Source organism: Cetorhinus maximus, unplaced genomic scaffold, assembly GCF_964194155.1.
Source record: "Cetorhinus maximus unplaced genomic scaffold, sCetMax3.hap1.1 HAP1_SCAFFOLD_794, whole genome shotgun sequence".
In the NCBI taxonomy this organism is placed as follows: domain Eukaryota; kingdom Metazoa; phylum Chordata; class Chondrichthyes; order Lamniformes; family Cetorhinidae; genus Cetorhinus; species Cetorhinus maximus.
Genome location: NW_027596736.1, coordinates 77,306 through 149,394, shown reverse-complemented (window position 1 = coordinate 149,394; position 72,089 = coordinate 77,306). Strand labels below are relative to the sequence as shown.

The 72,089-nt window shown below is 45.9% G+C and overlaps 1 protein-coding gene, 1 long non-coding RNA gene and 4 other non-coding genes across 6 annotated transcripts; 1 reads left to right on the top strand and 5 right to left on the bottom strand.

Moving 5' to 3' along the window:
- Positions 1-9,495: 9,495 nt before the first annotated feature.
- trnag-ucc (transfer RNA glycine (anticodon UCC)) lies at positions 9,496-9,568 on the bottom strand. Its single transcript has one exon. It is a non-coding gene; the product is annotated as a tRNA-Gly (tRNA).
- A 2,949-nt stretch (positions 9,569-12,517) lies between these two features.
- On the bottom strand, positions 12,518-12,588 carry trnag-ucc (transfer RNA glycine (anticodon UCC)). Its single transcript has one exon. It is a non-coding gene; the product is annotated as a tRNA-Gly (tRNA).
- A 5,993-nt stretch (positions 12,589-18,581) lies between these two features.
- On the bottom strand, positions 18,582-18,652 carry trnag-ucc (transfer RNA glycine (anticodon UCC)). The gene has a single exon. It is a non-coding gene; the product is annotated as a tRNA-Gly (tRNA).
- A 12,057-nt stretch (positions 18,653-30,709) lies between these two features.
- trnag-ucc (transfer RNA glycine (anticodon UCC)) lies at positions 30,710-30,780 on the bottom strand. Its single transcript has one exon. It is a non-coding gene; the product is annotated as a tRNA-Gly (tRNA).
- Positions 30,781-42,965: 12,185 nt separating this feature from the next.
- LOC144674751 (histone H3, embryonic-like) lies at positions 42,966-43,370 on the bottom strand. Its single transcript, XM_078535971.1, has one exon. The coding sequence runs from the start codon at positions 43,368-43,370 to the stop codon at positions 42,966-42,968; it is 405 nt and encodes a 134-aa protein (XP_078392097.1).
- A 3,264-nt stretch (positions 43,371-46,634) lies between these two features.
- LOC144674753 (uncharacterized) lies at positions 46,635-64,785 on the top strand. The gene is made up of 2 exons (XR_013574614.1): positions 46,635-46,680; positions 64,370-64,785. It is a non-coding gene; the product is annotated as an uncharacterized LOC144674753 (long non-coding RNA).
- The last annotated feature ends 7,304 nt before the right edge of the window (positions 64,786-72,089 follow it).

The following is a 72,089-nucleotide window of genomic DNA, read 5'->3' as shown; positions in this document are numbered from 1 at the left end:
CCACTTCTGAAAGCCCAGACATGAGCTTGTGTGATACACAGCGCGAAATGACCTGATCAGTGTAACCATTACCCTGCAGGATGCCTTTGATGAGCCCAGTTTCCGCATCACGCTTGCACGTTGAGCAAATGGCTCGGACCCGATTCACAAAGTTGCTGATAAGACCAATCTTACAGAGCGTGGAACTGTAAGAATCCCAACGCGTTTTTTAACTAATGTAGAGAATTGTGGTCTGACCACGGAGAAGGCTGAAAATAAATCACTACTGCGATGGCCGGGAATCGACCCGGGTCAACTGCTTGGAAGACAGCTATGCTCACCACTATACCACCATCGCACACTTCTTCAAATTACAGTCAGCATTTATAGTACCGCGAAACACACTATATCTTTGGCATCTTGTGTCTGATTGATAAACTGTTTTGCAATAATTCTCACCATGTTTATGTTGTTTCACACACATTTAAAATTTCCCCAAAGAAGTTACCTCTTTGCACGTCTCACGTGCAGCCAGCAGAGCGCACCAGTCCACAATAAATTCTCTCCGGCTGTTTCTGTGGACACATCGAGACAGGAAAAGGTCTGTTGCTGCCCGGGGAACGGGCCGTGAAACAGACAAAGATAGTGACCAACTACAACGGCTCCATGTAGATATCCACAAAGTTCCGAACAATAAAAAAATGCAACTTATCCTGGAAGGGATGATGAAGTTCTCTCTGAAATAACTACACCAACACCTCCCTTAAAATAATTGATTTGTTGTCACCTCTTCAATACCAACCGTTTAAATTTCAGCCGGTATTCATTTCCAGTTCTTAGACAGACACTTTCACTGACCGGTTCAATCTTTGCAAAACTTTTCGAATTCCCGCTCAATAAACTAAATTACAGGCCCGTGATCCGATTTTATCTTGATCATAGAGGCGGGATATTGCTGACAGGTCTGGATTTAAAAGATCCCGGTTTCTAACTATAGATAAACAAGATGTTCCATTGAGTAAGATTTGTTTCGAGCGCCCTGTTCACTAATGGTGCCCAGAATTCGAAAACAAATCAGTTCGAACAGGCAGGAGGCGGAGCTGGATGATCACAGACTCTGTTCTGTCTGTCACTCAGTCTCCTCCCCGCCCCGCCTCTCACTCTCTGTCCTGTTCTCAGTCAGGTCGGGGCGGGCTATTTAAAAGAGGAACGTGAAGCAGCTCGTCTCTCATATTCTGCAGCGATCTGAGTGAAGAATCATCATGCCTGGCAAAGGGAGCAAAGGACTGGGGAAAGGCGGAGCAAAGCAGCACCGCAAAGTGCTTCGTGATAATATCCAGGGCATCACCAAACCAGCAATCCGCCGCCTGGCTCGCCGTGGCAGTGTCAAGCGGCTCTCGAGTTTGATCTATGAGGAGACTCGCGGGGCGCTGAAGGTTTTCCTGGAGAATGTGATCAGAGATGCGGTCACCTACACTGAACACGCCAAGCGCAAGACGGTCACTGCCATGGATGTGATGTACGCTCTGAAACGCCAGGGCCGCACTCTCTATGGTTTCGGCGGCTGAACAACTCGACCCTTTCTACCAAACACACAACAAAGGCTCTTTTCAGAGCCACCCAAAACGTCACATTAAGAGCACTGACCTGGGAACGGGAGCGAGAAATCTCAAACTGTAACTGAATGAAAAGCAACTTTAGCATCATTTCATTCTCTTTCTGTCACTAGTTCATTTATTAAGGTTGTTGATGTTTTAAGTGAGGAGTGGAGCGGTGTATTATCTCCCCAGACCCCACTCTCCCACTCCAATATATTGGAAGGACGACTCACTCCGTTTTCTCTTCAATATCTATTAAACCGTCATTTGAATAAAACCCATACAGTTCATGATGTTTATGTGGGAGACCCGGAACTGTCGGTAGTCATGGTGATTTCGCCCATCAGTAAGAGCTTTCTACCCGCCTGTTATAAACAGATCAGGTAAAGATTCCGAATTGAAACCGGGTTGAAAGGCATGTAGAGCCAAAATGAGACTTTTCTCAGGTTTTATACTGGTGTCGTTTGCTGCGAAGCTAGTATTTTTAATGAAAATGCTGGAAAATATCACCAGGTCAGGCAGCACCTGTGTGGAGAGAGGGAATTATCTCTTCTAATGGACATGACGTTTCTTCAGAGCCAGAATGAAATGAGTTCAAACAGTGAGCAGCCCTTTCACAGACTCTGTGAGAGGCTCTGAAAAGAGCCTTTGGGTTATTTGATTAAAGAATGGCCTCTTCACTTGGTCTTCGAGCCCGCAGAGGCGCTGGTTTTCTTGGGCAGCAGCACGGCCTGGATATTAGGCAGCACCCCGCCCTGAGCGATGGTCACCCCTCCCAGCAGCTTGTTGACCTCCTCGTCGTTGTGGACGGCCAGCTGCAGGTGTCTGGGGATGATGCGGGACTTCTTGTTGTCCCGGGCCGCGTTACCGGCCAGCTCGAGGATTTCAGCCGTCAGATACTCGAGCACAGCAGCCAGATAGACCGGGGCTCCGGCACCCACACGCTCAGCATAGTTGCCCTTTCTCAGGAGCCTGTGAACACGGCCCACCGGGAACTGCAGTCCAGCCCGGGAGGAGCGAGACTTGGTCTTGGAGCGAGCTTTACCGCCGGTCTTTCCTCTTCCAGACATTTCACAATTTCACAAACGCTTTCACAGGACTGAAATCAATTGTTGGGCAGCAAGTGTCTAAGTGTCTGTATCATAGGGACAGGAAGTGTTCCAGCGCCTGTTACTATGAACAGAAAGTGTCGGAGTGACATTATTTTCAGTTTGCAGTCATCTTGTAGCTGCAGAAATAAATTGATTTCAGCATGATGGGAGGATTGCTGATTCGGTTCTTATTTGTCATCAAAGAAAACTGAGTTCGATTACAGTGAATGCATAACTCAGCGTCTTCATTAATATTTCAAGCAGCAAGTTTCCGATGTATAGAAATACCCACCTTTCTCCCTTTTGTCTAATATATTTGATGATTAGAAATCTATCAAAGTGAGATTTAAAATTGAAGTGTCGTTTCCGGAAGGGAGCTCTGAAATTCTCATCCCCGTCTGTCGATAGAGATGGTTTCGAATTTCACCTCCGGAAAGCTCTGAATGTTTTACTGCCCCCAGTGCCGCCAGCTCCTACCCCCCACCCAACCTCTCCCATCCTCTAACCCCTATCCCCCACCTCTCCCTCCCACCAAACTCCACCTCCACCCCGCCCCAGTACCTGGATTGCCAATCATCGGAAACAATTCCTCACTCTGACACGCTCGCCTCAACATCTCCGAACCGTCGGTGGAATTTCTTGTTAAACAAGGAAGAAGGAATTCCTTTCGAAGTGGTTTGGATGAAGGGGATGTTCTGTGTTTTCATTTCAGGAATTTAGCAACGATTGAGTGAAGGTCAACGGACCAAGATTTAGAGAGGACAAAAAATTGCAGCGACATTTTGAGGAGAGGTGCGGACAATAGGAACTGACTTCATGATCCAAAATCAATCTGAGATCCCGAGGCCAAGGTTCTGGGAATCAGTGGATCATTCAAAAATTCAAGAGACATAAATGCAGCACAGTTTTTATGGACAAGGCATTATCTGGCTGGAAGGAATGGTAGCCTGGTCCGAATGGATCAGGCGTCTGACTTCAATGTACATTATGGTGTAATCAGAAGATAGCAGTTTCGTGTCCTGTCCTGTTGCTTTATACAGAAATCTGGTGGAACGTCCAGTAAACCAGGTTCCCACTCGTCAGCTGCAAGTTCTGCTTTTTCTTCCAAACAATGCGGAGCACTTTCTCAGAATGTATTTCCTTGTTACTTTGTGCATTCATCCCTCACTCATCTTTGGATTGTGTTCCGTTACTAAGAAATCCACAATATCTGATTAATGTCGAGAAAATATTGATATTTCCAATGGAACAAAAGGTTTTGCATTAATCCGTTTAATAAAATGCTGCGGAGGGAATTCCAATTTCCTCATCAAGCGGCTGAATGATTCGCTGAATGTTCAGTTTATGTTTCCAGGGATGAAAGATGATGTCACTGGTCTCGTAATCCAGAGGCCCAGGCTCATCTCTAGGGGTAAGTGTTCAAATCCCACCGTGGCAGCTCGTGGAATTTAATTTCAATTATTTCATGATTCTTGAATTGAAAGCTGGTCTCTGTAATGACGGCCATGATAATATCGTCGATTGTACTAAAAAAAATCATCTGGTTCACCAATGCACTTAAGAGGAAACATTCTGCCATCCTGACCTGGTCTGGCTTACATGTCACTCCTTGCACATGGGGATATGGTTGACTCTTATCTGCCCTCGGAAATTACTGAGCAAGCCATCCAGTTCGAGGGAGATTAGGGAAGGGCAGGATGTTCTGGCCGTGCAATTGACGCACACAGCCCACAAAAGAAGAATAAATAACAAAAAGTGCAATGCGTGGTATACAAGGACGAAAGGATTGACAGTTTGGATCTTTATTCTCTTGTAATAACAAGGCTGAGGGGTGGCCTAACGCTTGTATTTCAAATAGTGAAAACAATATTTCATGGGATGTGAGCGTCGCTCGCAAGGCCAGTCTTTGTTACACATCCCAAATTGTACTTGAACTCCGTGGATTTCTCAGCGGGCAGTTAGGAATCAAACTCAAATGTCCTGGCCAGGGAAGACATCAGTGAACCATCACTGACATTAGCGTTTAATTGCAGATTTTTATTATTGAGTTTAATTTCCAGCAGCAGCCATGGTGGGAAATGAACATAAGTCCCCCGGATATTTCCACTGCTCCACTAACTCCTCTTAGAGAGATATATCAAGTCGAATGGACTCTATATCGGATCCCCAAGTTATTGTTAACAATAAAATCGCAACGGAGATCTTAGAAGAAAGCTCTGTGCAATCTGGCCTCAGAACTTGGGTTGGAGTATCACATCAGTGATTCCAGGCAGACCTTCTGCAAAATCACCGCACCGAGGAAGACACAGTTGATGAAACAACGACCAAGGTGGGATTCGAACCTTAACGTGCAAAATACAATGGATTTTTATTCCATCACCTTAACCTCTCGGCCAGCTCGGCACCAAATGGGGCCTATTAAACGCCCTTCTATACTTTTTGCATTCATGAACTGTTGAAATAAATGATCCTCTTTGGTACAGGCCCTGAATATTCGGCCAGATGTGTAAAGGTGGAAATGTAGTTTCTTCCATTAACATAAATGCCCACCACATCAGATCAGGGACTGTTGTAAACCGACTGATGTGAATCACTTCAACACTTCAACCTGATATCCAACATGTTTCTACACAGTGTGAAAATCCAGCGCTGGAAGACCGGAACTTACAAGCATTTGGTTGCAAAATGAAACCCCTTCCAGCTCACTACAAGCACCGGAACACTTTAAAATGTCGTAAAATAAAATGAAACTTTGGGGTTCCCAGCTCTGCTTGTCCTTTCAGTCAAGATTGTAGCCGAGTGCAATCAGCCTCCAACCTGAATCCACACGGAGGGAGTTGCCTTATTTGACGCATAGGGATAAATTTAGAGTCTCATGGCACGGAGAAACGTTCTTTAATCTTGACATTCATTTTCATCACGCGTGTTTTTAGTGATGCATTTTCTGCAATGAGTTCCCGGGTGTTCAAACCTGGTCCTGATTTCCGGAACTGCCACCACCTCGAGCGCGAAAAAAATTACTGCATTAAGATGCCCGATGGGCTCGTTTGGGAATTGAACCCGGGTCCTCTCGCAGATTAATAGAATGAAATTCGCAACGCGTGAATCATGCCACTAGACCAACGAGCCACCTGTACTACAAAGTGCAGTCAAAGGATCTTTTTCTTGTCACCCATAGTGTATCAAACAAAAGCGAATTACTGTTCCTGCTGGTTTTCTTTTGGAATGTATTAGAAACCCCGGGGATGACTCCAACCAGTGGAGAGATTCCCTCCTCATTTCCATGAACTTTCAGTTTTGCTGGGGTTCCTTGATGCCCGCACTAGGTCAAATGCTTCCCTGAACATAAGAGAACACTTGAACCTCACGGCTTGAGTTCAGCTGTTTCTCCATGTTTGGACCAAGGCTGCAAAGAGGTCAGAATGTGATTTAAAAGATGCCATACATGGTTTGGTTGAATGGACAGAAAATTGGCAAATGGAATTCAATCCCAGAAAGTTTGGGGTAATGCATTTGGGGAGGGCAAACAAAGAAAGGGAACACTCAATAAACGGGAGGATATTGAGAAAGGTTGCGGAAGTGAGAAACGTTGGAGTGCATGTTCACATTTCCCTGAAGGTGGCAAGACAGGGGGACAAGGTGGTAACGGAATGTTTTCCTTTATTGAACGAAGTATTGAATACAAAAACAGGGATATAATGCTGGAAATCTATAAAACGCTGGTTAGGCCACGGTTGGAATTTTGTGCACAGTTCTGGTCATCACATTACAGGAAGGACACAAATGCTCTGGAGGGAGTGCAGAGAATATTTAAAAGAATGCTACAAGGGCTTGAAAATTGCAGCTGTGAGGAAAGGTTGGATATTCTAGGGTTGTTTTCCTTAGGACAGAGGAGGTTGAGGGGTGACCTAATTGAGGTGCAAAAAGATTATGAGCGACCTAGGGCTGGGGATCAGAACCAGTTGGGTTTCTCTGGCAGAGAAACACCAGAGACACAAAGGGCCGAATGGGCTTTCTCTGTGGTGTAACTTCTCTAAGATTCCATGTGTATAAGTGCCGGATTCATTCTGTATCACTCTGTCCCTGGTAAAGGATTTGAGTGTCTGACTCCTGATGTATTTGTCAGCCTCTGGGGATCAGTCATTCATTCTGCATTGCTCTCTCTGGAAAACTATGTGAGTGCGGGATTCATTATGTATTGGTCAGTCTCTGGGGATGTGTGTGAGTGTAGGATTCACTCTGCATTGCTCTGTCTCTGGTGCACTATGTGAGTGTGGGATTCATTATGTGTTCGTCAGTCTCTGGGGATGTTTGTGCGTGTGGGATTCACTCTGCATTGCTCTGCCTCTGGTACACTATGTGAGTGTGGGATTCATTATGTATTGGTCAGTCTCTGGGGATGTGTGTGCGTGTATGATTCACTCTGCATTGCTCTGTCTCTGGTGCACTATGTGAGTGTGGGATTCATTATGTATCTGTGAGTCTCTGAGGTACTTTGAAAATCAGTATTCATTCTACCAAGAATATACTTCATTGGGCCATTTGGACACATTGGTACATTATTGCTAACCATCTTCAATCCAGTTTACTTTAAGTAATATTACCTTTTTTTCCATGAAATCTATTCCCTCTCCTATGCTTATCTTGCTTTCCCTGAAATACAGCTGTGCTAATCGTCTTGACTGCTCAATATGACAGCCAGTTCCAAATTCTACCGACTCAGTGGGAAAACAAGGTAGTATCGAATTCTCTTTGAATTGATTGTTGACACCTCTATGTCCACCCTATCACATCCCGTCACTAATTCCTCATATTGAGCTGTTTCTGCAACACACACAGTTAATGTCATTGTATCAAAATCCTGGAACTCCCTCCCTCACAGCACTGTGGGTCTACCTACACCACAGGGACTGCAGCGGTCCAGGAAGGCAGCTCACCACCACCTTCTCAAGGTCACTTAGGAATGCACAATAAATGCTGGCCGAGCCAGCGAATCTCATATCCATTGAATTAATAAAAAAAAGTTCCGCTCTGTTGCAGTTCTCAGCTCTGGCCAGTAGATGTCAGCACACTCAGAGAGCGACAGAACAGACAAGAAGCGTTCACATTTTATTGGACGGCGAAGGGTTATTTGGTTCAATGCAGATCTGTCAATGGCACTCTGTACCTGTGATATTGTAAAGTAAGTATGGGAATCATATGTTTCTTTCATCACTTGGTTCTGTTTGTGTGCATGAGATTCATTCTGTATCTGTCAGTGGGATTAATTTTACATCTGTCAATCTTTGTTATTATAAATCATTGTGAGATTCAATTGCAGTTTTCCCAATCATCGGTATTGTATGTGAAAGTAGAAGTTACAGTGTGTGTGTGTTAGTGTGTGGTCTTCCATTTGTATCCATCAGCATCTGTTACTCTATGTGATGCTTGGAATCTTTCTAAATCTCTCAGTGGTACAATTGGTGTGTCATATTTCTTTAGTATCTCTCAGATTCAGCTATTGTGAGTGAGTGCAGTGACCAGCCTGTATCTTTCAGCATCTGGCACTGAAAATGTGCTTGAGAATTATTCTCTGCTTCTGTGTGAGTGTGGGATTCATTATATAACCTTCAGTCTCTGGGACTAATTATAAGTTTGGATTCATTCCACATACATTTCCAGCAGAACAACAAGCCACTGATATGGTAGGTTTAAAGCAAACAATGTGTGTAAGCTTTGGCTGAGTATTAAATCTCTGGAGGAAACACTACGTTTATTCTGATTTCGTCAATTATTTGCCTGTTGGAAAAAAGTATATTTTAGGACTCAAGTACAGGTGGAGTGGAAGATACAGATTCCATCAATTTAACCTCTATAAATAATAATTGTGAAAAGTTTGAGAGACTTTAGACAGGCTCTAGCTCTGATTGGTCAGTCCATTCTCAATCCTAATCTTCAACCAATCGGAGAGCCAAGTAACAGGAATTGGAAGTGCCGATTGGCTTATATTTTCAAATTCGAAAAGCCCGCCAATTTGAGGGGGGAAAAAAGATAATAGCCGAACGGCTTAATTTCAAGGCAACAATTTTAATCTCACGCTTTAGGAGCTGTAATATTCCATTCTGCGTCACAGAATCCTGGCGCTATTTTAGGAACAGATTAAATGTGTCAATCTCTTATCTGTAACCGGCGGTAACAAAGCAGCGATTTAAAACAGAGCCAATCTCAGCTCACTGGAAACGCAATAACATAGGTTACCAACCGACTCCTTCATACAGGTTTCATCGGAACAGAGAGAAACGGCTGATTTCTGATCCTGTCCCCGGAAAGCGGCCGGGAATGTTACAATCGGAAGAGCGGAGCGCTCCAGCAGCCACACGCTCAGCATAGCTGCTCTTTCTCATGAGCCTGTGAACACGGCCCGCGGGGAGCTGCAGTCCAGCCCGGGAGGAGCGAGACTTGGCTTTGGCTTTGTCCTGGGCTCCACCGCCGGTCTTTCTACAATCTTACACACACTGACACCACGAATGAAGAATTCCTCTCGCACACACCCTTTCCCTATCTTCTGGGGAATGTAGACGGCCACTTCTGAAAGCCCGGTCATGAGCTTGTGTGATACACAGCGCGAAATGATCTGATCAGGGTAGCCATTACCCTGCAGGATGCCTTTGATGAGCCCGATTTCAGCATCAAGCTTGAACGGTGAACAAATGGCTCGGGCCCGAATCACAAAGTTGCTGATAAGACCAATCTTACAGAGCGTGGAACTGTAAGAATCCCAACGCGTATTTTAACTAATTTAGAGAATTTTGGTCTGACTACGGATTAGGCTGAAAATAAATCACGAATGCGATGGCCGGGAATCGAACCCGGGTAAAACTGCTTGGAAGGCAGCTATGCTCACCACTATACCACCATCGCCCGTTTTTTCAAATTACAATCAGCATTTATAGTACCGCGAAACACACTATATCTTTGGCATCTTGTGTCTGATTGATAAACTGATTTGAAATAATTCTCACCATGTTTATGTTGTTTCACACGCATTTAAAATGACCCCAAAGAAGTTACCTCTTTGCACGACTCACGTGCAGCCAGCAGAGGGCACCAGTCCACAATAAATTCTCTCCTGCTGTTACTGTGGACACATCGAGACAGGAAAATGTCTGTTGCTGCCCGGGGAACGGGCCGTGAAACAGACAAAGATAGTGACCAACTACAACGGCCCCATGTAGATATCCACAAAGTTCAGAACAATAAAAAAATGCAACTTATCCTGGAAGGGATGATGAAGTTCTCTCTGAAATAACTACACCAACACTGCCCTTAAAATAATTGATTTGCTGTCACTAATTCAATACCAACCGTTTAAATTTCAGCCGGTATTCATTTCCAGTTCTTAGACAGACACTTTCACTGACCGGTTCAATCTTTGCAAAACATTTCGAATTCCCTCTCAATAAACTAAATTACAGGCCCGTGATCCGATTTTATCTTGTTCTTAGTCCCATTAATTTGTGATACCTGCAGACTAACTGGTTTAGAGGCTGATGTGTTTGTGACCTTCGTTCTCCTTCTCTGCCTGATCCTCACACCTCCTGACTGCCTTGTAGATTACAAATCTCCCCAACTCAACCTTGGCCAAACCCCGCGTCACAACTCAAATCCAAACATATTATATTCTCCAATTCAGCTGGAAGAGGGGTTAGTAAAAGTCTCAATGCTTCTGGGAGGGGAGTTGTGTGTTAATGGAATAGAAGATGTCCTAGAAATGGAAGCAGACTGTTTGTCTGTTTGTAGAAGCGACTGGAATGAGGCGGGGATATTGCTGACAGGTCTGGATTTAAAAGATCCCGGTTTCTAACTATAGATAATCAAGATGTTCCATTGAGTAAGATTTGTTTCGAGCGCCCTGTTCACTAATGGTGCCCAGAATTCGAAAACAAATCAGTTCGAACAGGCAGGAGGCGGAGCTAGATGATCACAGACTCTGTTCTTTCTGTCACTCAGTCTCCTCCCCTCCCGTTCTCAGTCAGGTCGGGGCGGGCTATTTAAAAGAGGAACGTGAAGCAGCTCGTCTCTCATAGTCTGCAGCGATCGGAGTGAAGAATCATCATGTCTGGCAGAGGGAAAGGAGGCAAAGGACTGGGGAAAGGCGGAGCAAAGCGGCACCGCAAAGTGCTTCGTGATAATATCCAGGGCATCACCAAACCAGCAATCCGCCGCCTGGCTCGCCGTGGCGGTGTCAAGCGGCTCTCGAGTTTGATCTATGAGGAGACTCGCGGGGCGCTGAAGGTTTTCCTGGAGAATGTGATCAGGGATGCGGTCACCTACACTGAACACGCCAAGCGCAAGACGGTCACTGCCATGGATATGGTGTACGCTCTGAAACGCCAGGGCCGCACTCTCTATGGTTTCGGCGGCTGAACAACTCGACCCTTTCTACCGAACAAACAACAAAGGCTCTTTTCAGAGCCACCCAAAACGTCACATTAAGAGCACTGACCTGGGAACGGGAGCGAGAAATCTCAAACTGTAACTGAATGAAAAGCAACTTTAGCATCATTTCATTCTCTTTCTGTCACTAGTTCATTTATTAAGGATGTTGATGTTTTAAGTGGGGAGTGCAGCGGTCTATTACCTCCCCAGACCCCACTCTCCCACTCCAATATAGTGGAAGAACGACTCACTCCATTTTCTCTTCAATATCTATTAAACCGTGACATGAATAAAACCCATACAGTTCATGATGTTTATGTGGGAGACCCGGAACTGTCGGTAGTCATGGTGATTTCGCCCATCAGTAGGAGCTTTCTACCCGCCTGTTATAAACAGCTCAGGTAAAGATTCCGAATTGAAACCGGGTTGAAAGGCATGTAGAGCCAAAATGAGACTTTTCTCAGGTTTTATACTGGTGTCTTTTGCAGCGAAGCTGTTATTTTTTAATGAAAATACTGGAAAATTTCACCAGGTCTGGCAGCACCTTTGCGGAGAGAGGGAATTATCTCTTCGAGTGGGCATGACACTTCTTCAGTGCCAGAATGAAATGAGTTCAGACAGTGAGCAGCCCTTTCACAGACTCTGTGAGAAGCTCTGAAAAGAGCCTTTGGGTTATTAGATTAAAGAATGGCCGATTCACTTGGTCTTCGAGCCCGCAGCGGCGCTGGTTTTCTTGGGCAGCAGCACGGCCTGGATATTAGGCAGCACCCCGCCCTGAGCGATGGTCACCCCTCCCAACAGCCTGTTGAGCTCCTCGTCGTTGCGGACGGCCAGCTGCAGGTGTCTGGGGATGATGCGGGTCTTCTTGTTGTCCCGGGCCGCGTTAGCGACCAGCTCGAGGATTTCAGCCATCAGATACTCGAGCACAGCAGCCAGATAGACGGGGGCTCCGGCACCCACACGCACAGCATAGTTGCTGTTTCTCAGGAGCCTGTGAACACGGCCCACCGGGAGCTGCAGTCCAGCCCGGGAGGAGCGAGACTTGGCTTTTGCTTTGTCCTGGGCTATACCGCCGATCTTTCTACAGTCTTACACACACTTACACCACGAATGAAGAATTCCTCTCGCACTCACGCTTTCCCTATCTTCTGGGGAATGTAGTCGGCCACTTCTGAAAGCCCGGTCATGAGCTTGTGTGATACACAGCGCGAAATGATCTGGTCAGGGTAGCCATTACCCTGCAGGATGCCTTTGATGAGCCCGATTTCAGCATCAAGCTTGCACGGTGAACAAATGGCTCCGGCCCGATTCACAAAGTTGCTGATAAGACCAATCTTACAGAGCGTGGAACTGTAAGAATCCCAACGCGTATTTTAACTAATGTAGAGAATTGTGGTCTGACCACAGATAAGGCTGAAAATAAATCACTACTGCGATGGCCGGTAATCGACCCGGGTCAACTGCTTGGAAGGCAGCTATGCTCACCACTATACCACCATCGCACACTTCTTCAAATTACAGTCAGCATTTATAGTACCGCGAAACACACTATATACTTGGCATCTTGTGTCTGATTGATAAACTGTTTTGCAATAATTCTCACCATGTTTATGTTGTTTCACACACATTTAAAATTTCCCCAAAGAAGTTACCTCTTTGCACGTCTCACGTGCAGCCAGCAGAGGGCACCAGTCCACAATAAATTCTCTCCGGCTGTTTCTGTGGACACATCGAGACAGGAAAAGGTCTGTTGCTGCCTGGGGAACGGGCCGTGAAACAGACAAAGATAGTGACCAACTACAACGGCTCCATGTAGATATCCACAAAGTTCCGAACAATAAAAAAAATGCAACTTATCCTGGAAGGGATGATGAAGTTCTCTCTGAAATAACTACACCAACACTTCCCTTAAAATAATTGATTTGCTGTCACTAATTCAATACCAACCGTTTAAATTTCAGCCGGTATTCATTTCCAGTTCTTAGACAGACACTTTCACTGACCGGTTCAATCTTTGCAAAACATTTCGAATTCCCTCTCAATAAACTAAATTACAGGCCCGTGATCCGATTTTATCTTGTTCTTAGTCCCATTAATTTGTGATACCTGCAGACTAACTGGTTTAGAGGCTGATGTGTTTGTGACCTTCGTTCTCCTTCTCTGCCTGATCCTCATACCTCCTGACTGCCTTGTAGATTACAAATCTCTCCAACTCAACCTTGGCCAAACCCCGCGTCACAACTCAAACCCAAACACGTTATATTCTCCAATTCAGCTGGAAGAGGTGTTAGCAAAAGTCTCAATGCTTCTGGGAGGGGAGTTGTGTGTTAATGGAATAGAAGATGTCCTAGAAATGGAAGCAGACTGTTTGTCTGTTTGTAGAAGCGACTGGAATGAGGCGGGGATATTGCTGACAGGTCTGGATTTAAAAGATCCCGGTTTCTAACTATAGATAATCAAGATGTTCCATTGAGTAAGATTTGTTTCGAGCGCCCTGTTCACTAATGGTGCCCAGAATTCGAAAACAAATCAGTTCGAACAGGCAGGAGGCGGAGCTAGATGATCACAGACTCTGTTCTTTCTGTCACTCAGTCTCCTCCCCTCCCGTTCTCAGTCAGGTCCGGGCGGGCTATTTAAAAGAGGAACGTGAAGCAGCTCGTCTCTCATATTCTGCAGTGATCTGAGTGAAGAATCATCATGTCTGGCAGAGGGAAAGGAGGCAAAGGACTGGGGAAAGGCGGAGCAAAGCGGCACCGCAAAGTGCTTCGTGATAATATCCAGGGCATCACCAAACCAGCAATCCGCCGCCTGGCTCGCCGTGGCGGTGTCAAGCGGCTCTCGAGTTTGATCTATGAGGAGACTCGCGGGGCGCTGAAGGTTTTCCTGGAGAATGTGTTCAGGGATGCGGTCACCTACACTGAACACGCCAAGCGCAAGACGGTCACTACCATGGATGTGCTGTACGCTCTGAAACGCCAGGGTCGCATTCTCTATGGTTTCGGCGGCTGAACAACTCGACCCTTTCTACCAAACACACAACAAAGGCTCTTTTCAGAGCCACCCAAAACGTCACATTAAGAGCACTGACCTGGGAACGGGAGCGAGAAATCTCAAACTGTAACTGAATGAAAAGCAACTTTAGCATCATTTCATTCTCTTTCTGTCACTAGTTCATTTATTAAGGTTGTTGATGTTTTAAGTGGGGATTGGAGCGGTGTAGTACCTCCCCAGACCCCACTCTCCCACTCCAATATATTGGAAGAACGACTCACTCCATTTTCTCTTCAATATCTATTAAACCGTGACATGAATAAAACCCGTACAGTTCATGATGTTTATGTGGGAGACCCGGAACTGTCGGTAGTCATGGTGATTTCGCCCATCAGTAGGAGCTTTCTACCCGCCTGTTATAAACAGATCAGGTAAAGATTCCGAATTGAAACCGGGTTGAAAGGCATGTAGAGCCTAAATGAGACTTTTCTCAGGTTTTATACTAATGTCTTTTGCAGCGAAACTAGAATTTTTAATGAAAATGGTGGAAAATTTCATCAGGTCTGGCAGCACCTGTGTGGAGAGAGGGAATTATCTCTTCTAATGGGCATGACGCTTCTTCAGAGCCAGAATGAAATGAGTTCAAACAGTGAGCAGCCCTTTCACAGACTCTGTGCGTGGCTCTGAAAAGAGCCTTTGGGTTATTAGATTAAAGAATGGCCGCTTCACTTGGTCTTCGAGCCCGCAGCGGCGCTGGTTTTCTTGGGCAGCAGCACGGCCTGGATATTAGGCAGCACCCCGCCCTGAGCGATGGTCACCCCTTCCAGCAGCTTGTTGAGCTCCTCGTCGTTGCGGACGGCCAGCTGCAGGTGTCTGGGGATGATGCGAGTCTTCTTGTTGTCCCGGGCCGCGTTACCGGCCAGCTCGAGGATTTCAGCCGTCAGATACTCGAGTACAGCAGCCAGATAGACCGGGGTTCCGGCACCCACACGCACAACATAGTCGCCCTTTCTCAGGAGCCTGTGAACACGGCCCACCGGGAACTGCAGTCCAGCGCGAAAGGAGCGATACTTGGCTTTGGCTTTGTCCTGGGCTCTACCGCCGGTCTTTCTACAATCTTACACACACTTACACCACGAATGAAGAATTCCTCCCGCACACACCCTTCCTCAAACTTCTGGGGAATGCAGTCGGCCGACTTCTGAATGGTCAAGGTGTTCGGAATCTCATTGGGTGGCTTTTGTAACAAATCAGAGAGCAGCTTATTTCACCAACCAAAAAACATCAAAAAGAAAAAAAACAAAATACCGCGGATGCTGGAAATCTAGCCAAAAATAAAAATACCTGTATAAACTCAGCAGGTCTGACAGCATCTGCGGAGGGGAATACAGAGCGATCTGATGAAGAGTCATACGGACTCGAAGCGTCAACTGTATTCCCCTCCGCAGATGCTGTCAGACCTGCTGAGTTTTTCCAAGAACAAAAAGAAAATGGACCGTAGATTGAGCCAACCTGGCAGAGCTGAAACGGTTTTACAAATTGAACATTAGCGCCAATGTATTTGAGTGTGGCTGAAAAAAGAGACATGTCAAAGCTTTTCCTTCTGCAATCAAACAGGACACTGGCAAGAAAACCAATGTAAGGGGAAGACAACAATTTATACTGATAGAGAATATACTTCAGGGTGGAAAGTGACGGTCTCAGGCCCGGTCATGAGCTTGTGTGATACACAGCGCGAAATGATCTGATCAGGGTAGCCATTACCCTGCAGGATGCCTTTGATGAGCCCGATTTCAGCATCAAGCTTGCACGGTGAACAAATGGCTCGGACCCGATTCACAAAGTTGCCGATAAGACTAATCTTACAGAGCGTGGGACTGTAAGAACCCCAACGCGTATTTTAACCAGTGTAGAGAATTGTGGTCTGACCACGGATAAGGCTGAAAATAAATCACTCCTGCGATGGCCAGGAATCGACCCGGGTCAACTGCTTGGAAGGCAGCTATGCTCACCACTATACCACCATCGCACACTTCTTCAAATTACAGTCACCATTTATAGTACCGCAAAACACACTATATCTTTGGCATCTTGTGTCTGATTGATAAACTGTTTTGCAATAATTCTCACCATGTTTATGTTGTTTTACACACATTTAAAATTTCCCCAAAGAAGTTACCTCTTTGCACGTCTCACGTGCAGCCAGCAGATGGCACCAGTCCACAATATATTGGCTCCTGCTGTTTCTGTGGACACATCGAGACAGGAAAAGGTCTGTTGCTGCCCGGGGAACGGGCCGTGAAACAGACAAAGATAGTGACCAACTACAACGGCTCCATGTAGATATCCACAAAGTTCCGAACAATAAAAAAATGCAACTTATCCTGGAAGGGATGATGAAGTTCTCTCTGAAATAACTACACCAACACCTCCCTTAAAATAATTGATTTGCTGTCACTAATTCAATACCATTGCTGACTGGTCTGGATTTAAAAGATCCGGGTTTCAAACGATAGATAAACAAGATGTTCCATTAATGGTGCCCAGAATTCGAAAACAAATCAGTTCGAACAGGCAGGAGGCGGAGCTGGATGATCACAGACTCTGTTCTGTCTGTCACTCAGTCTCCTCCCCGCCCCGCCTCTCACTCTCTGTCCCGTTCTCAGTCAGGTCGGGGCGGGTTATTTAAAAGAGGAACTTGAAGCAGCTCGTCTCTCATATTCTGCAGTGATCTGAGTGAAGGTTCATCATGTCTGGCAGAGGGAAAGGAGGCAAAGGACTGGGGAAAGGCGGAGCAAAGCGGCACCGCAAAGTGCTTCGTGATAATATCCAGGGCATCACCAAACCAGCAATCCGCCGCCTGGCTCGCCGAGGCGGTGTCAAGCGGCTCTCGGGTTTGATCTATGAGGAGACTCGCGGGTCGCTGAAGGTTTTCCTGGAGAATGTGATCAGGGATGCGGTCACCTACACTGAACACGCCAAGCGCAAGACGGTCACTGCCATGGATATGGTGTACGCTCTGAAACGCCAGGGCCGCACTCTCTATGGTTTCGGCGGCTGAACAACTCGACCCTTTCTACCGAACAAACAACAAAGGCTCTTTTCAGAGCCACCCAAAACGTCACATTAAGAGCACTGACCTGGGAACGGGAGCGAGAAATCTCAAACTGTAACTGAATGAAAAGCAACTTTAGCATCATTTCATTCTCTTTCTGTCACTAGTTCATTTATTAAGGATGTTGATGTTTTAAGTGGGGAGTGCAGCGGTCTATTACCTCCCCAGACCCCACTCTCCCACTCCAATATAGTGGAAGAACGACTCACTCCATTTTCTCTTCAATATCTATTAAACCGTGACATGAATAAAACCCATACAGTTCATGATGTTTATGTGGGAGACCCGGAACTGTCGGTAGTCATGGTGATTTCGCCCATCAGTAGGAGCTTTCTACCCGCCTGTTATAAACAGCTCAGGTAAAGATTCCGAATTGAAACCGGGTTGAAAGGCATGTAGAGCCAAAATGAGACTTTTCTCAGGTTTTATACTGGTGTCTTTTGCAGCGAAGCTGTTATTTTTTAATGAAAATACTGGAAAATTTCACCAGGTCTGGCAGCACCTTTGCGGAGAGAGGGAATTATCTCTTCGAGTGGGCATGACACTTCTTCAGTGCCAGAATGAAATGAGTTCAGACAGTGAGCAGCCCTTTCACAGACTCTGTGAGAAGCTCTGAAAAGAGCCTTTGGGTTATTAGATTAAAGAATGGCCGATTCACTTGGTCTTCGAGCCCGCAGCGGCGCTGGTTTTCTTGGGCAGCAGCACGGCCTGGATATTAGGCAGCACCCCGCCCTGAGCGATGGTCACCCCTCCCAACAGCCTGTTGAGCTCCTCGTCGTTGCGGACGGCCAGCTGCAGGTGTCTGGGGATGATGCGGGTCTTCTTGTTGTCCCGGGCCGCGTTAGCGACCAGCTCGAGGATTTCAGCCATCAGATACTCGAGCACAGCAGCCAGATAGACGGGGGCTCCGGCACCCACACGCACAGCATAGTTGCTGTTTCTCAGGAGCCTGTGAACACGGCCCACCGGGAGCTGCAGTCCAGCCCGGGAGGAGCGAGACTTGGCTTTTGCTTTGTCCTGGGCTATACCGCCGATCTTTCTACAGTCTTACACACACTTACACCACGAATGAAGAATTCCTCTCGCACTCACGCTTTCCCTATCTTCTGGGGAATGTAGTCGGCCACTTCTGAAAGCCCGGTCATGAGCTTGTGTGATACACAGCGCGAAATGATCTGGTCAGGGTAGCCATTACCCTGCAGGATGCCTTTGATGAGCCCGATTTCAGCATCAAGCTTGCACGGTGAACAAATGGCTCCGGCCCGATTCACAAAGTTGCTGATAAGACCAATCTTACAGAGCGTGGAACTGTAAGAATCCCAACGCGTATTTTAACTAATGTAGAGAATTGTGGTCTGACCACAGATAAGGCTGAAAATAAATCACTACTGCGATGGCCGGTAATCGACCCGGGTCAACTGCTTGGAAGGCAGCTATGCTCACCACTATACCACCATCGCACACTTCTTCAAATTACAGTCAGCATTTATAGTACCGCGAAACACACTATATACTTGGCATCTTGTGTCTGATTGATAAACTGTTTTGCAATAATTCTCACCATGTTTATGTTGTTTCACACACATTTAAAATTTCCCCAAAGAAGTTACCTCTTTGCACGTCTCACGTGCAGCCAGCAGAGGGCACCAGTCCACAATAAATTCTCTCCGGCTGTTTCTGTGGACACATCGAGACAGGAAAAGGTCTGTTGCTGCCTGGGGAACGGGCCGTGAAACAGACAAAGATAGTGACCAACTACAACGGCTCCATGTAGATATCCACAAAGTTCCGAACAATAAAAAAAATGCAACTTATCCTGGAAGGGATGATGAAGTTCTCTCTGAAATAACTACACCAACACTTCCCTTAAAATAATTGATTTGCTGTCACTAATTCAATACCAACCGTTTAAATTTCAGCCGGTATTCATTTCCAGTTCTTAGACAGACACTTTCACTGACCGGTTCAATCTTTGCAAAACATTTCGAATTCCCTCTCAATAAACTAAATTACAGGCCCGTGATCCGATTTTATCTTGTTCTTAGTCCCATTAATTTGTGATACCTGCAGACTAACTGGTTTAGAGGCTGATGTGTTTGTGACCTTCGTTCTCCTTCTCTGCCTGATCCTCATACCTCCTGACTGCCTTGTAGATTACAAATCTCTCCAACTCAACCTTGGCCAAACCCCGCGTCACAACTCAAACCCAAACACGTTATATTCTCCAATTCAGCTGGAAGAGGTGTTAGCAAAAGTCTCAATGCTTCTGGGAGGGGAGTTGTGTGTTAATGGAATAGAAGATGTCCTAGAAATGGAAGCAGACTGTTTGTCTGTTTGTAGAAGCGACTGGAATGAGGCGGGGATATTGCTGACAGGTCTGGATTTAAAAGATCCCGGTTTCTAACTATAGATAATCAAGATGTTCCATTGAGTAAGATTTGTTTCGAGCGCCCTGTTCACTAATGGTGCCCAGAATTCGAAAACAAATCAGTTCGAACAGGCAGGAGGCGGAGCTAGATGATCACAGACTCTGTTCTTTCTGTCACTCAGTCTCCTCCCCTCCCGTTCTCAGTCAGGTCCGGGCGGGCTATTTAAAAGAGGAACGTGAAGCAGCTCGTCTCTCATATTCTGCAGTGATCTGAGTGAAGAATCATCATGTCTGGCAGAGGGAAAGGAGGCAAAGGACTGGGGAAAGGCGGAGCAAAGCGGCACCGCAAAGTGCTTCGTGATAATATCCAGGGCATCACCAAACCAGCAATCCGCCGCCTGGCTCGCCGTGGCGGTGTCAAGCGGCTCTCGAGTTTGATCTATGAGGAGACTCGCGGGGCGCTGAAGGTTTTCCTGGAGAATGTGTTCAGGGATGCGGTCACCTACACTGAACACGCCAAGCGCAAGACGGTCACTACCATGGATGTGCTGTACGCTCTGAAACGCCAGGGTCGCATTCTCTATGGTTTCGGCGGCTGAACAACTCGACCCTTTCTACCAAACACACAACAAAGGCTCTTTTCAGAGCCACCCAAAACGTCACATTAAGAGCACTGACCTGGGAACGGGAGCGAGAAATCTCAAACTGTAACTGAATGAAAAGCAACTTTAGCATCATTTCATTCTCTTTCTGTCACTAGTTCATTTATTAAGGTTGTTGATGTTTTAAGTGGGGATTGGAGCGGTGTAGTACCTCCCCAGACCCCACTCTCCCACTCCAATATATTGGAAGAACGACTCACTCCATTTTCTCTTCAATATCTATTAAACCGTGACATGAATAAAACCCGTACAGTTCATGATGTTTATGTGGGAGACCCGGAACTGTCGGTAGTCATGGTGATTTCGCCCATCAGTAGGAGCTTTCTACCCGCCTGTTATAAACAGATCAGGTAAAGATTCCGAATTGAAACCGGGTTGAAAGGCATGTAGAGCCTAAATGAGACTTTTCTCAGGTTTTATACTAATGTCTTTTGCAGCGAAACTAGAATTTTTAATGAAAATGGTGGAAAATTTCATCAGGTCTGGCAGCACCTGTGTGGAGAGAGGGAATTATCTCTTCTAATGGGCATGACGCTTCTTCAGAGCCAGAATGAAATGAGTTCAAACAGTGAGCAGCCCTTTCACAGACTCTGTGCGTGGCTCTGAAAAGAGCCTTTGGGTTATTAGATTAAAGAATGGCCGCTTCACTTGGTCTTCGAGCCCGCAGCGGCGCTGGTTTTCTTGGGCAGCAGCACGGCCTGGATATTAGGCAGCACCCCGCCCTGAGCGATGGTCACCCCTTCCAGCAGCTTGTTGAGCTCCTCGTCGTTGCGGACGGCCAGCTGCAGGTGTCTGGGGATGATGCGAGTCTTCTTGTTGTCCCGGGCCGCGTTACCGGCCAGCTCGAGGATTTCAGCCGTCAGATACTCGAGTACAGCAGCCAGATAGACCGGGGTTCCGGCACCCACACGCACAACATAGTCGCCCTTTCTCAGGAGCCTGTGAACACGGCCCACCGGGAACTGCAGTCCAGCGCGAAAGGAGCGATACTTGGCTTTGGCTTTGTCCTGGGCTCTACCGCCGGTCTTTCTACAATCTTACACACACTTACACCACGAATGAAGAATTCCTCCCGCACACACCCTTCCTCAAACTTCTGGGGAATGCAGTCGGCCGACTTCTGAATGGTCAAGGTGTTCGGAATCTCATTGGGTGGCTTTTGTAACAAATCAGAGAGCAGCTTATTTCACCAACCAAAAAACATCAAAAAGAAAAAAAACAAAATACCGCGGATGCTGGAAATCTAGCCAAAAATAAAAATACCTGTATAAACTCAGCAGGTCTGACAGCATCTGCGGAGGGGAATACAGAGCGATCTGATGAAGAGTCATACGGACTCGAAGCGTCAACTGTATTCCCCTCCGCAGATGCTGTCAGACCTGCTGAGTTTTTCCAAGAACAAAAAGAAAATGGACCGTAGATTGAGCCAACCTGGCAGAGCTGAAACGGTTTTACAAATTGAACATTAGCGCCAATGTATTTGAGTGTGGCTGAAAAAAGAGACATGTCAAAGCTTTTCCTTCTGCAATCAAACAGGACACTGGCAAGAAAACCAATGTAAGGGGAAGACAACAATTTATACTGATAGAGAATATACTTCAGGGTGGAAAGTGACGGTCTCAGGCCCGGTCATGAGCTTGTGTGATACACAGCGCGAAATGATCTGATCAGGGTAGCCATTACCCTGCAGGATGCCTTTGATGAGCCCGATTTCAGCATCAAGCTTGCACGGTGAACAAATGGCTCGGACCCGATTCACAAAGTTGCCGATAAGACTAATCTTACAGAGCGTGGGACTGTAAGAACCCCAACGCGTATTTTAACCAGTGTAGAGAATTGTGGTCTGACCACGGATAAGGCTGAAAATAAATCACTCCTGCGATGGCCAGGAATCGACCCGGGTCAACTGCTTGGAAGGCAGCTATGCTCACCACTATACCACCATCGCACACTTCTTCAAATTACAGTCACCATTTATAGTACCGCAAAACACACTATATCTTTGGCATCTTGTGTCTGATTGATAAACTGTTTTGCAATAATTCTCACCATGTTTATGTTGTTTTACACACATTTAAAATTTCCCCAAAGAAGTTACCTCTTTGCACGTCTCACGTGCAGCCAGCAGATGGCACCAGTCCACAATATATTGGCTCCTGCTGTTTCTGTGGACACATCGAGACAGGAAAAGGTCTGTTGCTGCCCGGGGAACGGGCCGTGAAACAGACAAAGATAGTGACCAACTACAACGGCTCCATGTAGATATCCACAAAGTTCCGAACAATAAAAAAATGCAACTTATCCTGGAAGGGATGATGAAGTTCTCTCTGAAATAACTACACCAACACCTCCCTTAAAATAATTGATTTGCTGTCACTAATTCAATACCATTGCTGACTGGTCTGGATTTAAAAGATCCGGGTTTCAAACGATAGATAAACAAGATGTTCCATTAATGGTGCCCAGAATTCGAAAACAAATCAGTTCGAACAGGCAGGAGGCGGAGCTGGATGATCACAGACTCTGTTCTGTCTGTCACTCAGTCTCCTCCCCGCCCCGCCTCTCACTCTCTGTCCCGTTCTCAGTCAGGTCGGGGCGGGTTATTTAAAAGAGGAACTTGAAGCAGCTCGTCTCTCATATTCTGCAGTGATCTGAGTGAAGGTTCATCATGTCTGGCAGAGGGAAAGGAGGCAAAGGACTGGGGAAAGGCGGAGCAAAGCGGCACCGCAAAGTGCTTCGTGATAATATCCAGGGCATCACCAAACCAGCAATCCGCCGCCTGGCTCGCCGAGGCGGTGTCAAGCGGCTCTCGGGTTTGATCTATGAGGAGACTCGCGGGTCGCTGAAGGTTTTCCTGGAGAATGTGATCAGGGATGCGGTCACCTACACTGAACACGCCAAGCGCAAGACGGTCACTGCCATGGATATGGTGTACGCTCTGAAACGCCAGGGCCGCACTCTCTATGGTTTCGGCGGCTGAACAACTCGACCCTTTCTACCGAACAAACAACAAAGGCTCTTTTCAGAGCCACCCAAAACGTCACATTAAGAGCACTGACCTGGGAACGGGAGCGAGAAATCTCAAACTGTAACTGAATGAAAAGCAACTTTAGCATCATTTCATTCTCTTTCTGTCACTAGTTCATTTATTAAGGATGTTGATGTTTTAAGTGGGGAGTGCAGCGGTCTATTACCTCCCCAGACCCCACTCTCCCACTCCAATATAGTGGAAGAACGACTCACTCCATTTTCTCTTCAATATCTATTAAACCGTGACATGAATAAAACCCATACAGTTCATGATGTTTATGTGGGAGACCCGGAACTGTCGGTAGTCATGGTGATTTCGCCCATCAGTAGGAGCTTTCTACCCGCCTGTTATAAACAGATCAGGTAAAGATTCCGAATTGAAACCGGGTTGAAAGGCATGTAGAGCCAAAATGAGACTTTTCTCAGGTTTTATACTGGTGTCTTTTGCAGCGAAGCTGTTATTTTTTAATGAAAATGCTGGAAAATTTCACCAGGTCTGGCAGCACCTTTGCGGAGAGAGGGAATTATCTCTTCGAGTGGGCATGACACTTCTTCAGTGCCAGAATGAAATGAGTTCAGACAGTGAGCAGCCCTTTCACAGACTCTGTGAGAAGCTCTGAAAAGAGCCTTTGGGTTATTAGATTAAAGAATGGCCGATTCACTTGGTCTTCGAGCCCGCAGCGGCGCTGGTTTTCTTGGGCAGCAGCACGGCCTGGATATTAGGCAGCACCCCGCCCTGAGCGATGGTCACCCCTCCCAACAGCCTGTTGAGCTCCTCGTCGTTGCGGACGGCCAGCTGCAGGTGTCTGGGGATGATGCGGGTCTTCTTGTTGTCCCGGGCCGCGTTAGCGACCAGCTCGAGGATTTCAGCCATCAGATACTCGAGCACAGCAGCCAGATAGACGGGGGCTCCGGCACCCACACGCACAGCATAGTTGCTGTTTCTCAGGAGCCTGTGAACACGGCCCACCGGGAGCTGCAGTCCAGCCCGGGAGGAGCGAGACTTGGCTTTTGCTTTGTCCTGGGCTATACCAGCCGATCTTTCTACAGTCTTACACACACTTACACCACGAATGAAGAATTCCTCTCGCACTCACGCTTTCCCTATCTTCTGGGGAATGTAGTCGGCCACTTCTGAAAGCCCGGTCATGAGCTTGTGTGATACACAGCGCGAAATGATCTGGTCAGGGTAGCCATTACCCTGCAGGATGCCTTTGATGAGCCCGATTTCAGCATCAAGCTTGCACGGTGAACAAATGGCTCCGGCCCGATTCACAAAGTTGCTGATAAGACCAATCTTACAGAGCGTGGAACTGTAAGAATCCCAACGCGTATTTTAACTAATGTAGAGAATTGTGGTCTGACCACAGATAAGGCTGAAAATAAATCACTACTGCGATGGCCGGTAATCGACCCGGGTCAACTGCTTGGAAGGCAGCTATGCTCACACTATACCACCATCGCACACTTCTTCAAATACAGTCAGCATTTATAGTACCGCGAAACACACTATATACCTGGCATCTGTGTGTCTGATTGATAAACTGTTTTTGCAATAATTCTCACCATGTTTATGTTGTTTCACACACATTAAAATTTCCCCAAAGAAGTTACCTCTTGCACGTCTCACGTGCAGCCAGCAGAGGGCACCAGTCCACAATAAATTCTCTCCGGCTGTTTCTGTGGACACATCGAGACAGGAAAAGGTCTGTTGCTGCCTGGGGGAACGGGCCGGAAACAGACAAAGATAGTGACCAACTACAACGGCTCCTGTAGATATCCACAAAGTTCCGAACAATAAAACAAATGCAACTTATCCTGGAAGGGATGATGAAGTTCTCTCTGAAATAACTACACCAACACTTCCCTTAAAATAATTGATTTGCTGTCACTAATTCAATACCAACCGTTTAAATTTCAGCCGGTATTCATTTCCAGTTCTTAGACAGACACTTTCACTGACCGGTTCAATCTTTGCAAAACAATTTCGAATTCCCTCTCAAATAAACTAAATTACAGGCCCGTGATCCGATTTTATCTTGTTCTTCAGTCCCATTATTTGTGATACCTGCAGACTAACTGGTTTAGAGGCTGATGTGTTTGTGACCTTCGTTCTCCTTCTCTGCCTGATCCTCATACCTCCTGACTGCCTTGTAGATTACAAATCTCTCCAACTCAACCTTGGCCAAACCCCGCGTCACAACTCAAACCCAAACACGTTATATTCTCCAATTCAGCTGGAAGAGGTGTTAGCAAAAAGTCTCAATGCTTCTGGGAGGGGAGTTGTGTTTAATGGATAGAAGGATGTCCTAGAAATGGAAGCAGACTGTTTGTCTGTTTGTAGAAGCGACTGGAATGAGGCGGGGATATTGCTGAAAGGTCTGGATTTAAAAGATCCCGGTTTCTAACTATAGATAATCAAGATGTTCCATTGAGTAAGATTTGTTTCGAGCGCCCTGTTCACTAATGGTGCCCAGAATTCGAAAACAAATCAGTTCGAACAGGCAGGAGGCGGAGCTAGATGATCACAGACTCTGTTCTTTCTGTCACTCAGTCTCCTCCCCTCCCGTTCTCAGTCAGGTCCGGCGGGCTATTTAAAAGAGGAACGTGAAGCAGCTCGTCTCTCATATTCTGCAGTGATCTGAGTGTAAGAATTTCATCATGTCCTGGCAGAGGGGAAAGGAGGCAAAGGGGGAAAGGCGGAGCAAAGCGGCACCGCAAAGTGCTTCGTGATAATATCCAGGGCATCACCAAACCAGCAATCCGCCGCCTGGCTCGCCGTGGCGGTGTCAAGCGGCTCTCGAGTTTGATCTATGAGGAGACTCGCGGGGCGCTGAAGGTTTTCCTGGAGAATGTGTTCAGGGATGCGGTCACCTACACTGAACACGCCAAGCGCAAGACGGTCACTACCATGGATGTGCTGTACGCTCTGAAACGCCAGGGTCGCATTCTCTATGGTTTCGGCGGCTGAACAACTCGACCCTTTCTACCAAACACACAACAAAGGCTCTTTTCAGAGCCACCCAAAACGTCACATTAAGAGCACTGACCTGGGAACGGGAGCGAGAAATCTCAAACTGTAACTGAATGAAAAGCAACTTTAGCATCATTTCATTCTCTTTCTGTCACTAGTTCATTTATTAAGGTTGTTGATGTTTTAAGTGGGGATTGGAGCGGTGTAGTACCTCCCCAGACCCCACTCTCCCACTCCAATATATTGGAAGAACGACTCACTCCATTTTCTCTTCAATATCTATTAAACCGTGACATGAATAAAACCCGTACAGTTCATGATGTTTATGTGGGAGACCCGGAACTGTCGGTAGTCATGGTGATTTCGCCCATCAGTAGGAGCTTTCTACCCGCCTGTTATAAACAGATCAGGTAAAGATTCCGAATTGAAACCGGGTTGAAAGGCATGTAGAGCCTAAATGAGACTTTTCTCAGGTTTTATACTAATGTCTTTTGCAGCGAAACTAGAATTTTTAATGAAAATGGTGGAAAATTTCATCAGGTCTGGCAGCACCTGTGTGGAGAGAGGGAATTATCTCTTCTAATGGGCATGACGCTTCTTCAGAGCCAGAATGAAATGAGTTCAAACAGTGAGCAGCCCTTTCACAGACTCTGTGCGTGGCTCTGAAAAGAGCCTTTGGGTTATTAGATTAAAGAATGGCCGCTTCACTTGGTCTTCGAGCCCGCAGCGGCGCTGGTTTTCTTGGGCAGCAGCACGGCCTGGATATTAGGCAGCACCCCGCCCTGAGCGATGGTCACCCCTTCCAGCAGCTTGTTGAGCTCCTCGTCGTTGCGGACGGCCAGCTGCAGGTGTCTGGGGATGATGCGAGTCTTCTTGTTGTCCCGGGCCGCGTTACCGGCCAGCTCGAGGATTTCAGCCGTCAGATACTCGAGTACAGCAGCCAGATAGACCGGGGTTCCGGCACCCACACGCACAACATAGTCGCCCTTTCTCAGGAGCCTGTGAACACGGCCCACCGGGAACTGCAGTCCAGCGCGAAAGGAGCGATACTTGGCTTTGGCTTTGTCCTGGGCTCTACCGCCGGTCTTTCTACAATCTTACACACACTTACACCACGAATGAAGAATTCCTCCCGCACACACCCTTCCTCAAACTTCTGGGGAATGCAGTCGGCCGACTTCTGAATGGTCAAGGTGTTCGGAATCTCATTGGGTGGCTTTTGTAACAAATCAGAGAGCAGCTTATTTCACCAACCAAAAAACATCAAAAAGAAAAAAAACAAAATACCGCGGATGCTGGAAATCTAGCCAAAAATAAAAATACCTGTATAAACTCAGCAGGTCTGACAGCATCTGCGGAGGGGAATACAGAGCGATCTGATGAAGAGTCATACGGACTCGAAGCGTCAACTGTATTCCCCTCCGCAGATGCTGTCAGACCTGCTGAGTTTTTCCAAGAACAAAAAGAAAATGGACCGTAGATTGAGCCAACCTGGCAGAGCTGAAACGGTTTTACAAATTGAACATTAGCGCCAATGTATTTGAGTGTGGCTGAAAAAAGAGACATGTCAAAGCTTTTCCTTCTGCAATCAAACAGGACACTGGCAAGAAAACCAATGTAAGGGGAAGACAACAATTTATACTGATAGAGAATATACTTCAGGGTGGAAAGTGACGGTCTCAGGCCCGGTCATGAGCTTGTGTGATACACAGCGCGAAATGATCTGATCAGGGTAGCCATTACCCTGCAGGATGCCTTTGATGAGCCCGATTTCAGCATCAAGCTTGCACGGTGAACAAATGGCTCGGACCCGATTCACAAAGTTGCCGATAAGACTAATCTTACAGAGCGTGGGACTGTAAGAACCCCAACGCGTATTTTAACCAGTGTAGAGAATTGTGGTCTGACCACGGATAAGGCTGAAAATAAATCACTCCTGCGATGGCCAGGAATCGACCCGGGTCAACTGCTTGGAAGGCAGCTATGCTCACCACTATACCACCATCGCACACTTCTTCAAATTACAGTCACCATTTATAGTACCGCAAAACACACTATATCTTTGGCATCTTGTGTCTGATTGATAAACTGTTTTGCAATAATTCTCACCATGTTTATGTTGTTTTACACACATTTAAAATTTCCCCAAAGAAGTTACCTCTTTGCACGTCTCACGTGCAGCCAGCAGATGGCACCAGTCCACAATATATTGGCTCCTGCTGTTTCTGTGGACACATCGAGACAGGAAAAGGTCTGTTGCTGCCCGGGGAACGGGCCGTGAAACAGACAAAGATAGTGACCAACTACAACGGCTCCATGTAGATATCCACAAAGTTCCGAACAATAAAAAAATGCAACTTATCCTGGAAGGGATGATGAAGTTCTCTCTGAAATAACTACACCAACACCTCCCTTAAAATAATTGATTTGCTGTCACTAATTCAATACCATTGCTGACTGGTCTGGATTTAAAAGATCCGGGTTTCAAACGATAGATAAACAAGATGTTCCATTAATGGTGCCCAGAATTCGAAAACAAATCAGTTCGAACAGGCAGGAGGCGGAGCTGGATGATCACAGACTCTGTTCTGTCTGTCACTCAGTCTCCTCCCCGCCCCGCCTCTCACTCTCTGTCCCGTTCTCAGTCAGGTCGGGGCGGGTTATTTAAAAGAGGAACTTGAAGCAGCTCGTCTCTCATATTCTGCAGTGATCTGAGTGAAGGTTCATCATGTCTGGCAGAGGGAAAGGAGGCAAAGGACTGGGGAAAGGCGGAGCAAAGCGGCACCGCAAAGTGCTTCGTGATAATATCCAGGGCATCACCAAACCAGCAATCCGCCGCCTGGCTCGCCGAGGCGGTGTCAAGCGGCTCTCGGGTTTGATCTATGAGGAGACTCGCGGGTCGCTGAAGGTTTTCCTGGAGAATGTGATCAGGGATGCGGTCACCTACACTGAACACGCCAAGCGCAAGACGGTCACTGCCATGGATATGGTGTACGCTCTGAAACGCCAGGGCCGCACTCTCTATGGTTTCGGCGGCTGAACAACTCGACCCTTTCTACCGAACAAACAACAAAGGCTCTTTTCAGAGCCACCCAAAACGTCACATTAAGAGCACTGACCTGGGAACGGGAGCGAGAAATCTCAAACTGTAACTGAATGAAAAGCAACTTTAGCATCATTTCATTCTCTTTCTGTCACTAGTTCATTTATTAAGGATGTTGATGTTTTAAGTGGGGAGTGCAGCGGTCTATTACCTCCCCAGACCCCACTCTCCCACTCCAATATAGTGGAAGAACGACTCACTCCATTTTCTCTTCAATATCTATTAAACCGTGACATGAATAAAACCCATACAGTTCATGATGTTTATGTGGGAGACCCGGAACTGTCGGTAGTCATGGTGATTTCGCCCATCAGTAGGAGCTTTCTACCCGCCTGTTATAAACAGATCAGGTAAAGATTCCGAATTGAAACCGGGTTGAAAGGCATGTAGAGCCAAAATGAGACTTTTCTCAGGTTTTATACTGGTGTCTTTTGCAGCGAAGCTGTTATTTTTTAATGAAAATGCTGGAAAATTTCACCAGGTCTGGCAGCACCTTTGCGGAGAGAGGGAATTATCTCTTCGAGTGGGCATGACACTTCTTCAGTGCCAGAATGAAATGAGTTCAGACAGTGAGCAGCCCTTTCACAGACTCTGTGAGAAGCTCTGAAAAGAGCCTTTGGGTTATTAGATTAAAGAATGGCCGATTCACTTGGTCTTCGAGCCCGCAGCGGCGCTGGTTTTCTTGGGCAGCAGCACGGCCTGGATATTAGGCAGCACCCCGCCCTGAGCGATGGTCACCCCTCCCAACAGCCTGTTGAGCTCCTCGTCGTTGCGGACGGCCAGCTGCAGGTGTCTGGGGATGATGCGGGTCTTCTTGTTGTCCCGGGCCGCGTTAGCGACCAGCTCGAGGATTTCAGCCATCAGATACTCGAGCACAGCAGCCAGATAGACGGGGGCTCCGGCACCCACACGCACAGCATAGTTGCTGTTTCTCAGGAGCCTGTGAACACGGCCCACCGGGAGCTGCAGTCCAGCCCGGGAGGAGCGAGACTTGGCTTTTGCTTTGTCCTGGGCTATACCGCCGATCTTTCTACAGTCTTACACACACTTACACCACGAATGAAGAATTCCTCTCGCACTCACGCTTTCCCTATCTTCTGGGGAATGTAGTCGGCCACTTCTGAAAGCCCGGTCATGAGCTTGTGTGATACACAGCGCGAAATGATCTGGTCAGGGTAGCCATTACCCTGCAGGATGCCTTTGATGAGCCCGATTTCAGCATCAAGCTTGCACGGTGAACAAATGGCTCCGGCCCGATTCACAAAGTTGCTGATAAGACCAATCTTACAGAGCGTGGAACTGTAAGAATCCCAACGCGTATTTTAACTAATGTAGAGAATTGTGGTCTGACCACAGATAAGGCTGAAAATAAATCACTACTGCGATGGCCGGTAATCGACCCGGGTCAACTGCTTGGAAGGCAGCTATGCTCACCACTATACCACCATCGCACACTTCTTCAAATTACAGTCAGCATTTATAGTACCGCGAAACACACTATATACTTGGCATCTTGTGTCTGATTGATAAACTGTTTTGCAATAATTCTCACCATGTTTATGTTGTTTCACACACATTTAAAATTTCCCCAAAGAAGTTACCTCTTTGCACGTCTCACGTGCAGCCAGCAGAGGGCACCAGTCCACAATAAATTCTCTCCGGCTGTTTCTGTGGACACATCGAGACAGGAAAAGGTCTGTTGCTGCCTGGGGAACGGGCCGTGAAACAGACAAAGATAGTGACCAACTACAACGGCTCCATGTAGATATCCACAAAGTTCCGAACAATAAAAAAAATGCAACTTATCCTGGAAGGGATGATGAAGTTCTCTCTGAAATAACTACACCAACACTTCCCTTAAAATAATTGATTTGCTGTCACTAATTCAATACCAACCGTTTAAATTTCAGCCGGTATTCATTTCCAGTTCTTAGACAGACACTTTCACTGACCGGTTCAATCTTTGCAAAACATTTCGAATTCCCTCTCAATAAACTAAATTACAGGCCCGTGATCCGATTTTATCTTGTTCTTAGTCCCATTAATTTGTGATACCTGCAGACTAACTGGTTTAGAGGCTGATGTGTTTGTGACCTTCGTTCTCCTTCTCTGCCTGATCCTCATACCTCCTGACTGCCTTGTAGATTACAAATCTCTCCAACTCAACCTTGGCCAAACCCCGCGTCACAACTCAAACCCAAACACGTTATATTCTCCAATTCAGCTGGAAGAGGTGTTAGCAAAAGTCTCAATGCTTCTGGGAGGGGAGTTGTGTGTTAATGGAATAGAAGATGTCCTAGAAATGGAAGCAGACTGTTTGTCTGTTTGTAGAAGCGACTGGAATGAGGCGGGGATATTGCTGACAGGTCTGGATTTAAAAGATCCCGGTTTCTAACTATAGATAATCAAGATGTTCCATTGAGTAAGATTTGTTTCGAGCGCCCTGTTCACTAATGGTGCCCAGAATTCGAAAACAAATCAGTTCGAACAGGCAGGAGGCGGAGCTAGATGATCACAGACTCTGTTCTTTCTGTCACTCAGTCTCCTCCCCTCCCGTTCTCAGTCAGGTCCGGGCGGGCTATTTAAAAGAGGAACGTGAAGCAGCTCGTCTCTCATATTCTGCAGTGATCTGAGTGAAGAATCATCATGTCTGGCAGAGGGAAAGGAGGCAAAGGACTGGGGAAAGGCGGAGCAAAGCGGCACCGCAAAGTGCTTCGTGATAATATCCAGGGCATCACCAAACCAGCAATCCGCCGCCTGGCTCGCCGTGGCGGTGTCAAGCGGCTCTCGAGTTTGATCTATGAGGAGACTCGCGGGGCGCTGAAGGTTTTCCTGGAGAATGTGTTCAGGGATGCGGTCACCTACACTGAACACGCCAAGCGCAAGACGGTCACTACCATGGATGTGCTGTACGCTCTGAAACGCCAGGGTCGCATTCTCTATGGTTTCGGCGGCTGAACAACTCGACCCTTTCTACCAAACACACAACAAAGGCTCTTTTCAGAGCCACCCAAAACGTCACATTAAGAGCACTGACCTGGGAACGGGAGCGAGAAATCTCAAACTGTAACTGAATGAAAAGCAACTTTAGCATCATTTCATTCTCTTTCTGTCACTAGTTCATTTATTAAGGTTGTTGATGTTTTAAGTGGGGATTGGAGCGGTGTAGTACCTCCCCAGACCCCACTCTCCCACTCCAATATATTGGAAGAACGACTCACTCCATTTTCTCTTCAATATCTATTAAACCGTGACATGAATAAAACCCGTACAGTTCATGATGTTTATGTGGGAGACCCGGAACTGTCGGTAGTCATGGTGATTTCGCCCATCAGTAGGAGCTTTCTACCCGCCTGTTATAAACAGATCAGGTAAAGATTCCGAATTGAAACCGGGTTGAAAGGCATGTAGAGCCTAAATGAGACTTTTCTCAGGTTTTATACTAATGTCTTTTGCAGCGAAACTAGAATTTTTAATGAAAATGGTGGAAAATTTCATCAGGTCTGGCAGCACCTGTGTGGAGAGAGGGAATTATCTCTTCTAATGGGCATGACGCTTCTTCAGAGCCAGAATGAAATGAGTTCAAACAGTGAGCAGCCCTTTCACAGACTCTGTGCGTGGCTCTGAAAAGAGCCTTTGGGTTATTAGATTAAAGAATGGCCGCTTCACTTGGTCTTCGAGCCCGCAGCGGCGCTGGTTTTCTTGGGCAGCAGCACGGCCTGGATATTAGGCAGCACCCCGCCCTGAGCGATGGTCACCCCTTCCAGCAGCTTGTTGAGCTCCTCGTCGTTGCGGACGGCCAGCTGCAGGTGTCTGGGGATGATGCGAGTCTTCTTGTTGTCCCGGGCCGCGTTACCGGCCAGCTCGAGGATTTCAGCCGTCAGATACTCGAGTACAGCAGCCAGATAGACCGGGGTTCCGGCACCCACACGCACAACATAGTCGCCCTTTCTCAGGAGCCTGTGAACACGGCCCACCGGGAACTGCAGTCCAGCGCGAAAGGAGCGATACTTGGCTTTGGCTTTGTCCTGGGCTCTACCGCCGGTCTTTCTACAATCTTACACACACTTACACCACGAATGAAGAATTCCTCCCGCACACACCCTTCCTCAAACTTCTGGGGAATGCAGTCGGCCGACTTCTGAATGGTCAAGGTGTTCGGAATCTCATTGGGTGGCTTTTGTAACAAATCAGAGAGCAGCTTATTTCACCAACCAAAAAACATCAAAAAGAAAAAAAACAAAATACCGCGGATGCTGGAAATCTAGCCAAAAATAAAAATACCTGTATAAACTCAGCAGGTCTGACAGCATCTGCGGAGGGGAATACAGAGCGATCTGATGAAGAGTCATACGGACTCGAAGCGTCAACTGTATTCCCCTCCGCAGATGCTGTCAGACCTGCTGAGTTTTTCCAAGAACAAAAAGAAAATGGACCGTAGATTGAGCCAACCTGGCAGAGCTGAAACGGTTTTACAAATTGAACATTAGCGCCAATGTATTTGAGTGTGGCTGAAAAAAGAGACATGTCAAAGCTTTTCCTTCTGCAATCAAACAGGACACTGGCAAGAAAACCAATGTAAGGGGAAGACAACAATTTATACTGATAGAGAATATACTTCAGGGTGGAAAGTGACGGTCTCAGGCCCGGTCATGAGCTTGTGTGATACACAGCGCGAAATGATCTGATCAGGGTAGCCATTACCCTGCAGGATGCCTTTGATGAGCCCGATTTCAGCATCAAGCTTGCACGGTGAACAAATGGCTCGGACCCGATTCACAAAGTTGCCGATAAGACTAATCTTACAGAGCGTGGGACTGTAAGAACCCCAACGCGTATTTTAACCAGTGTAGAGAATTGTGGTCTGACCACGGATAAGGCTGAAAATAAATCACTCCTGCGATGGCCAGGAATCGACCCGGGTCAACTGCTTGGAAGGCAGCTATGCTCACCACTATACCACCATCGCACACTTCTTCAAATTACAGTCACCATTTATAGTACCGCAAAACACACTATATCTTTGGCATCTTGTGTCTGATTGATAAACTGTTTTGCAATAATTCTCACCATGTTTATGTTGTTTTACACACATTTAAAATTTCCCCAAAGAAGTTACCTCTTTGCACGTCTCACGTGCAGCCAGCAGATGGCACCAGTCCACAATATATTGGCTCCTGCTGTTTCTGTGGACACATCGAGACAGGAAAAGGTCTGTTGCTGCCCGGGGAACGGGCCGTGAAACAGACAAAGATAGTGACCAACTACAACGGCTCCATGTAGATATCCACAAAGTTCCGAACAATAAAAAAATGCAACTTATCCTGGAAGGGATGATGAAGTTCTCTCTGAAATAACTACACCAACACCTCCCTTAAAATAATTGATTTGCTGTCACTAATTCAATACCATTGCTGACTGGTCTGGATTTAAAAGATCCGGGTTTCAAACGATAGATAAACAAGATGTTCCATTAATGGTGCCCAGAATTCGAAAACAAATCAGTTCGAACAGGCAGGAGGCGGAGCTGGATGATCACAGACTCTGTTCTGTCTGTCACTCAGTCTCCTCCCCGCCCCGCCTCTCACTCTCTGTCCCGTTCTCAGTCAGGTCGGGGCGGGTTATTTAAAAGAGGAACTTGAAGCAGCTCGTCTCTCATATTCTGCAGTGATCTGAGTGAAGGTTCATCATGTCTGGCAGAGGGAAAGGAGGCAAAGGACTGGGGAAAGGCGGAGCAAAGCGGCACCGCAAAGTGCTTCGTGATAATATCCAGGGCATCACCAAACCAGCAATCCGCCGCCTGGCTCGCCGAGGCGGTGTCAAGCGGCTCTCGGGTTTGATCTATGAGGAGACTCGCGGGTCGCTGAAGGTTTTCCTGGAGAATGTGATCAGGGATGCGGTCACCTACACTGAACACGCCAAGCGCAAAACGGTCACTACCATGGACGTGGTGTACGCTCTGAAACGCCAGGGCCGCATTCTCTATGGTTTCGGCGGCTGAACAACTCGAACCTTTCTACCAAACACACAACAAAGGCTCTTTTCAGAGCCACCCAAAACGTCACATTAAGAGCACTGACCTGGGAACAGGAGCGAGAAATCTCAAACTGTAACTGAATGAAAAGCAGCTTTAGCATCATTTCATTCTCTTTCTGTCACTAGTTCATTAATTAAGGATGTTGATGTTTTAAGTGGGGAGTGCAGCGGTGTATTATCTCCCCAGACCGCACTCTCCCACTCCAATATAGTGGAAGAACGACTCACCCCATTTTCGCTTCAATATCTATTAAACCGTGACATGAATAAAACCCATACAGTTCATGGTGTTTATGTGGGAGACCCGGAACTGTCGGTAGTCATGGTGATTTCGCCCATCAGTAGGAGCTTTCTACCCGCCTGTTATAAACAGATCAGGTAAAGATTCCGAATTGAAACCGGGTTGAAAGGCATGTAGAGCCAAAATGAGACTTTTCTCAGGTTTTATACTGGTGTCGTTTGCAGCGAAGCTAGTATTTTTAATGAAAATGCTGGAAAATTTCATCAGTTCTGGCAGCATCTGTGTGGAGAGAGGGAATTATCTCTTCTAATGGGCATGACGCTTCTTCAGAGCCAGAATGAAATGAGTTCACACAGTGAGCAGTCCTTTCACAGACTCTGTGAGAGGCTCCGAAAAGAGCCTTTGGGTTATTAGATTAAAGAATGGCCTCTTCACTTGGTCTTCGAGCCCGCAGCGGCGCTGGGTTTCTTGGGCAGCAGCACGGCCTGGTTATTAGGCAGCACCCCGCCCTGAGCGATGGTCACCCCTCCCAGCAGCTTGTTGAGCTCCTCGTCGTTGCGGACGGCCAGCTGCAGGTGTCTGGGGACGATGCGGGTCTTCTTGTTGTCCCGGGCCGCGTTACCGGCCAGCTCGAGGATTTCAGCCATCAGATACTCGAGCAAAGCAGCCAGATAGACCGGGGCTCCGGCACCCAGACACACAGCATAGTCGCCCTTTCTCAGGAGCCTGTGAACACGGCCCACCGGGAACTGCAGTCCAGCCCGGGAGGAGCGAGACTTGGCCTTGGAGCGAGCTTTACCGCCGGTCTTTCCTCTTCCAGACATTTCACAATTTCACAAACGCTTTCACAGGACTGAAATCAATTGTTGGGCAGCAAGTGTCTAAGTGTCTGTATCATTGGGACAGGAATTGTTGCAGCGCCTGTTACCATGAACAGAAAGTGTCGGAGTGACATTATTTTCAGTTTGCAGTCATCTTGTAGTTGCAGAAATAAATTGATTTCAGCATGATGGGAGGATTGCTGATTCGGTTCTTATTTGTCATCAAAGAAAACTGAGTTCGATTACAGTGAATGCATAACTCAGCGTCTTCAGTAATATTTCAAACAGCAAGTTCCCGATGTATAGAAATACCCACCTTTCTCCCTTTTGTCTAATATATTTGGTGAATAGAAATCTATCAAAGTGAGATTTAAAATTGAAGTGCTGTTTCCGGAAGGGAGCTCTGAAATTCTCATCCCCGTTTGTCGATAGAGATGGTTTCGAATTTCACCTCCGGAAAGCTCTGAATGTTTTTCTGCCCCCAGTGCCGCCAGCTCCTACCCCCCACCCAACCTCTCCCATCCTCTAACTCCTACCCCCCACCTCTCGCACACACCAATCTCCACCTCCACCCCGCCTCACCTCCCGCTCCAGTACCTGGATTGCCAATCATTGGAAACAGTTCCTCACTCTGACACGATCGCCTCAACATCTCCGAACCTTCGGTGGAATTTCTTGTTAAACAGGGAAGAAGGAATTCCTTTCGAAGTGGTTTGGATGAAGGGGATGTTCTGTGTTTTTATTTCAGGAATTTACCAGCGATTGAGCGAAGGTCAAGGAGCAAAGATGTAGAGAGGACAAAAAAAATGCAGCGACATTTTGAGGAGAGGTGCGGACAATAGGAACTGACTTCATGATCCAAAATCAATCTGAGATCCCGAGGCCAAGGTTCTGGGAATCAGTGGATCATTCAAAAATCCAAGAGACATAAATGCAGCACCGTTTTTATGGACAAGGCATTATCCGGCTGGAAGGAATGGTAGCCTGGTCCGAATGGATCAGGCGTCTGACTTCAATGTACATTATGGTGTAATCAGAAGATAGCAGTTTCGTGTCCTGTCCCGTTGCTTCATACAGAAATCTGGTGGAACGTCCAGTAAACCGGGTTCCCACTCGTCAGCTGCAAGTTCTGCTTTTTCTTCCAAACAATGCGGAGCACTTTCTCAGAATGTATTTCCTTGTTACCTGGTGCATTCATCCCTCACACATCTTTGGATTTTGTTCCGTTACTAAGAAATCCACAATATCTGACTAATGTCGAGAAAATAATGATATTTCCAATTGAACAAAAGGTTTTGCATTAATCAGTTTAATAAAATGCTGCGGAGGGAATTCCAATTTCCTCATCAAGCGGCTGAATGATTCGCTGAATGTTCAGTTGTTGTTTCCAGGGATGAAAGATGATGTCACTGGTCTCGGAATCCAGAGGCCCAGGCTCATCTCTGGGGGCAAGTGTTCAAATCCCACCGTGGCAGCTCGTGGAATTTAAATTCAATCATTTCATGATTCTTGAATTGAAAGCTGGTCTCTGTAATGACGGCCATGAAACTATCGTCGATTGTTGTAAAAAACCATCTGGTTCACCAATGCACTTAAGAGGAAACAGTCTGCCGTCCTGACCTGGTCTGGCTTACATGTGACTCCATGCACATGGGGATATGGTTGACTCTTATCTGCCCTCGGAAATTACTGAGCAAGCTATCCAGTTCGAGGGAGATTAGGGAAGGGCAGGAAGTTCTGGCCGTGCAATTGACGCCCACAGCCCACCGAAGAAGAATAAATAACAAAAAAATGCAATGCGTGGTATACAAGGACGAAAGGATTGACAGTTTGGATCTTTATTCTCTTGTAATAACAAGGCTGAGGGGTGGCCTAACGCTTGTATTTCAAAAAGTGAAAACAATATTTCATGGGATGTGAGCGTCGCTCGCAAGGCCAGTCTTTGTTACACATCCCAAATTGTACTTGAACTCCGTGGATTTCTCAGTGGGCAGTTAGGAATCAAACTCATATGTAGGTCCGGCCAGGGAAGACATCAGTGAACCATCACTGAGATTAGCGTTTAATTGCAGGTTTTAATTATTGAGTTTAATTTCCACCAGGAGCCATGATGGGAAATGAACCCAAATCCCCGGAATATTTCTGCTCCACTAACTCCCCTTAGAGAGAGATCGAAATATTAAGTCGAATGGACTCTAAATCGAATCCCCAAGTTATTGTTAACAATAAAATCGCAACGGAGATCTTAGAAGAAAACTCTATGCAATCTGCCCTCAGAACTTGGGTTGGAGGATCAGATCAGTGATTCCAGGCAGACCTTCTGCAAAATCACCCCTCCAAGGAAGAAACAGTTGATGAAACAACGACCCAGGTGGGATTCGAACCTTAACGTGCAAAAAACAATGGATTTTTATTCCATCACCTTAACCTCTCGGCCAGCTCGGCACAAATTAAACCCCCTTCTATACTTTTTGCATTCATGAACTGTTGAAATAAATGATCCTCTTTGGTACAGGCCCTGAATATTCGGCCAGATGTGTAAAGGTGGAAATGTAGTTTCTGCCATTAACATAAATGCCAATCACATCAGATCAGGGACTGTTGTAAACCGACTGATGTGAATCACTTCAACCTGATATCAAACATCTACACAGTGTGAAAATCCAGCGCTGAAAGACCGGAACTTACAAGCATTTGGTTGCAAAAGAAACCCCTCCCAGCTCACTGCAAGCATCAGAACACAGTTAAAATGTGGTAAATTGAAATGAAACTTTGGGGTTCCCAGCTCTGCTTGCCCTTTCAGTCAAGATTGTAACTGAGTGCAATCAGCCTCCTACCTGAATCCACACGGAGTGAGTTGCCTTATTTGACGCATAGGGATAAATTCAGAGTCTCATGGCACGGAGAAACGTTCTTTAAACTTGACATTCATTTTCATCACGCGTGTTGAAGTGATGCATTCCCTGCAATGACTTCCCGGGTGTTCAAACCTGGTCCTGATTTCCGGAACTGCCACCACCTCGAGCGCGAAAAAAATTACTGCATTAAGGTGCCCGATGGGCTCGTCCGGGAATTGAACCCGGGACCTCTCGCACATTAATAAAATGAAAATCCCAAGGCGTGAATCATGGCCGGAGATCAACAAGCCACCTGTGCTACAAAGTGCAGTCAAGGGATCGTTTCATTGTCACCCATAGTGTATGAAACAAAAGCGAATTACTGTTCCTGCTGGAATTCTTTTGGAATGTATTAGAAACCCCGGGGACGACTCCAAACAGTGCAGAGTTTCCCGCCTTATTTCCATGAACTTTCAGTTTTGCTGGGGTTCCTTGATGCCCGCACTAGGTCAAATGCTTCCCTGAACATAAGTCAACACTTGAACCTCACGGCTTGAGTTCAGCTGTTTCTCCATGTTTGGACCAAGGCTGCAAAGAGGGCAGAATATGATTTGAAAGATGCCATACATGGTTTGGTTGAGTGGTCAGAAAATTGGCAAATGGAATTCAATCCCAGAAAGTTTGGGGTAATGCATTTGGGGAGGGCAGACAAAGAAAGGGTACACTCAATAAACGGGAGAATATTGAGACAGGTTGCGGAAGGGAGACACTTTGGAGTGCATGTCCACATTTCCCTGAAGGTGGCAAGACAGGGGGACAAGGTGGTAACGGAACATTTTCCTTTATTGAACGAAATATTGAATACAAAAACAGGGATATAATGCTGGAAAACTATAAAACGCTGGTTAGGCCACAGCTGGAATTTTGTGCACAGTTCTGGTCATCACATTACAGGAAGGACACAAATGCTCTGGAGGGAGTGCAGAGAATATTTAAAAGAATGCTACGAGGGCTTGAAAATTGCAGCTGTGAGGAAAGATTGGATGTTCTAGGGTTGTTTTCTTAGAACAGTGGAGGTTGAGGGGGTGACCTAATTGAGGTGCAAAAAGATTATGAGGGACCTAGATATGGTAAACAATAAAGACTTGTCTTCCCTAGCTCAGGGGTCAATTACCTGGGGGGCATAGATTTGAGGTGATTGGCAGAAGGATTAGAGGGGACACGAGGAATATCTTTTTCACGCAGAGGGTGGCGGGTGTCTGGAATTCACTGCCTAAATCGGTGGTTGAGGCTGAAACGACCAACTCATTGGAAAGGCACTTGAATCTGCGCCTGAAGCGCTGTCACCTGCAAAGCTACGGACCAGGTACAGGAAAGTCCGATTAAAATCAGCGGCTCGCTCTTTTTTTTGGTGGCACAGACATGACAGGCTGAATGGCCTCTTTCTGCATCGTAATGTTTCCATAGTGTCATGGCTTCTGTGGTGTTGCCGAGAGGGTAAGGCGATGGACTGTTGGTGAACTGTGTTTTACACGCTCTCGTTCGAATCCTGTCCTTATCGATGTTTCCATTGATGCTTGGCTGTGTTCGGTGTCGCTGCCGGTAGTTGTGTTAATGATATTTATGATTTTACTATGAAGCTTTCCGAATGGTCTAATTGTTATTTTGATCACGTCTCAATCACAGCGATTCTCGGTAATGTAGATTTAACCCTCGTTCAATTGTTGGTCTCATTAATAATACCCCATAAATTAATGACTGCGCTTTGTTCTCAGACGCGTTTATATTCGGCCCCTTTCCCTGGCTTTGGAGAGAGAGATAATAGAGCGCAAATGCGTCAGTTTCCAGTTCTGGTCAAGTTTGGCCTCAATAATCGATCAGTTCATTTCCTATCAGCCCCGGTTGTGCAGGAACCTTCAGTCACAACGCTGGCAAATTTACACCAAAAATGTTCACTTTTGATTCCCACGAATATCTAAAATATACCGTCCGTTTTTAGAGATATGAAAATGAGACTTTCTGCCGGCTGGTTAGAGGGTTTCAAAAAGGACTGAAATTAACCGAAATGGATCCCGGATTCTAAAAGCGAATCTGGAACTTGGTATAAAATGTGAAATAGTCCCATCTCGGACCGATATTGGCAAAATTTTTTCGTCAGATAGAGTTAAATATTAATGGGATTTTCTATATGAAATCTATTTATTGTTTTATAAATATATCGGCGGTTTTTTCCATATCGAATAAAAAGAAAAGTTTGGATTCTGTAAATTTGGCGCCGTTATTTTCGGCTTGTTTTAGATACAGATAAAGCCAGGACGAAAATCAGAAACGGACAGATACAGACAAACTGTAGACAAGGGAAAGAGAGAGCGAGATTAAGTGCATCCAACATTCCCATACTAAATGCCTATTTCCAATTAGTACGGTATTGTGTCCTTTATTCGTTGCATAACATTTTGGCGGGCTTTCAGCATTTGAAATAAAAAAGGTTGGAATCTGATAATTTGGCACCGTTATTTTCCGCCCTCACTCCGTGGAGTCTCCGGATTGGTGAGTTCAGTAGATATCAGGTTGGTGATATGAACAACATTATGAGACGCAGCACAAAGTGACCAATCAGCAATGCCCGCAGCACCATTCATCCCGAAGATATAAGAGAAGCGAATGTTAGAGGATTTCCTCATTCTCTGTGAAAGTGTTTGTGAGATTGTGGAAATGTCTGGAAGAGGAAAGACCGGCGGTAAAGCTCAGTCCAAGGCCAAGTCTCGCTCCTCCCGGGCTGGACTGCGGTTCCCGGTGGGCCGTGTTCACAGGCACCTGAGAAAGGGCAACTATGCTGAGCGTGTGGGTGCCGGAGCCCCGGTCTATCTGGCTGCTGTGCTCGAGTATCTGACGGCTGAAATCCTCGAGCTGGCCGGTAACGCGGCCCGGGACAACAAGAAGACACTCATCATCCCCAGACACCTGCAGCTGGCCGTCCGCAACGACGAGGAGCTCAACAAGCTGCTGGGAGGGGTGACCATCGCTCAGGGCGGGGTGCTGCCTAATATCCAGGCCGTGCTGCTGCCCATGAAAACCAGCGCTGAGCGCTCCCAGAGGAAGTGAAGCGGCCACAATGTGATCTAATAACCCAAAGGCTCTTTCCAGAGCCACTCACGGGAAAGGGCTGCTCACTGTCAGGAGGGTCAGAGATGGAGTTATTGTAACGGTGGATTTATCTGTTTCTGATTTGTTATCTTGTGTTTTCAGTTCCCGCTCTGGATAGCGCTGTTTCTCTGCTCACACATCTCCCGCTTTTGTTAGTGAACTATTTATGGACAGGATATCAGAAACAATCATTCTGTAAATCCATCAATGTCAAAAATACCGAATCTATTCGATGCAATTACGAGAGCGACATGAGGAAATTCACAAGCGGGTTTCACAGCGAGTGTTGCGCCCGGACAGGATCTGATTCAATTGCATCTGCCCGCACGCAGTCTGTGAAAAGGGCTGTCTCCGATCTCAATTGCTCATATAGGCAGCATTTTCTTTACTTCCCATGGGGGTGGGACGGTTTAAATTCTATGCCGATTACTTACGAGATTCGAGTCTGAGCGGCCGAATTAATTTCTGTTCTAAACGCCGGTCACAGCTCTTTCATTATTTGATTTAGTGGCTCTTAAAAGAGCCGTTGTTGTGTTTGGTGCTTAAGCCGGGTTTTAGGCGCGTTCCCCGCGGATGCGGCGGGCCAGCTGGATGTCTTCGGGCATGATGGTATCTCGCTTGGCGTGGATGGCGCACAGTTTGGCTTCCTCAAAGAGCCCCACCAGGTAAGCCTCGCTGGCCTCCTGCAGGGCCATGACGGCCGAGCCCTGGGCGAGCAAGACGCTAAAGTCCTGAGCGATCTCTCGCACCAGGCGCTGGAAAGCCAATTTGCGAATTAGCAGCTCGGACCTCTGGTAGCGGCGGATCTCCCTCAGAGCCACAGTGCCGGGTTCGTAGCGATGAGGCTTCTTCACTCCGCCCGTGGCTCGAGCGCTCTTCCGGGCCGCTTTGGTAGCCAGCTGTTTGCGGGGAGCTTTCCCTCCAGTCGATTTGCGCGGTGTTTGCTTGGTCCTGACCATTTTCTGAACCGATTACAGTCTGGCCTACAATCCGCATTTTTAAACTGTGTGAGGAACCGCCCCGAACAGTAATTGGCTGGAGCCCAAATTGAGAGTTCCAATCAAACACACGCACATCCCACCTCGCGTTCCGAGGTCTCTGCTCTCTCTGTGAGACGGTGGGTGGCTCTTAAAAGAGCCTTTGTTGTGTGTTTGGTAGAAAGGGTAAAGTTGTTCAGCCGCCGAATCCATAGAGAGTGCGGCCCTGGCGTTTCAGAGCGTACACCACATCCATGGCAGTGACCGTTTGGCGCTTGGCGTGTTCAGTGTAGGTGACCGCATCCCTGCAATTTCGATGTAAACTCGTTTCTTTGCTGCTTTGATCGCGCCCTCTCAGTCGAGCGCTGACTTCTTCTCTGTGTTTCCAGTAAAATCATGAAATAAGCGAAAAAATTGCCTTAAATTCTCTCTTCAGGGCTAAGCAGGGGAGCAGCGCGATCCTATGACAGGGAAATCTTGTGATTTTACACAAGAATGACTCGGAAATCTGGCGCTGAGGCCGGACACACAAACACAGTGACATTAGTCTAACCCGCCCGCCCCTTTAACACACTCTCGCTGATACAATGTTCACATCTACACACTGACAAGACAAACTGTGTCTCAGAATTACAGCTCCCAGGACAGGATTTCCTCTTCTCTCGGCCTGAGCTGTGGATTCTCGGGAATTCATTGTAGGTTCCCAGCTCAGTAACTGTTAAACCCTCTGAGACCGGAGCTGCTCACAGTGTCTGTTCCCCAGGTTCAGGGGACTGCAGCCAATCACAGCTATGCCTGGGTTAAACTGTAACTGGTTTAAATTATTATCTTGTTCACAAGCAGAATTATTTTTGATCATTTAAAGATACAGATTGTGTGCACTCAGCCACGAAACAACAGTATCCCGCCTTCATGTGGAGTTCAAGAGAGAGGGGGTGGAGGGATTGACAGAGACAGAGTGAGTGAGGGCGGTGAGACTCAGGTAATGCAACAGTTGCAAAAATCCGAGTAAACTCTGGTTTTACCCAGAAAGATTCTCATGAAGAGGCAGAAGCTGCATTCTCAGATCTTAATGATATTGTAACAGAGACATATTATTAATCCCACACGCAGGAACAGTTCTGCATTTTGACAGAAAAGAGGCAGTATAAACATGATAGTCCAGTTCTAAAAATTGTGCAAGGTCAGAGGGACTGAGAGTCTTTAGATCATTGAAGGAGACAGGAGATTTTGAGGGTGTAGTTTGGAAAGCAGATGGGATCTTTGCTTTAATCAACAGAGGTACTGAGCATAAAAACAGGAACATTATGTTTAACCTTTCTAATGCTCTGGTTGGACTGCAACTACAATATTGCATCCATTTCTGGTCACCACACTTTTGGAAGGATGTGAGAGTCTTTGAGAGGGTGCAAAGAAGATTTACTAGAATAGTTCCAGGCATGAGGGATTACAGTTGCAAGGTTTGTTTGCGGAATCTGGAGCAGCTCTCCTTGAAGCAACCGAGATTGAGGGTTGGTCTGAGTGAGGTGTACAAGATTATTACAGGTTTAGATCAGGTAGACAAAGGAAACCTGTTCCCATTCTTCCCTGGCCACGGGGGAGGTGCCAGATGACTGGAGAACAGCTAATGTGGTTCCTCTATTTAAGAAGGGTTGTAGAAATAAGCCAGGGAACTGCAGGCCAGTATGTCTCACGTCATGGTTAGGGAAACTATTGGAGAAAATTCTGAAGGAGAAAATCTATCTCCACTTGGAGAGGAAAGTTTTGATCAGGGATATTCAGCATGGCTTTGTCAGAGGGAGGTCATGCCTAACAAATTTGTTTGAAATTTTGAGGAGGTGACCAGGTGTGTAGATGAGGGAAGTGCAGTTGATATAGTTTTTATGGATTTCAGCAAAGCCTTTGACAAGGTACCACATGGGAGACTTATAAAGAAGGCAAATACACATGGGACACAGGGTTATTTGATAAGGTGGATTCAAAATTGGCTTCGTTGTAGGAGACAGGGTGATGACAGAAGGCTGCATTAGTGATTGCAAGTCAGTGTCCAGTAGCATACCACAGGGATCTGTGCTGGGTCCCCTATTATTCATCATTTATGTAAACAACATAGATGACTATGTGGGCGGTAGGATTAGTAACCATCCTCTGTTAATTACTTTCCCAACTAAGAGAAATATTTGCTGCCACTCACAAACTTATCTGATTTATCATTTCAGTTTGCAGGCATTAACATTGGAATCTCGCTTCCTGTAAACACTTCAATCGGCAACAAACATCTCAAATTGCATTTGTTCACACAAGAACACGAGCTGCAATTGCTGCAAACACACACCAGTGGAGACCAGCCCATTTCTCACAAAGAGCGGGCACAGTCTGAATGTTCTTCTCTCGTTCACTATCACTCCATCATTACCTGAGTATGAAATTCTGGGATGGAAAATAGAGTGAAGTTGATATTTATTAGGCGCTTCCTCCCGCGTTACAGTTTATGCTAAAATGGCAGACAGAATTCCCAGAATGCTCTGGGTGATTTCAAACGGCCATTCTCGATCAGAATGGCCGCACTGCGCAAGCGCACCAAATCGTAAAGGAAATCCTGTCTAGCCGCGCATGCGCAAGGAGCTTGATCGAGCGCAGCCTCAGTAACACCGAGTCTCAGCGGTTCTCAGAGCCCGAATGAAAGCCGCCGGGCCCGTCGGACGTGCGGCGGGGGACCCGGGGGACGGCATTAGATCCCCTGGTCTTTCTGATATATATTGTTGACCGACTGCTTGGTGTATGGGACACCATTTCAAAATTTGCGGATGACATGAAACTTGGAGATATTGTGAACTGTGAGGAGGAGAGTGTTAAACTTCAAAAGGACACAAGCATATTGATGAAATGGGCCGATAAGTTCGACCTCAGAATGACCCGGGGCCGGCCCTGGGGAGCATGCGCACTCTCAATGCCGGGGAAGTCAGTGCATTTGATAGAGCCGTTTCTGGGATGCAGGGAATTGTGGGAACTGCAGTCACCATGGGCAGATGTTAGTAAGTGTTTTATTGCAGGTTGATTGTCAGTAACTTGAAATGTGAACGTTTCTTTCTGCACATTTGCTGTCTGATGTGCTGTGTATTTCCAGCATTTTCTCTCTTTATTTCAGATTGCCACTATCCACATGATGTTGTCAGTGAATTGTTGCAGGTGTTGCTCACAAAACCAAGGTCAGAAACTCAAACTGACAATTGAACACTTTTGAATCAGAATGGATGTTGGACATGGAAGTCGATCCTCGCTTACTTTGAAGGTATGTTCTTGTTGGCTGTTTTAGAACTGGAGAGTAGAGAGAGGAGAAGGTGGTGGGTTTAACTGCAAGCACTTTTGAGAACAGTAGGGCCCAAGCATTTCTGATATAAGGTCATTTACTGTTTCTTGTATAGTAACAGAGACTGACAGGAAGTAAATTTCACATTCACATGTAACAGCAGAGATTGACAGATGGTGTTAATTCCACCCACACTCATATATTGTAAGAGAGATTGACGGAAAGTTAATTCATCGAATCATAGAATGATTACAGCACAGACAGAGGCCATTCTGCCCATTATATTCTATGCTGGCCTTCTGAAGGAGCAAATCACCTCTTGCCACTTCACCGCCTTTTCCACATAGCCCTGCACATTTTTCCTTTTTGGATAATAATCCAATTTTCTCTTGAATTCCTTAATTGAACCTGCCTCTACTACATTCTCAGGCACAATAACAGAGACTGACTGATAGAGAGTTAATTCCACACACTCAGTAACAGAGCCTGACAAATTGTTTGTTTATTCCTCACTCACACACAGTAACACAGACAGACAAATATGAGAGTGTGGAACTAACTCTCTTAATTTCTCTCAGCCTCTGTTGTTGTAAGTTAATTCCTCACTGAAATATTAATGGAAATTGAGAGGTCTTAACTCCACTCTCAGATGTCAGAACAAAGACTGGAAAAGAGAATTCCACACTCACAGCAACCAAGACTGAGCGATAGAGATAATTCCACACTCACATACCGTAACAGAGACTGACATGAGTTAATTCCATATTCTAATACACCTAGAGGCTGACAAAGAGTGAATTCCGCACTCATATACAGTATCATAGGCTGCTCGAGAGATAGTTCCACTCTCAACCGTAACAGAGACTGACAGAGATGTAAATTACACACTCACATTCAGTAAGTGATGGACAGAGAATCAATTCCACACTCACATGCAGATAAGGCTGAGTTAATTTCACGCTGAAATACAGCAAAAGAGACTAACAGACAGAGGGTCAATCCCACACTGACAAATTAAAAATATAAGAAAGAGAAGCAGGAGGAGGCCATTCAGCCCATCGGGCCAGCTTCACCATTCAATAAGACCATGGCTGATCTGATTGTGGCCTCAAACCCACTCTCCCACCTGCCCTATAACCCTTGACTCTCCTGCCGATGAAAAATCTGTCTAACTCAGCATGAATATATGCAATGACCCAGCCTCCACTGCTCTCTGAGGTGGAGAATTACAAAGATTAAGGACGCTCTGAGAGAAAAAATTCCTTCCCATTTTTGTCTTAAATGGGAGATGTTTATTTTTAAACTGTGCCCTTTGGTTCTATTTTCCCCACAAATGGAAACATCCCTCTCAACATCTACCCTGTCAAACCCCCTCAGAATCTTAGTTGTTTCAATGAGATCACCTCTCATTCTTCGAATCTCCTATGCAAATCAGCCCAACCTGCTTAAACATTCCTCATGAGACAACTCCTTCATCTCAGGAGTCAGTCTAATCAAACTTCTCTGAAGTGCCCCTATGCAGTTATATCCCTCTTTAAATAAGGAGACTCCAACAAAACACAGTACTCCCGGTGTAGTCTCACCAATGCTGTGTAGCTGTAGCAAGACTTCCCTACTTTCAGACCCCCCCACCCCGGAATAAAGGCCAACATTCCATTTACCTTCCTATTTACTTGCTGCAGCTTCACATTAACTTCTTGTGATTCATGTACAAGGAGATCTTGATCCCTCTGTACTGCAACATTCTGCAGTCTCTCTCCACAGTATCGAAGGAGGCCATTCGGCCTATCAAGTCTGCACTGGCTCTCTGAAAGAGCTTTCTACCCAGTCCCACTCTCCTCCCTTGTCCCCGTAACCTTGCACGTTCTTTCCTTTCAGGTAGCAATTGAATTCCCTTTTGAATATCTCAAGCAAATCTGCCTCCACCACCCTTTGAGGACATTCGTTCCAGACTCCAACCACCCTCTGGGTGAAAAAAAAATTAAATTTTAAATTAAACGTTTTGAGTCTCTCTCATATCACATTTAATCCTTTTGCCAATTATTTTGAGTCTGTGCCTTCTAGTTCTTAGTGTTCTATTGAGTGGGAACAATTTCTCATTATTTACCCTGTCCATACCCCTCTGGATCTTGAATACATCTATCAAGTCTCCTTTCAGCCGCCTTTTCTGCAGGGAAAACAATCCCAACCTCTCCCATGTATCCCCATAGCTACAATTCTTTATAGAATTATAGAAACATTATGGCACAGAAAGAGGCCTTTTGGCCCATCGTATCTACACCAGCCAAAAAATAAGCTACGCAGCCTAATCCCACTTTCCAGCATTTAGTCCGAAGGCTTGCAGGTTACAGCACTTCAGGTGCAGATCCAGACACCTTTTAAATGAGCTGAGGGTTTCTGCCTCTTCTACCCTTTCAGGCAGTGAGTTCCAGAGCCCCACAGCCCCCTGGGCGAAAAACATTTTCTTCATCTCCCCTCGATTCTTTCCAATCACTTTAAGCTTATGCCGCCTAGTCACTGACATCTCTGCTAAAGTAAATAGGCCCTTCCCATCCACTCTATCCAGGCCCCTCACAATTTTGTGCATCTCAATCAAATCTCCCCTTTGCTTCCTGTGTTCCAAGGAGAACAACCCCAATCCATCCAATCTCTCCTCATAGCTGTGATTTTCCAGTCCTGGCAACACCCTCATAAATCTCTGGACTCTCTCTACTACAATTGGATCCTTTCCGCAATGAGTTGACCGGAACTGCACACTACTCAAGTTGTGGCCTAACTAATGTTTGACGTAGTTTCAGCATAACCTCCCTGCTTTCATATTCTATGCCTCAGCTAATAAGTGAAAGGATTCCATATGCCATCTTAACCACCTTATGAACCTGTCCTGCTACCTTCAGGGATCTGTGGAAACTCACTTCAAGGTCCCTCACTTCCTCAACACCTCTCAGTATCCTCCCATGTATTGTGGCCTTGCATGAGACTCCAGACCCACAGCAATGTGGTTGATACTTAAATGCCCTCTTAGGGATGGTTTATAAATGCTAGCCTAGCCAGTGACACCCACATCCCATGAATGAATAAAAAAAATACATCACCTCACACTTCTCTGGGTTGAATTCCATTTGCCACTTTTCTGCCCACCTGATCAGTTCATTGATATCTTCCTGCAGTCTACAGAAATCCTCCTCGCTATGAACTGCTCGGCCAATTTTTGTATTGTCTGCAAACTTCTTGATCATTCCCCCTACATTTATATCCAAGTCATTTATCTTGGAATCATTCTTGTGAATCTCCTCTGTACTGTCTCCAATGCCTTCACATCCTTCCTTAAGAATGACACCCAGAACTGGACACAGTACTCCAGATGAAGCCTAAAAAGTGACTTATACAAGTTCACTGAACCTCCTTACTCTTCACAGAATCACAGAATCTTGTACTCAGTGCCCCTATTAATAAAGCCTGAGATTCTATATGCTTTATTAACTTCTCCCTCAACATGCCCCACAATCTTCAGTGATTGATGTACATATACAATGAAGTGCCTCTGTTCCTGCACCTCCTTTAAAGGCTGTCCCTTTATTTAATACTGTCTCACTATATTTTTCCTACCAAAATGAATCACCTGACACTTCTATGCATTGAACTTCAGCTGCTACTTGCCTGCCCAATCCACCAACATGTCTTTGTCCTTTTGGAGTTCAAGACTATCCCAATCACAGTTGACAATGTTTCCAATCTTCGGATCATCTGCAAATTTTGAGATTTCTCATCTCGCTGCACACCACAGTCTAGTCCATTAGTATATATATCATTTGAATAATGTTTTGTTTTTCTATTCTTCCCATCAATGTTCCCCACATTGTATTCCATCTGACAAATGTTTGCCCACTGACTTAACCTTTCTATATCCTCTTGCAGACTCTTTGTGTCCCCTCACAGCCTGCTTTCCCACCTATCTATGTATTGTCTGAAAATTTGGTGATGCTCTCTCCATTCATCTGAGTCATTAATATAGAATGTAAATAGCTGAGAACCCGGCACTGATCCCTGTGACTCTCTACTGGTTGCAGTTTGCTAACTTGAAAGTGACCCACTTCCATAGAGTAACAGAGACTGACGGATGGAGAATTAATGACAATCACATTATTATAGATGGACAGAGAGTGAATTCCACACTCAGACAGTAACAGAGATTCACAGTGTGTTAATGCCACACTAAAGTAAACTATTGGAGACTAAAGGATAGAGAATTCATTCACACTCACATAAAGTAACAGAGACTGTCAAAGAGAGAGTTAATTCCATATTCAATTACACTCATCGAGAGAAAGAAATGCTGCACTCATATACAGTACCAAAGGCTGACAGTTAATTCCACTCTCACATGCAATAACAGAGATGAACAGAGAATTAATGCCCCACTTACATACAGTAATATAGAATACCAGATACAGAATTAATTCTGCCCTCTCACACTAACAAAGATGGACAGAGAGATAATTCCACACTGAAACTCAGAAGCAAATACTGACAGATGAGAGTTCATTGTGCACTCACACACAGTAATGGAGATGAGGGAGATTTAATTCCACATTGACATACAGCAATAGAGGCTGACAGATACTGAATTAATTTCACACTCAGACAGACTAATGTTTAATGATAGGTAGAAAGTTATCATAATTCTGCCCTGAAACATAGCAACAGAGATGACGGATAGGGAGTTAATTGTGCAGATTGACTGATATTGGGGATTAATTAATTCCACATTCACATGCAGTAACAGAGATGGGCAGAGAGAGAGTTAATTCCACACTCTCATTCAATAGCACTGACCTGGTTCTCACTTGAAGAATTCATCTGACATACATCATATGCTTCATTGTTTCATCATATTTCCTATCTTCCTCATCATCCAAGGAGCCCAGGCTTTGGTTCCCCTCCCTTTCCCCCTTATTGGAAAGTACCTAGTCTGTACCTGACACATCTCCTCCTGAAAGATCACCCATTGTTCTGTTACAGTTTTTCCTGTCAGTCTCTAGTTCCATTTTACCCTGGCTAAATCCCCTCTCCCCCCATTGAAGTTCGCTCCCTTCCAATCACTCTTACCCAAGGGTTCACCCACAGACACTTGGTTCACGTGGCCAACCTTGGCCCACCTCATTCCCCAGCACCAGATCCAGCAATGCCTCCTTCCTAACTGGACTGAGAACATCCTGGTCGAAGAAGTTCTCCTAAACACATTTCCAAAATCCCCAGATATCACCGCTTTATAGTTCTTATACATCTCTGTGATTTCCCTGCGTATTTGTTCCTCTATCTCTCTCACCACAACTCCATTTTTTTCCCTCTCTCTCTTTTCTGAACACTTTGTAGCCTTGAATATGAACCCGATCCTCACCATTTTTAAACCACGTTTCCATCATTGCCCCCACATCATTTTCCCACATGGCTCTTTGTGCTTCTAGCTCACCAGCTTTATTCACCGCTCTTTGTGCGATTACGCACATACATTGTAAACCTGTCCTTGTATTCCTCTTAGATTCCTTCTTCATCTACTCCTATCTTATATGGTTCTACTTCCTTTTCTAGTTATTCCTCTTTTCTACTTCTATATACTGGGGCTCACCCCCTGCCAGTTCAGTACAAATCCCCCCCAACCATATGAATGACCCTCCCCATGAGGGCATTGGTCCCAGTCTTGTTAAGGTACAACCTGTTCCTTTCGAATAGGTGTTTCCTGTCACAGAACTGGCCCCAATGTCCCAAGAATCTAAAGGCTCTCCCACCTCCTGCACTGGCCTCAAGCCATGTATTGATGCTCCCTATTTCTTCCTACATTTCTACTCTCACTATCACGTGGCACTGGCAGTAATCCAGAGATTACTCCCTTCGACATCCTACATTTTAACGACCTCCTGAGCTGCTGAAATTCTGACCGAGTGACCTCAATACCTGTCCCCGCTGTGTCATTGATACTCTGGCTCACTCCCTTCCCCCTGCGGAATAATCTGCACCCTCCCCATGATGTCCTTTACCCTGGCCCCAAGGAGACAACACACCATGTGGAACAGAAAAGCCTGTCTGTCCGCCTGACTATGAAATCTCCAATAATGACTGCGTTTCTACTCTTTGCTGTTCCAACCTGTGCAGTTTCTTGCCCATTGATGCCATGGTCTGGACTGCACTCCTTCAGGGTGTCACCATTCCCAGCAGTCTGCAATTCTGAGTACCAGTTTGACAGTGAGAACAGTGACTGTGGGAGATAGAGGTTAAAATAGAGGGACTTCGGGAGGAAGAGGCTAAAACAGCAAGAGTTCGGGAGCAGAGAGGTTAAAACAGTGAGACTTTGGGAGAGTGAGGCTAAAATAGAGACTTCAGGATAGAGAGAGAGGTTAAAACAGATTTCGGGAGAGAGAAAGGTTAAAACAGAGAGTTCGGGAGAGAGAAAATTTAAAACAGAGACTTCGGGAGAGAAAGGTTAAAACAGCGAGACTTCGGGAGAGAGAGCTTAACACAGACAGACTTCGGGAGAGAGAAAGGTTAAAACAGACTTCGGGTGGGAGGTTAAAACAGGGAGACTTCGGGAGAGAGGTTAAAACAGCGAGACTTCGGGAGAGAGAGGTTAAAACAGAGACTTCGGGAGAGAGGTTAAAACAGAGACTTCGGGAGAGAGAGGTTAAAACAGAGACTTCGGGAGAGAGAGGTTAAAACAGCGAGACTTCGGGAGAGAGAGGTTAAAACAGAGACTTCGGGAGAGAGAGGTTAAAACAGAGACTTCGGGAGCGAGAGGTTAAAACAGAGACTTCGGGAGAGAGGTTAAAACAGAGACTTCGGGAGAGAGAGGTTAAAACAGAGACTTCGGGAGAGAGAGGTTAAAACAGAGACTTCGGGAGAGAGGTTAAAACAGAGACTTCAGGAGAGAGGTTAAAACAGAGACTTCGGGAGAGAGAGGTTAAAACAGAGACTTCGGGAGAGAGAGGTTAAAACAGAGACTTCGGGAGAGAGAGGTTAAAACAGAGACTTCGGGAGAGAGAGGTTAAAACAGAGACTTCGGGAGAGAGGTTAAAACAGAGACTTCAGGAGAGAGGTTAAAACAGAGACTTCGGGAGAGAGGTTAAAACAGAGACTTCGGGAGAGAGGTTGAAACAGCGAGACTTCGGGAGAGAGGTTAAAGCAGAGACTTCGGGAGAGAGGTTAAAACAGAGACTTCGGGAGAGAGGTTAAAACAGCGAGACTTCGGGAGAGAGAGGTTAAAACAGAGACTTCGGGAGAGAGGTTAAAACAGAGACTTCGAGAGAGAGGTTAAAACAGAGACTTCGGGAGAGAGAGGTTAAAACAGAGACTTCGGGAGAGAGGTTAAAACAGAGACTTCGGGAGAGAGGTTAAAACAGAGACTTCGGGAGAGAGGTTAAAACAGAGACTTCGGGAAAGAGAGGTTAAAACAGAGACTTCGGGAGAGAGGTTAAAACAGAGACTTCGGGAGAGAGAGGTTAAACAGAGACTTCGAGAGAGAGGTTAAAACAGAGACTTCGGGAGAGATGTTAAAACAGAGACTTCGGGAGAGAGGTTAAAACAGAGACTTCAGGAGAGAGGTTAAAACAGAGACTTCGGGAGAGAGAGGTTAAAACAGAGACTTCGGGAGAGAGGTTAAAACAGAGACTTTGGGACAGAGGTTAAAACACAGACCCTTCCGGAGGGAGAGGTTAAACAAGCAAGACTTCGGGAGAGAAAGGTTAAAGCAGCGAGACTCAAGTAGGAGTAAGGGTAAAATAAAAGCAAGAGTCCATATTCGATTTAGTTAAGTTATGCCTGGGGAGCTCAGTGCTGTGATTTGCACATCCTGCGCTATGTGGGAAATCCTAGACTCTCCCGGCGGTCTGGATGACCATGTGTGCAGGAGGTGCCTCCGACTGGAGGAACTCGAGCTCCTGGTTTAGCAGCTTGAGCGGCAGATGGGGGCACTACGGTGCATCCATGAGGCTCAGAGGCTCATGAATAGCACGTTTCAGGACGTGGTCACCCTGCAGCTGAAGGAGGTGCAGGCAGAGAGGGAATGGGTGACCACCAGGCAGAAGAAGGGCACCAGGCAGGTAGTAAGGGAATCCCCGAGTGCACCACACTTGCAAACTGTTTTTCGGTCATGGAAAACGGTGAGAGTGACGGTTCCTCTGAGGAGGCCAACCAGAGCCAAGGCCATGGCACTGTGGGTGGTCCAGCTGCTCAGTGGGGGAGGACAGTGGCAATAGTGGGAAGGGATACATTAGTGAGGGGAGTAAACAGGCGCTTCTGTGGCAATAGGCGTAACTCCTGGTTGGTATGTTGCATCCCAGGTACAGGGTTAAGGATGTCACGGAACAGCTGCAGGGCATTCTGAAGGGGGGAGGGTGATCGGTCAGAGGCCATGGTTCATGTTGGGACCAATAACATAGGAAGAAAGAGAAATGAGGGCCTGCAAGCAGACTTTAGGGAATTAGGTGGGAAATTGAAAAGCAAGACTTCAAAGGTGGTAATCTCCGGATTACCCCGGGTGCCACACAGGAGTGGGTATAGGAGCATAAGGATAGAGCAGATGAATGCGTGGCTGGAGAGATGGTGCAGGTGGGAGGGCTTTAGATTCCTGGGACATTGGGACCGTTTCTGGGGTAGTTGGGACCTGTACAAGTTGGACAGGTTCCATCTGAACAGGAACGGGAGCAGCATCCTCACGGGGAGGTTTGCTAATGCTGTTGGGGTGGATTTAAACTAAATTGTTAGGGGGATGGGATCCTGAAAAGTTGTTCAGAGGGGAGAGAAGCTGAGATGGAATGAGAAGTTAAAACACTAGTGAGTGAGTCTGAAAGGCAGAGGAAACATAGGCCACTTCTGAAAGAAGTGAGTTTAGCAAGGCTAAGTGGAATGTATTTTCATGCAAGGAGCCTGAGGAATAAGACAGATGATCTGAGGGCACAAATTGGCATGTGGGAGAATGATATCATAGCTATGACCGAGACCTGGCTGAAAGAAGGGCAGCTCAACATTCCTGGTTATAATGTATTCAGACATGATAGGGGGAGACGGGGGTGTAGGTGGATAGAAGAGGAAGGGGGTATTGATCAAGGAATCAATTATAGCAGTGAGGAGGGATGATATCATGGAAGGGTCATCAAATGAGGCCATATGAGTAGAATTAAAAAACACAGAAGGGGCAAACATGCTGTTGGGTGAGAGAGAGGGAGATAGAGGATGAAATATGTAATTAAATTTCAGAGATGTGGAAGAATAATAAGGCAGTAATAGTCGGGGATTTTAACTACCCAAACATAACTGGGATAGTTTCAGTGTGCAAGGTAGGGAGGGAGCAAAATTCTTAAGTTGCAACCAGGAGAACGTTTTTAGCCAGTGCGTAGAAAGCCCAACAAGGGAGCAGGCAGTTCTGGACCTAATATTGGGAAATGAGCCCAGGCTGGTGGAAGGCAGATCAGTAGGGGAGCATTTTGGAGATTGTGACCATAACTCAGTTTGATTCAGTAGAGTTATAGAAAAGGATAAGGTTGGGCCAAGAATAAAAGTTCTAAACTGGGGAAGGGCTAATTTTACGAAGATGAGGTACGATTTGGCCCAAGTGGACAGGGAGCAGCTCCTTGCAGATAAAACTGTGTCAGAGCAGTGGGAGGCATTCAAGGAGGAAATAGCGAGAGTACAGGGCAAGTATGTTCCTGTAAAGACAAAGAGGAGGACCAAGTCCAGAGAACCCTGGATGTCAAGGGACATGAAGGTTAGGATTAAGGAAAAAAGAGGTTATGACAGATACCAAGGGCTCAATAAGGCTGAGTGCTAGAGGAGTATAAAAAGTGCAAGGGGAACTTAATAAGGAAACTAGGGAAGCTAAGAAAATGCATGAGAAAAATTGGTGGGTAGAATGAAGGAAAACCTAAAGGGTTTTTTGAAAATATATAAACAGCAAGAGAACAACTAGGGAAAGAGTAGGCCCAATTAGGGACCATAGAGGTGACCTGTATGTGGACCCATAAGACGTGGGTAAAGTCCTCAAAGAATACATTGCATTGGCCTTCAGAATGGAAAAGGACAACGCAGATAAAGACATCAGGGTGAAGGACTGTGAAATATTAGATGAAATTAACATAGAGAGAGAGGAGGTACTAGAGAGTTTAGTGGCCCTAAAAGTAGATAATCAGCAGGCCTGGATGAGATGTATACCAGCCTGTTGAGGGAGGCGAGGGAGGCGAGGGAAGCGATATCAGGGGATTTGGCAGGAATTTTCAAATCTGCTCTGGCCACAGGGGAGGTACCAGAGGACTGGGAGACAGCTAATGTCCCATTATTAAAAAAGGGAGGAAGGGATAGATCAGGAAATTACAGGCCTGTCAGTCTAACCTCAGTGGTGGGGAAGTCCTGAGAAAGAACTCTGAGGGACAGAATATATCTGCACTTAGAGAGACTCGGATTAATCAGGGATAGTCAGCATGGATTTGTTAAGGGAAGATCGTGTTTGACAAATTTGATCAAATTTTTTGAGGAGTTAACCAGGAGTGTTGATGATGATTATACATTTGATGTGGTCTACATGGGCTTTAGTTAGGCTTTTTTTTTAAGGTCCCCCATGGCAGACTGGTCAAGAAAGTGAGTGCACAAGTGATCCATGGCAGAGTGGCCCATTGGATCCAAAATTGGCTGAGAGGCAGGAAGCAGAGGGTGATGGTAGAGGGATGTTTCTGTGGCAGGAAGTTTGTTTCCAGTGGGGTTCCACAGGGCTCAGTGCTGGGGCCCTTGCTGTTTGTGGTGTACTTAATGATTTGGACTTAAATGTAGGGGGTATGATCAAGAAGTGTGCAGATGACACGAGAATTGGCCTGGTGGTAAATAGTGAGGAGGATAGCCGTAATCTGCAGGAGGATATCAATGGACTGGTCAGGTGGACAGAGCAGTGGCAAATGGAATTCAACCTGGATAAGTGTGAGGTAATGCACTTGGGGAAGGCTAACAAGGTAAGGGATTACACTGAATTGTAGGACCTTGGAAAGTACTGAAGATCAGAGGGACCTTAGTGTGCATGTCCACAGATCCCTGAAGGCCGCAGGGCAGGGCATTTGTTGCCCATTCCTAATTTCCCTTGTTCAGGAGGCATTTCAGAGTCACCCACATTGCTGTGGGTCTGGACCAGGTAAGGATGGCAGGTTTCCTTCCCTAAAGGGCATTAGTGAACCAGATGGGTTTTTACGACGATCGACAATGGTTTCATGGTCATCATTAGACTTGCCCTGATGGGATTCGAACCCGGGTCCCCAAAGCATTACCACTGCGCCACTGCCGACTTGCCTTTATTAGCTGAGGCATAGAATACAAGAGCGGGGAGGTTATGCTGGAACTGTATAAAACACTGTCTCAGCCACAACTGGAATACTGAGTGCAGTTCGGGTCACCACATTATAGGAAGGATGTGATTGTACTGGAGAGGGTCAGAGGAGATTTACCAGCATGCTGCCTGGGCTGGATGTTCTGAGCTATGAGTAAAGATTGGATAGGCTGAGGCTGTTTTCTTTGGAGCAGCAAAGATTGAGAGGGGACCTGATAGAGGTAAATAAGATTGTGAGGGGCACAGACTGGGTGGATAGGAAGGCACTTTTTCCATTAGTAGAGGGGTCAATAACCAGGTGACATAGATTTAATGGAAGAGGTAGAAGGTTAAGAGGGGAGTTGAGGAGAATATTTTTCACTCAGTGGGTGGTGGGAGTCCGGAACTCACTGCCTGAAAGGTGGTTCAGTCAGAAACTCTCATAAATTTAAGAAGTATTTGGATATTCACTTGCGTTGCCATAGCCTCCAGGGCTATGGGCCAAGCGCTAGAAAATGAAATTAGTGTCGTCAGATCTTTGTTGACCCGCGCTTACACGATGGGCCGACTGGCGTCCTTCTGTGCTGTAAACGTCCCTGAGTCAATGGGTGGCACAGACCCCAAGGTCTCCTGCATTTCCTGCCTCTTCCTACTCTTGTGATGGCCACCCATCTACTACCCTGAACACACTCCCTTTGGGGTGTTCACCACCTGGAACGTACGATCCAGGAAACTCTCATCCTCCCCGATGCTCCGCAGTGACTCCAGCTGCCCCTCAACTTCGGAAATCCTGAGCTCGAACTCGAGCAGCTGCAGGGACTTCCTACACATGTGGCCCCCAAGGCCTGAGGTTCCCAAATGGGTCAGGAACTGCAAGCAACAGGTCTCAGCTGCCCTTCCGTGATCGAAAACAAACCTCTATTCCTTCTTATAGAATCGAATGAGTACCTTGTTTAAACTCTAAATTGTATTTAATATCTCTTGACCTGCTCTGCACTAATACTCTTATTACATTTACACTGACTGTCACACTTACCCTGATTGAAATGTTTAATTTTCCAGCTCCTAGTTTAAATCAAAGCCCAATTTAGAGAAATCTGCAGAAACCAACCAGCTCCCTTCTTTCCCCTGATATCATGCTTTGACTATTTATTATAAACATGGCCGGTTTGCTCCAACCCCTCCCTCACAGCTCTTTATCCCCCCCACCGCTCTCACTCTTCTCTCCTCTCTCTCACTGCTGCTCTCGGGCTGCTCTGCCGCTGCTCTTTATCCACCCTCCAGCCTCATTCAGCTCTCACTCTCACTCACTCTCAGCTCCTCCACAGTCCCAAGTTTCTGACTGTTTAGGAAATTCTCTGATCTTTCTTTGCTCCAAGTTGGGTGACCTCACACATCCCCATATTGAACACCATCGGCCACAGTTTTTGTTCACTCACTGAATCTGTCAATGATCCTTTGAAACTTGCTGCTCCCACCTACACTACTAACCATGTCACCTAACCTAGTGCCATCAGCAAACTTAGATATTGTCTGGAATTTATTAAAATTTAAAAGAGCTCTGAGAATGGGAATAGAACAGCCGCCTGACGTGACAGAGCATTGGTTCTGCCTAAATCCCTCCACTCTGAAAACAACCGCTCACCTCTACATTATCCTTTCTGCCCCATATTCAATTTTATATCCATGCTGCCACTGCCCATTTAATCCCACTTTGGAAGTCCAGGCTCACATCATCAAACTCACTCCCCTGGTCAATGTTCTCTGAAACTTCATCAAACACCATTAAGTATTTCAGTCATGATTTTCTGTTCATCAATCTGTACTGGCTGTCATTTATCAACCCATGTTCTACGAAGTGACAATGAATTTTATACTGGATTATTGTCTCTAAACGTGTCCCCATCACTACCATTTGACTAACTGGTACTGGGTTTATCTCTCTCTATTTTAAACACAGATGTAACATTAACAACCTTCAGTTCTCTGGCATCACTCCCATATCCAAGGAAAGATGAAAAGATTGTGGCTTAAGTCTCCACTATTTCCACCCTTCCCTCAGTAATCCAGGATGTATGGCATCCGGATCAGGTGACTTTTCTGCTGTGAGAGCTGCCAACCTTTTAACTGCCTCTTCTTTATCTATTTTCATCCTATCCAGTTTCTCCACCAGCTCCTCCTTTACTGTGGCATTAGCAGCATCCTCTGTTTCGTGCTGACAGATGTAATGTTCTCATTGAGCACCTCAGCCCTCTGCCTCCACATGATCTCCTAACCAGCCGACCCTTTCAGTGACTCTCCGTTTTTTGTTAAAGGTCTGCGTTGTTTTCTCTTGTGTTACCTTCTAATCCTTCCTCATGCACTCACTGTCTGCTGCTCTAATTTCCTTTTTTATCGGTTCTCTGCTGTACTTTATTTATCGCGCTTGTTTCTCTAATGTTTTATGAATCTGACATTTACCATCAGCCTGCTTTGGAGGTCCAACAGAGCATACGATGCACCTAATCCCCGCTGTCAACAAATCCATGTTTTAAAGTCTTCACTCTACAATTCACTCTCTCTGTGTTTGAGCTCAGAGGTCACTCAATTTCTCGTTTGCAATTTAATTGTCCCACTTTCTTTATCACAGTGTAACTTGCATGTTCTGCAATGATGCATCTATTCCACTAAGTTCAATAAATCTTGTTCTAAAGAGAATGCTTTATCCAGACAATATCTCCACTTGATGAACTGATGATGCACGGAGCTCTCAGCTTTTACTCATTGATCTTGACAAGAGTTGATCCATTTTGATGTTGACTTGTTCACTGGTGTCGATTTACTCTGTTCTTCACCTGATTCCTCTGCTGTCCAGAGAAGTTCTCTCAGCAGAGTTCTCAATAATAACTTGACTTTTCCTCTCAGGATTTCAATCTTGATGGTTTTTGAACTGTTGTATTAAAGGATTTAGTTTTTCTCCTGTCTCCCTAGCTCTCCTCATGGTCAAGAAGGAAGTTTCACTGCTGCATTTTCAAGCAGCTGACAGCTTTATTTGAAAAATCATTGAGACAGGATTTTGGGTTTGAATCCAGTCACAAATCTGATGCCTTGTGGCTCCAGCTGTCATGTGACCTGCCAGAGGATGACATCATAGTTGTCCTAGTCATGTAGCTGTGGATTGGACGATTTCTTAAACACTTTGACTGGGGCTGACTTGGTCACACTCGGCTTTGAAACACAAGGATATGTCTTCAAATCCCACACCAGAATTTGTGTGTAACAAGTAAGACTGACACTCCAGTACATTACTGAGGGAGCGCTGCTGTATTGGAGGTGCTGTCCATCAAAATAAGGCCATAATACAAAGAAATATTTGTAAAAAGAGAAGTCTAAATGCACTGTATCTGAATGCACGGAGCATTGGGAATAAGGTGGATGAATTGACACTGCAAATAGATGTAAACGGGCACAACATGATTACGAGAATAGAGACGTGGATGTAGGGTGACCAATTCTGGGTACTGAATATCCAATGGTTTTCAATATTTAGGGAAGACAGGCAAAATGGAAAAGGAGGTGGCATGGCATTTTTCTTTAACGATGAAATCAGTGCAATATTGAGAGAGGATATTGGTTCATAAAATCTAGATGTAGAATCAATCTGTGTAGAGCTTAGAAGCAACGAAGGGCGGAAAACATTAGTGGGAGATGTATATATGACTCCAAGCAGTATTGATAAAGTAGGGGATGGCATTAAACAGGGATTTAGAGATAAATGTTTCGAGCATACGGCAGTGATCATGGGTAACTGAAGTTTCTCAGAGAAATAATTTCTTCCCAATGTTTCCTGCGCACTCTCTAATGTCGCCACATCTTTCTAAAGTGTGATGATCATTGTTGGACACAATGCCCTGCTCCTGGCCCAACCATTATTTTATAAAGCTGCAGCGGTTCAAGAAGACAACTCACAATCTCCAACTCAAGGGCAATTAGGGATGGGCGATAAATGCAGGCCTAGCCAGCGACGCCCACATCCATGAATGGATTAAAAGGACGTAGCTCGGATGCTAGAAACCTGAAATGAAAACAGGGAATGGAAACACTCAGCCAGTCTGGCAGCATCTGTGGAGAGGGAAAGAGAGTATCCGGAAAAGAGTCATATTAGACTCGAAATGATAACTCTGTTTCTCTCTCCACAGATGCTGCCTGACCTGCTGAGTTTTTCTAACATTTCCTCTTTTGATTTCAGTGTTTATAACGATTCTCCATTGCTGTTTTGTTTTTCTGCTCGATACTTCTATTTATAAAGCCCAGGAACCAGCGTGCCTTTTGTTCAGGTCTCCGTGGGAACCTATAGAATCAAATTTACCCAATGACCTCAATGAGAAAACCAAAAGACAAGATTTCACATCTTATGTTTTTACTTCTTACTTTGTTTTAACAAACAAACCAAAATCAACTTCAATTACACATGATTTAACAGGCAGATTGCTGTCGATGTAAAGTATAAATGACTTATTCAGATTGATTTCACCTTGAAAAAAAGTAGCCTGTTCACTCAATTTGGAGATTTCTGCATTTGGAACCCTCAGTCTCTCGGCTCTTTAAAACAAAGGGAATGTTTTCTGATTTCGAAGCTCGTATCGAAATTCCTGCAACACTCTCTTCCTGCCCTGCTAAAAAGTCCATCACTTTCAACTGTGTGTGTTTATATCTCATTCTCTGTAACACCTCTCCAAATAACACATTTGTAGCCTAAAGCCCTTCCTATCACACGGCTCCGTGAATGTGTCAATGATAGTTTGGAGCTCTGTCTCTGAGTTTGCGCAGACACAAGTGTCGTCAGCCCGCTGCAGTTCGATGACAGTCTGGGGTGATCTCGGTTCTGGAATGGAGGTGACGTAGGTTGAGCTGTTTCCTGCTCGTCCTGTAGAGTAGTTCCACCCCGACGAGGAGCTTCATGGAGATGGGGTGGGGTGTTGCAGTGATGGAGGTGGAAAAGAGATTTGGTGTGATGACACAGACTTGCTTGACCCCAGTTTGCACTAGTGTGGGTCTGCAGCAGATCCCTTGGTAAGGATCACGGTTTGCATGTCATCCTGCAGCAGGCGGAGGGGGGGTGACTTTTTTCTGGGGGCAGAAAAATTCCAGGAGGATGCTCCACAGTCCCTCCCAGTTGATAGAGTTGAAGGCCTTTGTGGGGTCAAAGAAGACCATGAAAAGAGGTTGCTGCTGCTCGCTGCATTTTCTTAGGCTTGTCTTCCTGTGAAGATCATTTTCAATGTTCTGTTTGATGGACAGAATCCGCATTGTGACTCTGGCAGGAGTTCTTCAGCCATGGAGAGAAGGTAATTGAGGAGGACTCTTGTAACGACTTTCCCTGTGGTGGACAGCAGAGATTCCCCTCTATAGTTACCGCAGTCAGTCTGGTCTCCTTTTCTGAAGATAGTCATAATTAGGCATCTCAGAGATACCCTGGTATGCTCTCCTTCCAGATGATGGAGATGAGGTCCTGTATTTTCTTTAAGAATAGTTCTCCACCCTATTTTAGTGTTTCGGCAGGGATTCCACCTTTGCCAGCGGCCTTGGTGGTTCTTAGCTGTCGGATGGCCTTTCCAACCTCATGTCGGGCTGGGATTGTGCTGAGCTGGTGGCGGGTAACATGCTGTGGAATGTGGTCGAGGGCACTCATGTCGAGGACTGAGTCTCGGTTGAGGAAATCGGAGAAGGTCCCCTTTCCAATGAGCGGGATTGCATCTCTGTCCTTGATAAGCGCCACTCCATTCTTAGCTCTCAGTGGGGTATGTCCTTGGGTGCTTGGGCTGTAAATGGTCCTGACTGCACTGAAGAACCCACACATTCCGAGGCTGCCCGCGAGTTGCTGTATTTACTGCGATCCTTGCACCAACCATCAGTTCTTTAATTCACGGGCTTTTTTTCCTCTTTCAGATAATCATGTAGCGACAGAGAACGGGGGAAGTCCATTCGGACAATGGGCTGAGAGAAAGGAGAGATCCCCCAGGGCTGGTGTATTTTTGCAACAATTATTGCTTGTGTCCATGTGCGAATGGAAGCAACTTGAGTGTTTGGTTGCAGATTGAAATGCTTACTGGAAGTATAAAGCTGATATAAATTTCCTGTAATGAAGGCTCCGAGTTTTTGTATCGAAGTTCAAATCCTTCTTTTCCGTCCGTATGGCAACCTGAACAGCAGAGGAGGGTTTCGATCCATCGACTTGTGGGTTATGAGCCTAGCACGCTTCCGCTGCGCCACTCTGCTTTGAAGCAGGAGCTTCAAATTAATATTAATGCTGCCTGGGAGCCAAGCAACCATTCACTTGTTCATTTATTTTTAAAGGACATCTGTTGGTGAGCTCAGCCTGGCTGCACAACCCCACTTCACACCACCGGGAACAGAGCACAGAGCGGAAGACACACAGAGAAACAGTAAGACACGACCAGGGCACACAAAGACAGGCACAAAAAAGTGCCTGTCAAACCAGGAAGAAACTGAAATGGAGAAACTGATCATTTATGAGAAAAGGTGTTTGCAGTTGCATGAAGATCGGCCCTTTTTAAAATAGATTTCCTGTTGTGTAACTGTGCTTTCTGCTGTACAACTGTTCTCTCTGTCGTGGAACTGTGACAGACCTTCACTGTGGCTGTGTAAAATGCTTCCCTGTTTTGCAAATATGTTCCCGGCTGTGTAAAAGCGCCACATGTTTTGTAAAAGTGTTTACTCTTGTGTGAAGATGATCTCTGCTGGCCTGTGAAGATGAGTTCTGTGGAAAATATTTTCTTCCTGGTCTCATAGAACAATAAGAAATTTAGGGCATAGACCGGGGGCCATTCCGCCCATTGTGTCTGCCCCGGCTGGAAAAAAACACATAAAATCTAGCCGCCCATTCCAATCCCACCTTACAACACGGAGCTTTGCAGGTTGCAACACTTTAGGTGCAGATCCAGGTAACTTTGAAATGAGCTGAGTGTTTCTGCCTCCATCACCAAACCAGGCAGCAAAGTGTCTCAGTGGCAGTTTCTTAGAGCAGTAAGTGTAGGAGTTGCAGTAACTTTGAACAGATGTTCCATAGCGGCATTTTCTGGTGACAGAATTGATACCAAAGTCGTCCAAAAATTAGCAGGAACTCTAACCAACACATTCATAGAGTCAAGGTGGTGAAATAAAATGACTGGCGACCTGGCTCTTACGCAGATCACTCAGTCCTCGGCCTCCAGCAATGTGCCAATGAAGCTCAGGACACTCTCGAGGAACAGCACCGCATCTTTCAATTGGGCACTTTCCAGAGGTCCAGATTGACCAGAGAGTTTTCAAGGGCGCGACGGACGGAATGACCTCATCCTGCGCTGTTACTGCACGAGAAGCTTATATTTATCTCTCTCTGGACATGCAGCACAAACCCTATTCTCATTTTAACTCTCCTGCCTTTCAAAAGATCACCCGCTATCCGTTTTGCTGTTCTCCTTCCTTTCACTGGCCTAAAACGTATTACAATTCTCACTTTCCCCAGTGTTGATGAAAGGCCATTGACCTGAAACATGAAATCTGTTTCACTCCCCGTATTACGGCCGGAGCTGAGTTGGAATTGTTCATTGTTCTCTTTTCACTATAGCAATGTAAAAGGGTGACAGAAACACTTTGATGGCAATCAACATCTATATTCATTTAAGTGGGTCATCTCCGCTCGCTCTTTGGTCTAGGAGTGTGATCCTTAATTAGGGATTTTTGTTGAATTGGTTTGCGACAAGTGGGGGGTTCAATCCCCAGCCAAACATCATCGTTTGTGGCTTTTGGTCCGATATGTGGGCTGCATAAGGAAAACAATGAAGAGCTGTGCTCTGGAAGGTGCGATTTACTGAAATCGGGAGCAGGTTTGAGAATCCGGGTCGTTACTATTCAGAATTGATTCACGCTGCACAAATGGGGAAAATAAATACAGACCTTCCACATGTTTGCCTATGTAATCTGACTCTGAAATTATCCCAAAGCAGCAATTCAGGTAACCCCATGCTGGTGGGTTCAGGTTGCTGGCTGGTGAATTCTGTTGTAATATTGTCTGAAAGAACCGACAGAGCTGGTAACCCCACAGCTTGGTTTTTATTTGACTGCATTTAAACTGTATTCTAGGAGTTTCACTGAGGAGAAAATGGGCCTTTATGTGGTTCAACAATTTTGTTCAGGGGGAATTCACAACCAGCATGGAGCTGCAAGTCAGAATTTCTTTGCAGGTATTGTGTGCTGCATAAAGATAGGCCCTGTTTTTCATTGTATTTCCTGTTGTGTAACTGTGCTCTCTGCTGTACAACTGTTCTTTCTGTCGTGGAACTGTGACTCTGCCGCTGACAGATCTTCACTGTGTTTGTGTAAAATGTATCCCTGTTGTGCAAATGTGACCCCACCTGTGTAAATATGATCCGTCTTGTGCAAAAGTTTTCTCTGTTCTGTAAAGGTCTGTCTTGTTGTGTAAAGATGTTTTCTGTTCTCTGTTGTGCTGTGAGGATGTTTTCTGTGGGAAAATATTTCCTTCCTGGAGTCATGATGTTCCCTGTCAGATGCTGCTTTGATGTCAAGGGCAGTCGCTGTCATCTCGCCCGTTGAGTTCAGCTCTTTTGTCCATGTTTGGGCCAAGGCCGCAGTGCAGTCAGGGGCTGAATGGCCCTGGTGGATCCCAAACTAAGCATCAAAGAACAGGTTATTGTTGAGTTAGAGTTGTTTGATGACCCTGCCGAAGACTCCTTTCATCACTGTTTTTATCGGGAGTAGACTAATGTGGCGGTAATTGGCCGGGTTAGATTTGCCCTCTTGTTTCTGTGAACAGGACACACCTGCTGCCTCGCCAGAGACGCCCACGTCTCGTGAAAGAAAAAAAAAACCCAGATGTTCAGGTTCTTGTGTAAAACTCTGGTTAAACCACAATGGGATTACTGTCATCATCACCACTTAATCTCTGGCAGTAAATGTGATTGTGGGATACATGACGTATCTATCAAACTCTGCTACTGTACCTGAATGAGATTTGTTCTGTATCTGTCAGTCACAGGTAGTGTTTGTGAGTGTAGGATTCATTCTGCATTTCAGACTCTGGAACAGTTTGTGAGAGCAGGATTCCTTCTTTATGGGTCAGTGTCTGGTACTGTATGTGAGGGTGGGATTAATTCTGTGTCAGTCAGTGGTACTGAACGTCAATGTGGGAATCACTCTGTGCCTATCAGGCCCCATTACTATTGGGAAAAGTGGGATTAATTCGGTATCTGAATATCTGTGGTAAATTCTTATTCTTAGGCATACCCTCGGTATAGAGGTTGATTCCCCTGCTTGATGGGAATGTTGGAGTGATGATATGCCAGACCATGAGTTTACCAGTTATGGTCGAATACAATGATGGGCCTCAGCACCTCATGGATGACCAGTTTTGATTTCCTAGATCCGTTCAATATTGATCCCATTTAGCACAGTGTTAGTGCCACATAACACGATGTGAAGATGTGACCTTGTCTCCACAAGTACTGCGGGTTGCTCAGTCCTACCCATAGTGTCATGGACCCAGGCATCAAATACGCATTGTCTAGTTAATCATGAAGTTTCAGCATGGTTTTTTAAAAAGGGAATCATGTTTAACCAATTAATGAAAAGTCCTTTGAGTGAACAACATGTGCTGTAGATGAATGGGAGCTTGTCGGCGTACTGAACCTGTATTTCCAGAAGGTATTTGACATGGTGCCTCATCAAATGCTATTGCGGATGGAAAAAAGCGGTCACGGTGTTGGGGGTAACATATAAGCATGGATAGAAGATTGGCTGGCTGTCAGAAAACAGAGAGTTTGCATAAACGGTCTATGTCTGATTCGTAGGGTTTTTTTTATTCATTCACGGGATGTGGTCACCACAGGCTAGGCCAGCAGTTATTGCCCATCGCTCAATGCCATTCAGAACGTAGTGCTGAGCTGAATTCTTGAACCGCTGCAGCCCTTGTGATGTACGTACACCCACTGTGCTGTCAGAGGGCAGATAAGAGTCAACCACTTTGCTGTTGGCCTAGATTCCTGCGTAGCCAGACCGGGTAAGGTTGGCAGCTTTCCTTCCCTAAAGGGCATTAGTGAACCAGGTGGCTTTTTGTGACCATCAGTGATAGTTTCATGGCCACTATCAATAAGACACTCTTTATATTCCAGATTTATTAACTACATTCAAATTCCCCCAGTCGCTGTGGTGGGATTTGAACCCATGGACTTAGAGCATTAACGGGGCCTCTGGATAACTAGTCCAGTAACAGGACCAGATTTCTGTATCGGTCATTCTCTGATACAATATATCATCATCATATTCCGTTTGTATCTCGCATTTTCTGATACTCTATGAGGTTTGGGTCACTTGTTGAGTCTATCAGTGGAACTGTCCGTGCACAATTGATTCTGTTCCGACAGTCAGCTCCCGGTACTGTAAATGAGTGCGGCATTTATTCTGCGTTTGGTATTGTAAGCGAGTTCCTGAATCTCCTCATTCTGAATCTCCCAATGGCTCTGTGTTTGTGTTTCTGTACATATCTGTGTATGTGTGAGTCTGTGACTGTGTAATCTACTCATTATCACTGAGTGCTACTGTGTGTGGGTGTGGATTAAACGCTTATATTCTCTGTCAGACTCTGTGATCCCCTTGTCCTGGCGAACTCCTAAGAAACGCTGAGACTACCTGAGGTGTTAGTGGGCGGCGGGGGACAGGGGTGGGGGTCGTGGTGTGTGGGTTGGTGATGCGAGGGAGGGAGGGTTTGAAAGACATTTCGGAGGATGATGTGTGTGAAAATGGACGGATTTAAAGCATGTGAATTGCGAACTCGCCTGTGAGAAGATCACAGAAAAGCCGACTTGTCAGTATAAATAAATAACTCCTGTAACGAAGCACAAATCAGAAACAGGAAATGCGGGGAATATTCAGCAGGTCCAAAAGCAGCTGTGGAGAGAGATTCCTGTCGCCAGGATGTAACTCTCCAATTGGATACTTCATGTCGCTCAGATCTTACACTCTCATCACCTTCATGTGAGGAACAGGTCGGGTGGGAATTGGGTCTTTGTTGATTTGAGCAAACAGAGCAATGCAGCAATGAGAAGCTCCTCACCCCCCGGCGGCTTGGGGAAGGATGGGACTCAGATACAGGAACCTGACAGGTGCTGACAAAAGGAAAATCAAAGCGAGTTTCAAATGCAATGAAGATGAAAATAGAATTCAAAACCATTTATGCTGACTGCAAAATTAGCATGCAGATGCAGGAAATAACTAGGAAAGCATGTGGAATATTGGTCTATTTCACAAGGGGAGTGGAATTGAAAAGTAGAGAGGTTGTGCTGCAACTGTACAGGGCATTGGCGAGACCACACCTAGAATAATAGGTGCTGATTTGATCTGCTTACTGGAGGATGGATATACTTGTATTGAAGATAGTTCCCCAGCAAGGTGACTGGGATATTCCCTCAACTGAGGGGGTTTTCTAATGAGGAAGGGTTGATCAGGTTGGATCTAGACTCACTGGAATTTAGAATGACTTAACAATATGATAGTGAATGAGCATCTGGCAATGAGCGACCGCAATATGTTCAAGACAGACATTCAGTTCGAGCAGAAAGGTCACATACATGCTGGTTATCACCTCAAGTAAGGCCAATAAGGATGTAATGAGTGGTAAACTGAGCATGTTAAATTCTCATCAGCTATTAACTGGTAAAACAAGACAGGAAACAATCAGAGACACTCAAATAATAATTTGGTGTAATCTGTACCTAATGCAAGCCCGAAGGAATGAAACTTCACTATTATTGTTAATATTATTAATAATGAGGATGGAATTCCATTGTTTAAGCCAGTTAGTAAGAGTGGATGACGATTCCTGTCCAGATAATGATGAACTGTCTATTTGCTGTCTCCGCTATGCTGAGAGTTTTGTTCTTCTCAGTGGTTCATGTCACAGGGAGAACGCTGCTGTTCAAATATACATGGTGGATTACTGCAGGGTGTCCATTTGATCGGAAAATCTGCAACTAAGCTCCCCTCTGAAATATATCGGCCGTTCCTTCACTATCACTGGGTCAAAATCCTGGAACTTCCTTCCTAACAGCAGTGTGGGTGTACCTACACCACATGGACCTCAGCGGTTCAAGATGTCAGCCCACCATCACCTTCTCAAGGGCAACTCGAGATGGGTAATAAATGCCAGCCCAGCCAGCGAAGCCCACATCCCGTGACTTAACATAAAAAATATGACCTTCAATGTATTGTTTCCAGCTTTTTCTATTCAGATAATCATATGGTGATAGTGAATAAGAGGTGGCCACTGAGGCCATTGCGCCTGTGCTAGTTACTTGGGGTCAATGGGCTGAGGGAACGGGGAAAGCAATGTATTGTCCAGGGGCTGCAGCCGAACTGCTGACACAGGCAAATCAACTTTTGACCTGAAGTAACCTGAGTCCAGTCACTGGCCTGAGCTGGCTGGAGCGGGTTTGAATTAGCTGAGTTTCTTGAAAAACAAAGAGAACGTGATAAGACACAAGTCCTTGTTTAGAAAAGGAGTAATGAGGTAATGCTACCTAAGTCCTTGGGACAGAGCCAATGAGAAGATGCCACAGACTAGGCAAGCAAGCCTGAACCAACGGGAGAGAGACAGCACAGCTTGAAGAGATAAGATTCAGTATAAGAGTGGAGAATCTCGGGCGTGGTGCCAGCGAAGACTCCGGAGAACAACCATCGTGGAAATGGAAGAACCTACGTCAGCAACGTAGAGATGGTGTCGAAAGAGAGAGAGAACGGAACGCCTGGCCAGCGACAGCTCTCCTTTTCGGGTATTAGCTTTTATATTCTGTAACCACTCAGGGAGTGTCAGAGAAACCTAGTGGGTGTGCGTTTAGATCCTAGTTTGAGTATAAGACAGCAGCACCTGGTGCAAACTGCATGTGTATATCTAACCAGACGTATAAGCTATATGAATAAGATCTAACAACGTGAATAAAGCGAATTTAGAGTGAAGAGAGAATTGACTCTTCTCCTCTTTGTACTAAGCCAATAACCGTTACCGGTGAACTCCGGCAACAATTGGCTGGGATTTGTTTGCAGGATTTACAGCTTGTGTCCGTCTATGAATAAACACCATACTAGAGATTTGTTGAAGATTGAATTTTAGTGCTGGAAGCAAGACACTGATGTAAATAATAGGCATGATTGTGGGTAGCAGAAAATGCTTCTTTGCTATTGATGACAACGCAAATTGCAGAGGATGGTTTCAATCCATTGACCTCTGGGTTATGGGCCCAGCATGCTTCCACTGCACCACTCTGCTCCATGCCCATATACATCTACTGTTGTATGATGGTTTGAAGTGCTTCCCTTTTTAAACATATTTTTCCTGCTGTGCTGTTGAGAAATGTTCTTTGTTGTTGTGTAAAATGCTTCCCTGTCGTGCAAATGTGTTTCCGTTTGTGTAAATATGATTCATCTTGTGAAAAAGCATCCTCTGTTCTATTAAAATGTTCCCTGATCTGCAAAAGTATCATCTATTGTGTGAAGATATTCTCTGCTGTTCTGTGATGACGTTTTTTGTTGAGCAAATGCTTTATTCCTGGTCTCACGATGTTGTCTATCGTGTTAAGATGTCTTATGTTGTGTTAAGAAGTTCCCTGTTCTAGTGTGACAATCAGGTGAAGGGATTAATTCTGCATCAATCATTGCTACTGAATGTTAATGTGGGAATCATTCTGTATCTCTCAGTCCCCGTTACTGTCAATGAAAATGGGATTAATTCTGTATCTGAATGTCTCTGGTATTCCCTGTGAGTGTTGGCAAAATAATTCAGTTCTCAGACTCTGATACTTTGTGTGAATTTAGAATTCACTCTGTTTCACTCAGTGGTATTGTGAGGATAGTAGGATTCAGACTGTGTCGCTCTGTCTCCCACAATCTATGTGAGTATAGTATAATTTAATATTGGACAGTCTCTGGCACTGTACGACAAAGTAGTATTCATTTGATATTTCTAAGTCTCTGGTACTCTATATCAGCGTTGAAAACATCCTGTGCT

Excerpts from the sequence above, each read along its gene's own strand:
- LOC144674751 (XM_078535971.1), bottom strand. The coding sequence starts at position 43,370 with ATGGTCAGGACCAAGCAAACACCGCGCAAATCGACTGGAGGGAAAGCT.